Consider the following 72,089-nt stretch of genomic DNA (forward strand, 5'->3'; position numbering starts at 1 on the left):
GGCCGATTGCAGAAAGTCATTAATAGAAATCAATTAACGGAAATTTCATTTTCTATTAAATTATGCCATAATTTTCTTTTCAAATTCATTTTTTCCTCATTGTATATTTTGTCAAAATACCTTTTCCACCACATATGTATTTCTGAAAAATAATTTTTAGTTGCAGAATTATAACATTGAATTTAATTAAATAAAGATCTTTTGTAAGCTCATGGCCTCACCATTATTATACATTCTTTAAAATATTTTTTCAACTGTTTTACTTAAATATAAATGTAAGATATTTTGTCAGTCAAAATACTTTTTCCGACCATTGTTAAACAAAACAAATTACTGAAGGATTTTACTGATAGCCAAAACCGGCCCCTACTTGAATAAGAACCAGTCGATGAATAAAACCAGAATGATCATATTTTCCACTGTGTTTCCGATTACCTTTTAATCGGAAGTCATTGTACACTATCTGCAACTGCAACCTTAACGTAGTTGATGCATATTAAATAAAATAGAAACAATCAAATTTGAATATAATACTCGTACATTTATTACAATAAAAAAATAATTTAACAGTTTAAGATAAATCCGTAGTAAACACACATTTTAAAGGTTAGGTGTTGTTATTTTGTTTTGTTTATAATGCAAATTTTAATACATCACGTGAACTGAATAAAATTAAAACCTAAAGATAACAAAAGAATGACAAATTAAACACAATCATTATCCAGATTTCAGTCAGTTTGTTTCTTCTTATTCATTCCCAATAAGATAACTCTTCTTATTTTTCTTTTAAATCTAAACAAAAATAACCAAGTGAAATACTGAGATTAGAAAAAGAATAAAGAAAATTATAAATAAATAGTAATTTCGAATGTAGGTCATTGTGTCGGAATTGGGTGGGGGCGGTGGTCAGGAGAGTGAATTCTTATCAAAAGCATTTGAAACTTTGAAAGTGGCTTTCGTTGATTCTCTTCAATTATAGTAAATAACCTGTTTTGTCACAAAACTGCAAATTATTGATTGATTTAATTAATTGTTTTTTTTTTTTCTTTGGCAGTATTTAGCCACCGGTCGTGCAGTTTGTTCAGTTTGGTGGTGGGGACTGTTTCGACTTCGCATGCAGCCCCACATTAAGCTGATTCGCAAATCATGTTGGATTATTGCGCTTATTCGAACGCAGCCGAGCCAAATGAGTGCGTTCTTCTTCCTCGTCACTGGTGTACTGTTGCATGCCAGAGCCACCGACTCCACCGCGAACCGATGACGTCGCCTGTAATAATTCTTGATCAGGGGCGTTGCGGTTTTCATAGAGCAGTACCTGCAGGGTTTCTTCATAGATGCGGGCCTCGGGGAACTCGACTTTCGTGTGCTTTCGATCTGTGGCATAGACGATCGATGTGCAGCAAACTTCAGCCACTTTTTTGCCATGGCCATAGAATGACCAACAACAAATTTCGCTCGACCCAATGACGTCCTTGATGAAGAGGATGCGAACACTGAAGCGCAGAGACAGCTTGTCAAAGAGTTCGATATTTTTGAGCAAATTATCATCCGAAGTGCTTGTGTAGGAATATTTGTTGTTGTGGCGATTGACCAGGAGTATGACAACTGGCTTCGCCGATGAACTTATCAAGAGTTGTTCCTCCTTTTGGGAAGTTATCAGTGGAATACGACAGATGGGCTTGGGCTCTTGGTTGCTCACCAGAGCACGCTCACAACTCATGGCCAAGTCGGTTATGCAGTAGTACTTAGCTTCGGCTAAGAGTTCGGCTATTTCCTTGTGCGATTCTGGTAGTGGTACTGTTCCGTCTCGAAGGTAATTGAGAATTGTTCCGAAATGGGAACCACATCGATCAACAAGTATCCAACCTTAAAGAAACAAACAATTTTGGAAGCTTTAATTATAAAAGAAGTTTAATTAAGTTAGTTATGTTGTAAGTAGAACGCATTCGTGATAACCGTCCTTCGAGCATCGATTCCTAATCATAGAGGCAAATATATCCTCAACCCTGTCCAGCAGAAAAAGATTGCAAAGCAGACGTGAATGAGTTGTTGGTCAACATTTTTAAGGTGTGAAATTTTCATATAATGATGCATTCAAGTTTTAGGAACTGAATTGAAATTTAATTATCGAAATGGCATAAGTATTTAACACCCAAATGAGTCACGCAGTCGCCGTGTATTGTATTTACAAATTAATACAGCACCCAATTTTACCTTCTGAATCTGTGAGGACTTCCATGCGTCCACTGAACATCGCGCTCAGCATAGTGTCATGCTTAGTGAGGGTTCCAATGGTCGTGTAGAACAAACGGCCTCCCACATTCAATTTCACATATTGCGAAGGGTGACCCTTGAGGAGGGTTTTTTGGTCGCCAGACATTTCGCTAGCTATTGGCCCACTGCTGCTGCCCTCAATTTTGTAGCCGTATTTTCAGTGGGGTTCAGCAATTTGCTGCTGATGCAATTATCATTCCATTAAAACGGTGATATTAGATTTGTTTGTTCTTCTTTAAGAAATCAATTTATCACAATAATTTGGTAAATATTTAAAATTTATTTAGTTTTTTTCTGGTTTTATGTATTCTTCATAAGAAATAAAATTCTCGGACGTAAACGGACAACTGACAGATAGCATCCAAACAATGCTTCTCAAACTTTCAAATGTCAAGTGAAAGAAACAATAAAATCAATCCTGACTAAGGATTTAGATGAGTAAATTCTATTTGCAGAAAACATTTGCTTGGCCAACTTGACAAGCAGAGCTAAATAAACATCAAATTCATGGACTGAAATTGTTTTCTCGATATTTTTAAAAAATCCGACTTTTTCACGGGCAAATTCAATGTTTGCTATTGGTTGTTTTATCAATTCCCTCAATAAACAATACAATTTTTTGTAATTTTCATTTTACTTATAATGACTTGACAACCTCGACAACAATCAGAGAACGTTCCAATGGATATCTACTAATATCTTAAATCATTAAGAAATAAATTTCTGTCAGGAAAATAGAAAAACAGTTGTGCAATAAATTGAGTTTTTATTTCAATCATTTCCAATCCATAATTATGTAATTTCATGGCTTATTAAAAGCAAACACTAAAGTATTCAGTCAAATATTTGTCCCCGTTGATTTCAATGGAAGCCATAACTGCGTCCTAAGCCATTTGTTGGTTTAATTGTTTGTTATTATCTAACTCTCAGGTCAGATATTTTGACTTTTGATTAAATCTAAGCAATCCGTCGCAGACATGCGATAAAAGAAACTCTATGCAACAAAGTTGTTAGCAACTTAAGCTTCAATTTAAAAAAAAAAGAACATTAGAGGCTCCAGCTATTATCGAGTTCATCTCATTGACATAATAGATATAGATTGCTAATGGCACACTTCGCGTTGGTGTCATCTATTCCTTTTGTAGCGTCATCGGAAATATGGAGAAACTTTTGGTATTTGATTTTTGATATTTTGCTTATTTTGCCAAACTTTATAACAATAGATGTTCTAAGGTTGTTGAAAAAAGCCGTTTTTTTTCTAGAAACAAGAGATGGCATTTTAAAATTAATTATTAAATTTGCCATTAAACAATACAAAGGGGGAAAGTGTATCTTAATAGATGGAATCTTTTTAAGGGGATCTTCTATGGGAGTATAAATGTACTAGCAGTCCTTATTTTTTATGTTTGTTTATATTTGTCTACTTTAATTAACTAGTCAATTGAAAATTTCCCTTACCTAATAAAGCGAAAATTTATTGTTACAATTTTACTCAAAATATGCAAATAACGCAAGAGCTGGCGGTAGTGGGTTGAGTTCCAAATACAGTTTTTGGGGTTCTAGTTTAATCAAACTACACAAACTAGCACACAATTAACGCTATCAACATTAAATCCATTTATACAAAATTTGGTTTACATACATTAATAAGCGAGTTTGAATAAATATGGATTAAACTGTAAATAAACTATTCCCGAATATTATAAAAGTTGTTAGAAGTAACCCTGTCATTTGGAGCAACTCCACGCAACTTTAAATTGCAAGCAACTAAATTGTTCAGCAGGCGATATGACCAAATTGTAAAATCCGATATGTGTATACTTGGGTAAAAATGACTGCACCATGAATTAAATAATATTAACAAGCGCAGTTATTGGGGAATTGGTTCTTAGCAAATTAAACAAGTCGTTACAATACAATTTTTCCACGGGACTTAAGATAAATTCATTGTTTCGGCCAGTTACTTGAGATAAGTTGAAACACATAAATATTTTCCTTATAACATCTAAATAATTGATAAAAATGGAAATGATTCATGCTATGAATCCCGTTCAATAAGCATTGAATTCAAATTTTAGATGTTCTTGACTCCATTATAGAAACAAAACCCATGCGTACTTAAAAATTCAAAAAAAACTAAATTAAGTTCTCATATTTTGTTGTCCTTAGCAACCGTAGCAAACAAATAAAACTCAAATAAAAGTTTCCAAAAATGGTTGAAGAGTTACAAAAAGCTGGTCTCTACATTGATGATATCTATCGTCTTCGTGCCCAGGATCCAAAAATTACAGCTGAAGCAAACGAGCTTCGAGAAGAATGTCTTGAATTTGCAACGAGTAAGATTTATTTCCCTACTTTTGTTCGTCAATGAAAATAGCATTTTCTTGTTCACTTCATAGAGCTCCAAGATTTTGAACGGTATGCAAAGGACTTTCACAAAATATTCAATGATTTTTCAAAAGACGTAGAAAAGGAGCGAATTCGCGCAATAAGCACCCAGAATCTACTGAAAACCATATCGAAGCAGAGACAAGCAGAACAACAAATATTTCAGGTTACATTTTTCCCTTAACGTTTTTTTAGAGTGTTCATCACATTTTCTTAACAGAGCCAAATTCTTGAGAAATCAATTGAACTAGAACGCCTTAAAACAGAATATCATCATCTGCAGATGATTGAATCGGAGCAGCAGGAAATAATCAACAATTTTGTGCAGAATCAATAAATTACCAAATTTCTTAAATACAAAATTATTTTATTTTTCATTGAGTACAATTTCTTCAAAGGATTTTAACATTTAACATTTCAGCACATAATTTCCTTCAGAGCTTCTACATTTTTTCTATAACAAACAAAGCTGCAAAGAGGCAGATTTGTCTTCGAGCAATTGTACACCTTGAGGTTTCTGCATCCGGGGATTCCACAGAGAATAGGCTTTGGAGGATCATTCGCTAGTTGTGGCTTCAGGGGGAAATCAAAATCTGCGGGCATTGTTACTGTCGCGCCTTCGTAAGTGTTCCGATAGGTAATTACGGGCTCCTGGGTCTTTACGGCTTTGTTCTTTCCTTGCGAACGCTGCTTGGTCTCCTGCTTCTTCAGGAGACGTTCCATTGTCTTCTTTTTGTCCTTTTCTCGTTTCTCATCGGCAAGTTGCTTGCGTTTTTGTGACTTGAGCAGAGCCTTTTCTATTGCTTCAGCAGTCATCACCTTCTCCTTGTAGCCAGTGGGCAATGACATAAGAACCTCTCCGCCAGGACTGGGCTCTTTGTCAGTGCTACGCTCATACATGGCCCTTTGCCTAGCCGTCATAAGTTTGGGATCTTTGATTTTTTTCAACTCATCATCGACTTCCTCGAGTTTGCCTGACTCAATGGCATCAAGCCAGCGCTCCTCATCACTCGAAGTTCCACTCTCTTTGCCTTTTCCTTTACGTTTCTTTACAGGCGCAACGGATTTAATTGAGGGCGGTGTGACTGATAATTTGGACGAGGAGCTGGTGGGAACATTTCGTTGTCTATCTGTGTGTTCACGAGATGTAATCCGGATGGATGAAGTTGGAATATCGGAGGTCACGTCGATGCATTCTTCATCACTTGCAGGCGGATGACGATGGCGATGCTTCTTACGTTTTTTGTGGCGTTTGGGAGAATTTTCTGTTGATGACAGCAGGCTGTCGATGTTTTGCTGCAAACTGTGAATATTTATCTTACTTGAGGACATGTCTTTAATTAGATAATTTAAATTAAATGAGATTTATTAAATCTGTAGAATGTTTTTGTTTATTTTGAAGTTAATTCAATTCGCCCAAGTTATATGTCAAAAATTTGTTTGACATTGGCAGTATGCCGTTCCTGGTTAGAACAAAATTATGACAGTTTCGGAATGTTGGATACTTTCACTAAGGTGCCTTGCACATTAGCTATTAGCTGCGAATGAGGTCACATTTTTAAAACTGATTTTATAAAAAATTGATTTATGACAGTTCTTAAAAATTTCTTACCAGCTTCAACAGATATTAAGAAAGTTATAAAGTTTAGAGCTGAACCAATTTTAACTTAAGAAAATAGACAATTTTGAATATTCAGAAAGTAACAGGAATAGTTTTTTGAATGCTTTAAATAAGGTGCCTTGCGCATTAAGTATTAGCTGCGAATGAGGTCACATTTTTAAAACTGATTTAAAAAAAAAATTGATTTATGACAGTTCTTAAAAATTTCTTACCAGCTTCAACAGATATTAAGAAAGTTATGAAGTTTAGAGCTGAACCAATTTAAACTAAAAATAATAGATAATTTTAAATATTCAGAAGAATATAAGAACTGAAAAAAGGGGTCGCTATATTCTGTTGACAAATTTTTTTGCAAAATAACAAACATATATTTCAGCTTAAAACTTTTTCTGTATAATTGAACAACTTAGTCTTTAATACAAAATTATAAATAATTATGAAAAACATTACAACCACACGCAGAGAATTCAAAGATCGATTTTATGATTTTATGCAAAGAAGCATTGAAGACAGGAATGAGAAGTAAGCTTTTAATTTGCTTGTCTTTACATTATTTTTTTTTCAGGTCATTGAAAAAACACACAAGCAACGCAAGTAGCAAAGATTTGATGAAAAAAAATCGATACTAGAATACAAGTGTCAAATCTGTATCCACTGCAGGATTTTACTTTAACTTTTATCTTCAGTAATTTCACTGCGGATGTTATATCGTTTTCCAAAAAATTACTGCAATGATCAAAAATGCTTGATTTTAGTTGTGAATATTTTTTTAAAATGAAATTAATATTCAATAAGTATGTGTTTTTGGAATTCCATATATAGTACAGTGAGAAATTGCCAACAAAACGATCCACAGTAGCCAGATTTTTGTATTTAAAAATTGTTACAACTGAAAGAAGGTCTGTCAGAATAAGCTCGTCTCAATTCTTCATATACCTGAATCGAGTTGAAATGAGCTTGATTCGACTCAAATCCCGTCGGGTATCGCAGTCGAGTCGAAATTTGTGAAGAAAAACCTGTATGGAAGAGTTGGTTCTACAGATAATGCATTATGGTTTGTGGATTTGCATGTTTGTGTACAAAAAATATAGTTTTGTTTTAATCAAATTACAAAAAAAAAAATGACATGGAGTAGGTATTCTTATATGGTGCTGAATCAGTTTATCATTGTTTAACACGAATCAAACTATCTCACTTGCACTTCACACATCGAAACACTATTTGCATTTTAGAAAGTGCTGTCAAACTCTATAATTTTTTAATCTTCTTGTGTGGTGGAAACACCAAAAAGATTTATTTAATCTAAACTAAGATAAACCTTTTGTGGAATCATAGCAAAACATAAATATCTTTTCTATTGATTTCTCTTGCAAAATAAGCCCAGTTAGTCAATTTTCATTAACAAAACTAAATAATATCATTAGTAATAGATTGATTTTTTCCCCAAATAGAAAGCACAAATGATTCTATCATCGATATAAAAATGCAATATCAATCGTACCAACATTTGAGAACGAAATCACATAAGATCCATTCGAGACTCGTATAAATGTCAAAAACCCATCCCTAGTACGATTCCACTCTAACTTTTATCGGTTTTATTCATACTATGGATATTGCGCTTGTTATTCGTGTAAAATCCTACTATACTATGGATAGATCTTCCAACAAAACACGGGTAATGATCGGTATAACCGGTTTTAAATAGCGTTAACTGAACCTAAATACCTATTATAAAATTTGAATAATAGCCAGCGGAGGAATTAAAAATGAATTTTGACATTTATACTATTGAAATGTCAAAATTCATATTCAAGCAGTTTAAACATTGGCCTGAATTCCTTCGAAACTTATTAATCGGATTCTCTAATTGTCATGAATATCAGAACTTGATATTATTTTCCTACAATTGTGGTTAAAACTTCCAAAAATCTGAAACATAACATTGTTGTCCCAAAGAAGTGTCCTTAAAACACAAAAGCTTCTTCCATAATTCCAAATCACATAAATTAGTCGAACTCGTATTTAATTTTCATGTTTTTTTATTTTTAGCTTATACACTTAAATACAATTTTCTTACTCTAAAAGATTGTGATACATGATTTGTTGCCATTTATTGGTACTTAGCTAATAATAAATAGTAATAAAATGGCATTTTATTATTTGTTTTCGGAATACAAAAGGGAAAAATAACAAATTTTAAATTTACCTACTTATAGAAAAAATAATGAACACTTCAGAAAAATTGCATCAAAAATTATTGTAATAACTGCGTTAAAAGGAATATACATATAAAATGCAAATGAGAATAGTTTTACAATTTGGCATAATTTACAAGGAAATACATAGTGTGTTTTGTTTGCAGAAATTCTAATAGTGATTTATTGGTGGCATAAAGTTCCCGCAGCGAGGGAAATTCGGTGGCACAGGTGGCAGATCCTTTCGTGTGCCAATGTGAATCACAAGATTCATTCCGATCAAAATGTGAAACTGAAAATGGCAATGGAACAACCAATAGCCAGGATTATCGGCACGAAATCGAAGAACTGCGTATCCATTATTTGGCACTGCTACTGTATCCTTTAGAGCTGGCTTGTCGAAATCTCTCTTCAGCATGCCTCGTCGATCTAAGTCTAGAGCATGCTTGAGGTTTATTTTCTTGACACTTGTATCAGGGGATCGACCCATGCCAACGACATAATATGATGTCCCATGCAGATGGAAGGGATGACTTAGATTTGTCTGCTGAACTTCATCGACTACCACAACCTCGACAATGGCACCAAGTGGAATATCAATCATATGGGTGCACATACAATTCTGGGCACAATTCGGGGGTCGATTATCGCCGTTGCAGAAGTACTCCGAGGGTATATCTTCAAATTGTGAAAGCATCGGCGACGGAGGAGACATGTAAGATATCTCGTCGATCAATGAAATCAGATGATCAGCTCCAGGTGCGACTTGAAATTTGGAAAAAGTTAATCAACAATCTTCAAATAATTCATAAGTGACGAATTTTACCAAGGTACTTGTTGTAAGTATTAGCCACGAAAAGCTCACGTGGTGTGTATTCATAAAATCGGAAAGGAAGAAAGATTTTCACATCCGGCCGATCTACCAAGGCTCCCTTATCCACCTGGTTTGAGTTTTCCAATTGTGTCACACAAACGGCATCAACGCGCTTCCGATCGCATATCGCATCTAATGGATTCATAACCTAAGATAAAAAATTACAGTTTAACTTAAAAATATCAAAAGAATGGTTTTAATTTATTATACATTTATGATGAAACTGCTCGAAAACAATAGAAATTGTTTAACTTAAAATAGTTAATAAAACACAAACACTTACTCAATTTTGAACCATCACAAGGGTGTTTCATACAAACTATGTACATGTACACATCTTGTTTTTTGTACACATTTTTTTAGGGGTTGTGGTTTGCTGTACAGGAAAAAATCTTTGCGAACATTTATTGTTAGATAAATTGTATTAATTAAAATAACAAACAAAAGTAAAACCCATCCAATAAAAAATATTTTATACAATATAATATTTTTATTTATAAATTTTTAAACATTAAGAAACAAAATAAAGCATTTTTTTTATGTATATATGTCTGAACACTTTTACTTTAAAGTTTTTGTTAACTTTTTTTTAATTTTTTTTTTAAATAATATTAACTTTTATGTTTTAAACTTAACTCTACCACTCAGGCACATTTGGGAGTGTCTTCGTTTACGTTGTATCTTGTATTATCCTTCTTTTTACACAAATTTCAATGTAAACAGAATTAATTACAAGGAAAAACACAAAAAAGAAAGATTTTTTACAATATAATTATTCTACATAAATATGTGTGTATAACTGTAAATAATTAAGGCATATTATATTACAATTAAAATTATCAGAACTGATTTATATGTAAATTCTTGTCGTTCCATAAAATAAAATGTGTGTCATTTCAGAAAAGTACTATACATAGGTATTTTGATACAGTGCTTCTTTTTTAGAACCATTACGTGTGAAGAAGAATACTAAATTATTTACTTTTTTAACTGTTTGTAAAGCTAAAATAAAAATAAAAATTCTGTACAAAAGCTTAATTTAACTAAACATCGGACGTAGGTGATTTTTTTTTAATAATGATGATACATTTTTTAAATGAAGTTTTAATAGCGTATTAAAAGAATTTGTTTTTTAAAGAAGATTTTAAAATTTTGAAGTAAAGATAAATCAAAAGAATAGTTACGTCCAATGTCAGAAGATTCATCTAAGGCAAGACTTTTTCTTTGTTTACTATTTTTTAATTATTATATGTCGTTCTACGAAATTTACAAAATTAAAAAAAATGAAAAGGAAATATTCAGTTTGAATTGAAATGGAAAATTATGAGTGAACAAATAAATTTTATGCGGTGAAGAATAGAATATAATGTGTATAGTCTGGAAGTTTAGGTATCGCGTTAGTTAATAGAGATTTTTCTATTTAAATGCACAAATGATATTAAATTTGTAATTTTCATAGTCTATTTGATATGACTGCTGCACAATGCACATGGCTTCGTTATAGGTACAACAATAAAGTTACGATAAACAAAAATAAAAACTGAAAATTCAAAATTAAACTATGTCATAAGACTTAAAGTTCACCATTTTTGTGTTTTTGTATTAACAGTCTAAAGCGATTTTGTAGTGTGTACGAGTAGTATTGGGATAAGAGAGGTGATAGATGGTAGTCTGTGTTTTCTTTTTACAAATAAAGATTTAAAATTAATTAATAGGTATTGGCGGCAAATGGTCACCACATCTCGGAAAACCTGGAGGAACTGGTGGCAAATCGGCGTTCGTACCAACTTGAAGAATCAGATTCATTCCAATGACAATGTGGAATAAGAAATGACAATGGAATAACCAAAATCCTAAAGAATTTATAGAGTTTTGCTTTCGTATTTTCTCATTATCATTAAAGTATTTCTCTACTTACCAGGGTTATCAGCTCTAAACCTTAAAACTACGTAACCATTGTTGGGGACAGCGATTGTGTCCTTGATTGGAGGTAAATTATACTGTCGATGCAAGAGACCACGTCTGTCCAAATCCAGGGCATGTTTCAAATTGATCTTTTTAACGTTACTATCGGGTGAACGACCAATACCAATAACATTGAATCCGTATCCGTGCAAATGGAAGGGATGACTCAAGTTTGGTTGTTGAACTATAAAATTAATGAAATAATGTTTTATGCTCTAATATTTGTTCTTTAAGAATAAAATGCAAATAAAAATGTTTGTCCATTAAAAAAAACTTTGTTTTTCGTTTTGAAAACTAGTAGATTGCTTTATGTCTTTCATTACAAAACAAGCATCTAAACATGTATAAAAAGTGACAGTTCGTGAAAATAAACAATGGCAAATACGCTATGACTGGACAATTCCATCCACAGATCTTATAATAATTACTGTACAGATGTCATATGGATTTAGCAAAGGGGTATGCTCATTTTCGGCCCGGAGTGTACACCAATGAATTTGGTATCAAATTAAAGGTTGTTCTAAGCAGGATATATCTGCAAAAATATTTTGTCGATAACTCATGGGAGATCCAAGATATTTGAGATTGAAGTTCGAAATGTCCAACCATTAAAAATCAGCACTTTTTCGACATAAATGCTAATATCTTTGGATATAGAAAAGCTAGGAAAATCAAAAAGGTGTTAAAATAAAGGTGTTTCTCAACAATTTATTCATTTTGAAACTAATAATTCAAAAATATGCTCCTAAAATACAAAACAAAATCTTATACCTAACACTATAATGTTAGAAGAGTAGCATGTGAGCGGTATAAGTTTAACATACAGGAAAAAGTTAACCACTCACGCTATTAAATATCTGTCAATAAGTTTTTTTCCTTTATTTTTTTTTTGGTTTGATGCAGTTTTTATTTGGTTTTTTGATGTGATTTCTTCTTAAAATATGTTTTTTGACAAAAATGGATTACGATTTAACTTTTAATGAAAATCCAAGTAACGTAAATAGTTCCCAAGTGCAAAGAAACGAACCTAGCTCAGGTGTGGGAAATCGAAGACAGGTATGCGTATGGCAAGTTATGAGAGTAATTTAAGACCCCCTTCTCAATTTTTAAACAACCTTTTAGTGACCTATGATTCAGACTAGAATTACGTTTTTCCAAACCAATTGCTTGTTTATTTTTCTTTGAATTATTATTTAGTTTATAATTATTGGGTATAAGATTTTTTTTGTATTTTAGGAGCATATTTTTGAATTATTATTGTCAAAATGAATAAATTGTTAAAGAAACCCTAAACAATTATATATGAAAATAAAGGTTGTAAACTAAGCCACTTATTGGTGCGAAAAAAAATTAATATCATCATTGAATTTTAAAAGATATTATTGTACAAAAGTTTGCCTAAAAAATGCTGTTATTCAAAGGTTTGATTTAAAATAAAACAAAATATATAAATCATAGAAACGTAATTTTAGTTGCATTTAAAAGATATTTTTGACACCTTTATTTTAATACCTTTTTGATTTTTCTAACTTTTCTGTATCCAAAGATGTTAGCATTTATGTCGAAAAAGTGCTGATTTTTAATGGTTGGACATTTCTAACTTCAATCTCAAATATCTCGGATCTCCCATGAGTTAGTTAGATACCAAATTCATTGGTGTACACTCCGGGCCGGACGTCCCTTATAAAATGAGCAATCCGCTTTAAAGAAGCCATTCAGTGATTTTAACTTCAGCAAATTGTTAAGAGGTAGAGAGATGTTAAAATCGTTTAAAATTAGGTAAGCTTAGTAAAATGCTAAAAATGGAATTGTTTAAAATTTTGCGCCAATGTATACTAAACAAAACTAATAGTACTTAAAAAATAGTTAAGGCCCATTAACGATTTCATTTAAAACGTTTATTTACATTAAAACCTTTTAAATTAATTTGTATTAAAAGGTAATTCAAAATAAATAAAATTAAATAAATATATTCTTTCAATTGACAATATGTCATATAAGCGTTTTTTTTTCTGAAAGTTACCAGTAACAGTCTTTTAAAGATAAAAATCAAATTTTATAACATTATTTATCTTGTCTTGCTTAGGTGAAAAGTAGGTAAATACTTCCTCTAAAAATGTAAGCCCAAACGTTTTGAGTAATTTCCTATAATGTCTATTAATTATATTAATATCACATTTAATAGGAACTCAATAATAGTGAACACTATTAATTCAGCATGTGTAGGCTAAGGAGAACAAATGTATGCTTTATAGCCGTCATAGCACAGCGGCCCGCCCTCACATCGTTTAACAATTTATTTTTATTGGCTGGAAATTTAAAGCTCACTTACCTTCATCAACTACAACAACTTCAACGACAGCATTTAGAGGAATATCGATTTTGTGGGTGCACATGCAATTGGCTTCACAGTCCGCTGGACGATTGTCTCCGTTACAAAATTGCTCGGGGGTGATGTCGTCAAACTGTGATGTAAGAGGCGCTGGAGCCGACAAATAGGAGATTTCATCGATCAACGAGATGACATGATCTCCAGTAGGGGCAACTTTAAAAATAGAAATTTGATTATTTTGTGATAAACTAATTACCAGTTATATAATTTCCAAAAAGTTACCCAAAAACCTATTATAGGTGTTAGGCTGGAACAATTCTTCAGGAGTATAAAGATAGAATCGGAATGGTAGGAAAATTTTGACATCTGGCTTTGGATCCAGGATTCCCCGATCGATTTCTTGTGCATTCTTAAGTTGACTTACACAAACAGCATCATCGCGAACTCGGTTACATTGAGCGTCCAATGGATTCATTACCTTTTCGGGTTGTTAGTTCGGTTCGGATATTTAAGGGGTGTTGGATATTTAGTTTTGGGGGGCCATTTAACCGGGTTGGTATATATTGTATTTTATGTACACACATTACACAAGTATATTTAATATATTCAAGTAAATATATTTTGTTTAGTGTTGTGTAAATTTACATTGTGTTTTTTGTATACAATTTATCCGATGTTTTTGGGAAAAAGAAAAAAAATATTTGAATTAATTTACAAGGAAGGGTGTAAAATTTTAATTTTTAAATTAAAATATATTTACATATAAAAATACCTATAATATTTGTACAATGAAAAATTTAAATAATCCATAAATTTATATCTAAAACTATATATTCATAGATACATATATAATCGCTTCTAATTTTATTCTACAGTTTTGTAACTAAAATAAAATAATATATAATTTGCTGGAATTCATTTTTTATAGAACTAAAACCCTAAACATATAAAAACCTGCTTCAATGGTGAAAATCTGATTGAATAATCAGTTCATTTGGATTAATCAAAATCAATTTGGTATAGGGAAGAGAATTAGAAAAATAAAGACAAAATCGGGCTATAAAAATGTATGTTTAAAGATAGAACTAAACTGGGAATGAAATATTTTCGAAATACTTTTAGGTTTTTCTTATAAGAGCAAGATTTGTATTCATGTATTTTAAGCATGAAACGAAAAGCTGAATAAGTCACACAATAATATATACAATTGGGATTTTGATAAAATTTAATAATAAAATGAAATTGAATTTTCATAATTTGTAATGAAATCAAAAATGATTGGCTCAATTTAAGTGAAATAATTTAACACATTTATAGGTTGGCCACAAGTAAGTTGAAAGTTCTTTGGTCGCTTTTTTAAATATAAATTAAATTGAACTGCCTATGTATATATATTTATATTTGTACAATTTTTGTAATAACAGCTCTATAAATTAAAACATTATAGCAATAGAAATTTAATTATGAATCCGCTATCTACAAATATTTACAGACAATCACGAACTTCGCATAACACTCATAACATAAAAGCATTTGCAATTGTTGCATAAATTATATAATAAAAATGCAATAAAAAAAATTATAACAAATAGTAATAAAATAACTATATACACCAAAAAAACATTTATATAACGTGTTATTCCATTTGGAACAACAACGACAACATAAATTCGTTATTTACAGCTTTATTCTTTCCCTCCGCGGACAGAGTTAAAGTAACTTACCACATTATACTATTTTTATTTTATTTGAGATACAAAATTTCAAAGTCACATTTTAAATGTTTATTGAAATCGACTGATTCGTAGCTCCTGCAGAGCTCACCCACGGAAAGTACAAAAAATACAACACACAAATAGCAAATAGTACTCACCACACCCTGTGGAATACCAACATCGTAAGTTGGTGCCGCTGACGCAGGTTGATATGGACCTCGAGCATACCTCAGAATGGCCAATTGTTGCACCCGACGTATACCGCATTCGCCTAAGCCTCTAAGCTGAATCCAATAAGCTCCGACGGGTTGATCAGCCGTGATAACGAAATCGTAACGTTCGCCTATAATATGGGATTAAAGTTTCTTATAGGTTTGTATACATTTTAAATGAGATCAATTCAAATATTTTCAGCCAATGCAATGCCCCTCGTTTTACCGATTGAAACCTTATACCCAAGAGGCATCTACATAAGTATATAAAGAACAAAGTGGGTCTGAGATTTGAGTCTGTGCAGTTCCGTTCTCACCCATGTGTGTCTCTTAACATAAAGATACAGAACGTAATGTGGTTGCTTTAGCCTTTGCCGGTAACAGCAGAAGGGGGCGATGAAATCATTGTGCGAGCATAATTGAATTTTACGTTGGATCGTGTAATTGAGATCGATGGATCGATTTTGTATCGTTTCTGTTTTTGTTGTTGTTGTTTTTTATAAAAATCCAAGCTTTTTCGCTAAGAAAATGCAACCAACGCAACAGCAATTTTTCCTCCATTTACGTAATGATATCACGATTTTATTTCATTCAGTGGGAGAAAAGTTTCTTTGTTGTTGATTTGATAATCGATAATAAAGATGTTTTTTATTCATAACCAATTTTGTCGTAAAATTATTATTTTAATTCTGTTTCAAGCAGGATACGAACATAGTATATCTGAAAAGACTTTACTACACTCTGTCAATGCAAAGAAAGGAACTAGTGTTCAAAGTTCAAATTATTGAATAGTTTAATTCAACATTCTTAAAATCAAAAGAGAACATTTGCTTTCAATTTCTAAATATTTCCTGAGAGTTTCTAATATCTTGAAATATTGTCTCTACTGGCATCTTATAAACACCTATTTCAAAACAATCAGTTTAAGACACTTCTCGAGAAATTTTACGTCAAAAAGTCATGTGACTAAGTTAAATCAGTCAATTACTTAAGATATTGTACTTCAAGTAAAACATTATGGGAAATTTAATTTGTTGGAAAATATGTTTCTGTGTGGTAAACTTTTAATACAATATTTAATATCTTCTACGTCCAACAAAAGCAAGATGTTTTAATGCATCAACAAAATTGATGAAAGGTGATCTCTTTATAAATATTTTAATAATAGACGAAGATCAAACTAACAATAATCACTCATAAATTTATAAGAGTTATTATTTCTTCAACTTTGTACGTAATTAATATTTTAACTATTTGCATACTTTCTTACGGCGGCCAGCGTTTAGCTCCAAACATTAATTATGAACTATTAGTAATAGTTCAACTGCTTCCATTTATTCTCTTTCCACAGTTTGTTGATTAATCGTGATTCATGACATTATAAATAATAATTTTCTGATTAAATCGGAGCATTGAATTAAAGACTACTTTTAATATTTTAAACGTTTAACTGAGAGAATAATCGATACGATTGTAGTTATGATTCATACATAAAATTAATTCTTGTTTGACCTTGAATACTTAAAAAATTGAACTTAACAGAATTAAACCCAATAGACAAAACACTAATTATTTCTTAAATTTTTTTGACTGCTCTTGATGAACACAATGTCTTCTATATAAATATTGACTGAAGCTATTCTACGACTTACCAGAGAATGAAATAATTGTGTTAACCACAACTGGCTGCACTGGTTCACCATCTGTGGATATTACCGTCATTCCGTGTCCTTCAATTGTCACTTGAGCGGGGCAAACTGAGGCAAATGCATTTATCATACGGAAACGATAGCGACGACCCGGAGTAATAGTGAATATTTCCAATGGCGTGTTAGTCATGAATCCGGTATTTGGATCACGGAATTGCCCCTTTCCGTTTATGAGTAACGATTCGGGATCTTGACCAGTATTGACTGCCAAACGACCTGGATATCTTTCTGCGGCATCTTCGTGCAACCAATCGCTTATTAGCACGAGATGTGTAGTTAAATCAAAGTCATATAAATGGGAATTGGGATCGCGAGAAGGTGGCTGACGAACAACAATACTACCATAGAGCCCATCGAGTTTCTGAAGGCCAGTATGTGCATGCCAGAAATGTGTTCCTGCATTGCCCGTCCATTGGTATCTAAGTTTGGGTAATATAATTTATGTTTAGGTCATGAAAAAAAATCTGTGCATAGGTAACACAAAATAATTTACCTAAATGTGTTTCCTTGTTGAATTGGACACTGTGTCACAAATGGTACTCCATCGTAGTACTGGGAACCACGTTGCCAAATACCATGCCAGTGGAGTGTCACCTCCATACCTTCCATGTGGTTTTCTACATCGATTACAACTTTGTCATTCTCACAAACTTGGATACTTGGTCCCGGGATCATACGGTTCGCGGTGAGAATTCCACGTTCAACTCCATCGGCAAGCACACATTGACAGTGACTCCAGACTGTGTTCGTTGCATTTGGTGTGCACAATTGGCAAGCTCTGTGGAAATAGACAATGAAATATTTGTTTCCAGCAAAATGCATATGACATTTAAGAAAAATAAAAGGGTTTGTTTGGAATAAAATATTATGTGTGTTGATGACTCCACCGAATGTGGCAATAAGGCTGTGCCTTGCTGTCTTTTTTAAAGTAAATTTGTACCGCCATTACTACCTTACAATAATTTAATTCTAGTTCCGTTTCTAAATAAACAACACAATTAGGGGTCCTATAAGCTCAACTCTTTTTAATAACATTTTGTTTAAAGTTTATTTTTTTTAAAACGTGACTGATTTCTAAACGTAGACAGTCTAGAGATGCAGAGTGTGAATTTGTTCAATGGATTTCTGCTAAGCAATTGATTTACTTTTGCACCTTATGGCGAAAAACCTTTAGATTAAATATACAGGAGAAATGAGGCTATTTGAAAGTCATAAACATAAAATTGTCTAAAGCCGACTTACTACTTAAAGTCCCAAGGGTATCAGCAGGTACTTAAACTATGTATAAGAAAATCAAAGAGCTACTTTAGCAAGAGCCGGTATAGTGCGTGAAAGTGATGTCAAGTTTAATCTCCTTTTTATTGAGCGATCAATTTAGATTTTCTATCGCCTATTCCCAGACAAACCAATTAAGTTGCAACCACAAAAGTTCGACAACCTTTAGGTGTGTAAACTGCTCACGTAAAAAAATCGTAATTATCTTCGTGAAAACGACACTGCATCACACCTGATTTAACTAAAGTTGGAACGACAATAACAGTGGTGGTGACGATGCGCGACGGGGGTGTTATGACAGGCAATTTGCCTGCGATCTTTGGATTGCTTTCAGCATGTTCCTTTTTCTTTCGCTATCGTTCATGTCCAGAGGAGCTGCTTTATAATTTTATTATTACCTTTTGCCTCTGCCGCCGCGATACTTCAATTCTCAATGAAATGGAAAACTGTGAGAAAGTGAGCAGAAAAGCTGGATTAGAGAAAATAAGATTGAAAAGCATATGGAAAATGCGAATTGAGTATCGAGCCTCTGATGATCGACCGAAACACTGCACCGCCGCCGCCGCCGCGGCCGTCGTCGACGCTGCCACCACTGTTGCCGATTTATTGTTATTATGCAAACATGACACGAAGAAGAAAATGAGAATGAAATCCACAGCTGAAGTTATGAGATATGAGGTAATGAGTAGGCAGAAGCCCCCTCTTTGTGACCGACCAACGAACGATGCCACAAGCCTAAGTAACAAAGCAAATAAAGGAAGTTGTAAAGTTTTGAATGAATGAAGTTATTGTAGCGCTATGAAACTTTAGTGTTTACTTACGAAGGGCTTAGGGGTATCAATTTCTTTCGTTTTAACTGTACAAATTTCACGTTCCATTGATTTCCGCACTGACAGCACAAGCTCACCGTTAAATGTCCTTAATCTCTATGAATAAGTTGATTTGACTTGAAGGCACGATTGTTAGCAGAAACACACTATAAATATTTAGAGTGAAACCTCCTTGAGGCGAACAGGGATCGTCAGAAAATATCTCACAGGTTAAAATGTATTTTTTTAAATGTCATATAAACTTTGGCTAGGAAGTTTGAATTACTCAAACTCACTATTAATTTGTTCCTAAAAATAAATGGGTTTTTGAAGATGGGCACTCATTTAAAACTTTTATTAGAGCTGAAAAACATAAATCTTAGAACTGACTGCTATCCGAGCAATTTTTTTGAAAACTGTTTGAAATCAGAGTTTTTACTGTGATGCATGTAACATGAGTTATCTGTTGAATATGTTCTGTGTGTTCATGAATGCCTGATCGTTTTATTTGAACTTTTTGTGTGTTTCTTTGATTGCAAAGGATTTATACTTTGATCAGGCTTAATGTGTTTTATGACCAAAATATCGCATCACGTCTATTATACTTTTAATACCTTGGTTTTAAGAAACAAAGATGTATACCTACTTGAATTACATTTTTCCTTAACTTTTTATTGTAAATAAAAAAAAAAATATATCTATAGCTTTTGTCAATCAATTCAGGGCGTAAAGCAGATTGAATTCCAATTGAATCTCTATCCATTACAATTAAAATTTGATTTTAAGTTGTAAACAGATGGTCAATAATTTATTGCAGTTTCCTTTTGTCTTAACTTTGTGTAGGTGGCTAAATAATTTACTTATGGTTGTTTTGATTTAAATAAATTGTTACAAAATTAAAATACACTCACGCTCCAAGTACTGTATAGTATTCCAATGTGAAATGATAGTAACAAATTCTCGGGGGTTCACCTTCTCGGCAAGCACGTGCACACTCATCTGGTGCAGATAAGGATGGATTTCTCCTAAGTTCTGCTGTTGCACTTGTTGCATAATCTAAGTGACGAAATGGTGACTTAGGGTTTGGATTAACTGCTATTGCTGGAGTTGAACCAAATCGTCCACCAGTAAGACTCTGTCTTGAATTCAGAGCTCCTCCAACACTCGGAGCTACATAAGCTGTACTGCCAATTTTGCTGCCACTGCCAAGACTATTACTTGTCAATGGTCGGGGTATACTACTGCCTCCTAATGAGGGATGGGTCTGCACGAGACCATGGGTCGCCGAAAAGAAAGGCGAATCTAATACTGATGATGAAGATGATGATGGTGTTACCACGTGAGTTTGCCAATATGAGCCTGACGATGATTGATCTGCAAAGAAAAAAAAGGAATTTAATCTAAAGTGTATAAATCGCTTCAAAATACAAATAATTATTGCAATAATATTGCGGACAAGCGTTGACGCCTCGTAAAATATGCAAATTTATAATGAACAACAATGCATTTATTTTATATCTAAAGTAACACAATTGCAGACCTAGATAGATATTTTTACTGGAAAATGTCCGCCCATTTTATTCTATTGTTTCTTTACAGAAGTAATATTGATTTATTGATCCGGATACAATCTGAGTTTCAATATTTGGAATCAAGAGGCTGAACAATTAGTTAACGAAGTCAGAATAGTAATTTCGGAATACTTAGATAAACTTAAAGTTGTTTAGAATAAATGTTATGCTAGAAATTATTTTGAAGTGTTTATATGTCGAAATGCATGCTATTCCAATAAGTGGTACATTTTAAAACATTATATTACAATTTAAGAGGGCAGATCTATCTACTACATACCCTTAAGTGCTGGAGAAAAGATATAAAAAAAGCCAACGCACATGAAGTCACGATTATAAAACAGTGCTAAATCAGCGTCGTTAAAATAACATCACTTACTTGTTTCTTTTTTCTTGTAACGCTTTCTCTATTTTTAAAGAATTACCTTAAGACACGATTTTGTTTCTCAACAATTCCCAATAAAACAACTGCTTTCAATGCAAATTGCAATAGGATTAAATGTATGATTAGGGTGTGTCGAGTTTGTGTTTATTTACAATAATACCAGTTAATCACATAATTTTCAATTTATGCATAGTATTACAAAATATGCATTATTTAGATGCAGGAAAGGAATTTATTTTAAATTAGTCATTTCAAGTAGTTCATAGTTTTTCTTTCCATCTCTTCTATAATGGAAAAGTGTGCTCTGTTACGTGAGATTTGTATGGCCATTCGTCAAAGACATTAACTCACACTTTAGGATTGAGAAAGAAAAACTAAAGCAGACAAATTTCCACTATTTGCGCCATCCACAATATAGAAGCAAAGATAATAAGTGGCTAAGCTTATGAGTGTAAAGTAAGGTTGAAAGTGAAAGCCTTTCAATAGCATAACTAGTTCAAAAAAGGAAAAGTACTCAGCACCCTTATTACGCGAAAAAAAATCAATCAGCTCTTAACCGTTAATACGCTGTACCGAAAAATACATTAAATCACCGTCTAAGCAGTATGCAATTAAATGCAATAAAATCACTCTAATAACCCATTTAAGGTGTAATAATTTATGTTCAGCTGAACATACACGTAGAAAAAGCCGTACCGTACTCTCTAGGTAAGGTACATACATTTATAAATGTTTGGCCGGAGGAACTCTGAAGTCCGTCCGGCAATTCGTTACATTAAACGCTGTACGAACATTTTTCTATCTTTCTTTTATTTATAGCTGAAGGAAAATGAATGGCATAGTTTAACAAAAATTTGTAATTTGCTCACAATGGTGGTCTGCTATTTTCTTTTGAGATGAACTTGTACCGCTTACAACCTACATCGGTCTATAGATCCATAAAAATGATATTAATTCCGAAAATGTTGATTCTACATACACTTGCCTTGGCAGTTGTTGGATGCTGAGCACGAGCCATAAAGCAAGTCGTTAATCCCTAGAGAATTATTATGTATTGTTCTTTTTTTTAATACTCTGAAAACGAAAGAAACCATTCATTTATTTAATGATAAAAGATAATAATATACAAAAAGCATGGAACATATTAAAAAAGGGTTATTAAAGTTGAATTATAATGGAAGAATATAGGCAAAAGTGACCTAGCTGTAGTAGAATGAAAATTATTAGGGTTTGAAAACATTTCTAAATAAAACTATTTTTAATAGCAGAAAATATTTAAGCCATTGCAATTCTAAAAAGTTTATAAATCTAGGTAAGAGTAGTTTGTTTTATTAGTATTACTTTGGGATGCTGTCTCTCTAATTTGTATTTAGCTACAACATAAGCGAAAGTAAAAGAATGAAAAATTGAAAGTACTATAATTTATTTCAGGAGTAATTATTCTGTAACTGTTGAATAAATGTATTTTATAAAAAACAACAAAACTTATCCTGTTGACTTTATGAGCTTGAAATTTGAAAAAAAAAAACATGAACGGCAGTGGCATTTATAAATGTACATTATTATTAAATTTAACTTTATTCGTGTAAGAAATGATTTAAGAGTTCAAAAATCAGTAGACTATGAAGTTTATTGCCAGAAAGAATGTGTTATTATAAATAGAAAAACTTTTACTTTGCACATAGTGTTTGGATCACGCACATGTCAATATAATTAGTAATTATTTTGTTTTAATCATGTAAAAATGATAAATACCTTAAAATGAAGGAAGACATATACATATGTACTTCAGTTCAAATAAACAATGATTAAAATATCTGAATTAAATTACACATGAATAAATAAAATGTGTATCGTTAACTGACGCATTAGCTGCGTGAGTTAATCATTTCAATGTGGATTGGTAAATAATATCGGTGTTTTTTTTTGAAGATTTGAAATAGGAACTGAACTGAATGCTTTGAATGTTGGTGAATTCAGAAGTAACAAAATGTACGAGCATAACGTACTAAAGTAAGTAAGTAATTCATTTATTAACATTAATTTACAAAGTTTAATACAATTTTTGAATTTAGATGCTATGACTATGCCGTCAGCCAGGTTGACAAATTAAGAATATTTTAATTTGTGTATGTTTTGAATTTAGTAGAATTCTGTTATTAATAACAGTATATACATACCTGTAAATATCTTTCAAAAATGTACTCAATGTTTTCCAATAATGCTAGTTAAGGATGTTTATAGTCTCTTGTAGGGTATTTTTCCTGAAAAAGTATCGTCTTTGAGTTTTGAATATTGCACAGATACCAATAAAATGTAGACAATTTTCTTTTAATTTTAAGTTGCACAGCGTACAGAATTGGTTAAAACTACCATTATAAGGACTTCCATTTAAGTTGAGAACTGCACATCTTGCTTTAAAGATTAGGGATATCTCTTCATAACTCAGTGAATCCTTGAAATAATTTCTATCACCAAGATTATAACTGAGCTGCCTGTAGATTATTCTACTGAATGAGTCTTAAGCTTCTTCTATCAGAGAATGCCTCATTATGTCGTCATTTTTCGATGATGTACATTTTTGTTCCTTCACATGGTTTACATTACTGAAATCATCATCCAATATCACTCCACACTCATTGCCCACAAATTGCCACCTTGCAAACCACCAGTCCTTGTTTCTCAGCTCATATGAAATAACTTTCTTCTAACGTACTATTTCATAATTAAAAACAAAATATTTGACCGCAAGGAAGATATTTTTATTTGGTTTTGGTTTGTTTTGTTTTTTCGAAATGTTATTTTACCTCTTTTTTTAGCTTGGAAAGAAATATAATGAAGCATAATAACAATTACTTAATTTTTCTTTGTCTTACATTAAAATACTTCATTCCTATCGTTCTAATTGCAGAAACAAATATTTCAATCTTATTTTCCCACAATCTCGCACAAATCTGTCCAAAAGAAGGTCAGAAGTCTTGACTCAGCATTTGCATTATTTCACACGAGATACTTTTTCAAATGCAACTTATAGCTACAAGAATTACCGTCCACCCACATATGGCAGCACCTACATTTGTTATAATTCTTTACCTGAAGAAAAATAACTTTTAACTTAACAACAATCGCTTTTGCCATATTACTGCAATTCTGATTCTTTTGAATCAGAAATCAGTATTATTTCCATTCGGACCATGCACAATCTGTTTGTAGATCTAAGTTTAACATAGATTAAAGGGTAACTATGATGATCAAAAAAGGTTCGGGCGTTATGATTTAACATAAAAGGGCAACAATAATAAAACATCCGATATAAATTTCTTCTCCAGTTGTAAGTTAATTTACGTATAACTTCCATTTTAATAGTAATCAAAGTTGCAATCTTACTCCATATTGAATGGCCAATACATAAAACCTGACTTTTTCTTCTACCTCCATTGCATGGGTTAGTTAGTAATATTTTAATGTAAAGTAATGCTTGTGGTCTAGTGCATTAGTTAGTTGTAGTGATAAAAATCTAGTGCAATGGCCTAAAGCACTTGACTTTTATGGTTTCAGTTCCCTATTATGGTCCAACGTTTCTACGCTTAAATCAGTGCATTGCCCATTGATCACTAAAGTGTTCACTTAGCCTCTAGCATCTAGATCTGTAGATAATGGTCCCACATTAGAAGGTGGTACCGAGCAGAGTATGGATTCGTTCCAAATTTACAAAATACAAGTCTTTTGATCGCACCCAGTGATTTTAGGTCAATGTGAATATTTATTCAAAAGAATAGCAACTAACCGTATTTGATTTCGGAATCGGTTTGCTTAGCTTGGATAATAATAGTAATTATAACGATTTGTGGCTTATAATTCAGTTTTTCTTTCAATTCAATTCACCTTCCAATATATGACTACCTAAAGCGAATATTGACAATTCTTAATGTTAAATGTATCTTTTAAAAATAGACGTTAATTTCCTGCGTGTTCAATATAATATATTCTATAATGAAAAACGGTTATTTCTATTTCTTGAAATATGTAAACAGATTTAAAAATAATTGTATTATACTTTTTGTGTTGCAGACATTCGTTGGCAACTGTGGCGTATACTTATCATTTTTTTATTTCAATTTAAGTAAAAATAAAGTTGGGAAAGGGTAAATGAGGACAAAGAGTGCGTTTCATTTATTTAATTTTTTTAATCACTTCGAAATGACCACAGAAAAATGTTTCAAAAAAATAAAAGCAATTTTAGGATTTTAGAAGCGGATGTGTGTTTTTTTTCCTTAAACTACATTATACGGGTTTTAAATTTTAAAATATTTTTTGGAGAATAAAAGAAAATAAATTTTAATTCAACCAAATTAATGCTTTACTTAATAAATACTTTGTTATAAAAACGACATAAGAATGACAGATATTTTTGAAACAACAATTAAAACATTTTTTTTCAATTAAAATGTATTTTAATCGTAGAAGTAGACCTACTTAAATAAATTATTATAATATTAAGTATCACTTTGAACAGTTCCATTCAAAATAATAAAAATAAGATACTACTATATTTATCTATAATTAACTTTCAAGAATTCAACAAGTTAAAGAAAATAAAACAAATAGCTTGCGGGATGCTGTTTTGAAGTTGGCTCTCAGCACAGACTTGTGTCTATTAGGTCAGTAGCTCGGATTAAGAACAAGATAGAACTAGCTGTTTGAGTTGTGTGACCTCTTTTTCTTGTTATTTTTTTTCCTGCCACTTGCCACAAGTACTACTGACCACTTTCTGACGATCAGTTGAGTGGTGTTGATCCGGTTTCAAAGTGACAGAACAAATTAATTTATTCCCCATTCGATCGTTCTTTAGGCTGGAACACAAAATAAGCTTGCTCAACTCAAAATAACTGTGTCGTTCGTTGTTGGAAGCGACATTGCCAATAATGGACCGAAGTTTAAACTGCGTTAAGCAATTATAATTTATAATGCCTTTAAAAACTGTTTTCCTACTGATCTGATCACATCAGACATACACAAGATATTTTATCTAGAAAGTATTTAAAATTTGGTATCTTAGATGGTGTGTCAAAAGATTGTGGATTGAAGGAAAAGATTCAAGGAGGACCTCCTAACCAGACTCTAATCAACGAATAAATGGAAGGCTTACGCAACCTTTTGGGGCTATATGTTCACTACACTGTATGGTTTTCCTAATTTACTGCAGGTGCAAATGATGCTGCTGCACAAAATCAAAAAAATAGTACATTCGATGTCTTGTCCATGCAGTCTCCTCTAAAAGAGGACAAGTTAATTAGATGTTGGTGTGCAGACGTGTTGCCTCTTTCCTTATATGGCAGGATTAAGCTCAATTATAATGAATTTCGTTTGGTTGGAAAAGCTTAGTTATACTATGTAGTGGCCAGTGACATTTTTTTAATAGTGCATACAAATATGTATGGCTTTTTTAAAAAGTTGTTTTAACAACATTAATGCTTTTTGTTTTGACGTTTGACATGATTTATAACTTAGTGATCGCTGGAGGCTTGAAACTCGGTCATATTTATGCTACTAAAGAGAGTTGAGCAGTGTGGTATATTTACAGCCAGAGTAGTTTGAGGAAGGATACTACGAAAATTGTATATGTTTTTTGCAATGTTTGATTAGTGATTAACGCTATGTAAGGACTACATATTATTTTATTTATATGTACACATATTTGAACTAGTTTGATGATAGTTTTTCCAAGTTTATTAAGCTAGAATTGAATGATCGATTCTTTAACGTTTATTAAATATTTCTTGTAAACAAATTTTATTACCTCAGTGGAATTTTTTAATTATAAATAATATGTGATATGTTGCAAGATCTTAAAACAACTTGCTCTGAAAAAAACGTGTTCTAAAAAAAGCATGCTTGAATTATGCGTAGTTGTAATTACAGATTCGAAGTATGGGCGTATAAGCCTTCGAGGTATTGCAAAATATGTAAGATCTATGTGAGCTGCTTCATAGTAAGTTTGCCCGAAAACGTAATTGGTTTTAATAAAAAGGATATAAAACAATTATTATTCCACGAACTGTTATTATTATATTAGTTAATTTGAGTGGTGTGATATGTATGTCAAATATAACGTCCAAAACTTAAAAGAATGTGCATATGTTATTTTGTATGTTTAGTAAGGATGCAGATGCTACCGAAATTTAGAAATTCTTTGTATCAAATATACCACTTATTTCGTCGAACTTAACAGTTTAATTTGACTTCTAACTATAGATTATACAAATTTAGTCCTGAATTTGAAAATGAGTTAAGTGGAAGATCAAGATATAGATCATTAGGTACAGATTGGTAGAATCAAGGTACCTACAAAAACATCTCTATATAAGCAAAATTGATACCTTCAACAATTGGATTACATTTAAATTAAAAATTAGTTGCTCAACTTATTGCAGATGGCAATGTTACAGTGACTAAAATGCTGACATTGTAAAGGTTATATGAAGTCCACGTTTACGCTCCATATTTTATTCAGGAACACCAATCAAATTCGTATCTATATTTTGTAGCATCATAATCAAAAGTTATTTCACCTTGATTCCTTTGTGCTTTATGACTCGTGACAGGATGTTGCGACTTAACACAGCATTTCTCTTACCACTAAATTGTAAGCATTTTAAGGCAACCATAATAACACGCTCTTGAACAATCCCGTTGTGTGGCAGGTAAGTCCAATAATGGATTGAGCTAAACGTGCGGTTACCATATCTTGATGAAAATAAATTTATTTTTGTCTTATATCACACATTCATTTGGTATTAATCCGAACAGATACAAAATTGGCTTAATCTTCTAAATTAAAACACATTCAAGTTAGTGGAAAATCATTGCCTTTTGCGAAATATTTTTAACCAATGGGACCACAATTCAGTGCCATATTAATTACGTATTTATACGCACAGATGAAAATCGATTCTTTTTTTCTTTCGAAAAGTGACGAAATGCTACCGCCAAAGTTACATGAAAACCATTTGTCGGAGCCGCACCGCGACGGGCACAAAAGTAGTTCATCTCCTCGGAATTTCGTATTTAATTTTTAATTCATCATAGACTTTTATCGTTGTTGGTTCACACCCAATTATGTTTAAATACGGTTTTCTTGGAATTCTCAAGCATTTTAAAAATGGCAGAGACGTTTTTGAAGGTGAGTTGCATGCTCCAAATAAGCTTTTCTTTCATTTTAACTTGAATGATGATGGAGATTGGACGATTAAATGACTGATAGTTCTGGTTATAATTAGTAAGCTCTTTGGTCTGAATTTAGGTATTATTTTTTAGTAAACAAGCAGAAAATTATAACGTAACGCATTTGTACACACTGCAAGTTAAATATTTTCTTAATTATAAAATTACCAATCTAGTATGAAGCTTGCCAATAAGTGGTTGGGGAATATGTTTTAAATTAACCTTTGTTGAGGGTCGGGGACGTCGACATAAATGAGTGTTGTTAAATTGGAATTGGAACTAAACGGAAAACGTCATGCATTTAAGTACAACAAATGTTAAGCATGATGTTGACTTGAAAATGACCTGATTTGTAGCTTATGAACAAAATGAATTAAGTTGAATAAATGTCGAGATGTCAAATATTCGTAAATAGCTTTTACTAGATCAATAGAAATGCCAAGATGTATAAAATTTAAATTTTTGATAAGATTCCTAACTTGGAAGGTGTTTTCGAATACAACTTTGTTGTTTTAGTGCAAAGATGGGAAATATGTGTTTCAGATGTTAACCGCATTGTTCTCGTATGCGCATATTTTACAACTTTGCGCATCTGTCAAAATTGAATGACCTTATTTTTTATCCGTGGTTGGTTTATAATATTTTAATCTGTTTTATAAATCACATAAGTAACTATAGATGAATTTAAAAACACAATATTTTGCCTTCACTTTGTGTTTCTTAGATGGTCCTTATAAAGAAAACAAATAATGTTCGAAAATAAAAATAATAGAGTGGTTTTGTCTATAAATCATCTTTCTAAATAAGCCAAACAGAATTTTAATTGCCATTTATCAAAGCACTGCGTTTGGTGCAATGAATGGTTGAACAAATTAATACGTTAAAATAACACCGAGCGTCATTTGGCAATGAATTCAGCACCATATAGAACACCGTTGTAAGCCAAACTGTCTGTCTGAGAGATATTCAAGAAAGCTGCTTTTGGATACGACAAATTCTTTGAGACGCTCAAGAAATTGGAATCACGAAAATTAAGTCCACCAGAAGAATATGGTATTTTGGACCCCGTAAAGTCTTAATCATTATCGTGCATAGAACTATCGCACATTATCGTGCAGATAATTGGATACAGTTATGTTTATATCTGTATGCATGTACGATATTAACATAAAAGGTGCGACTTATATTATAAAGAGAATAATAAGAAGAACCATTTTTATTTCAAATGTCAATTTAAGCGTGTTATTTATGTAGGTCTATCTTAATAATGAGTGGTACATGAACTTAAAATAAAATTGCACAACGTTTATTCACTCTATTAGCGGTATCTTTGAGTGTATCTAAAATGGTTTAAATTATCTATAAGTTGATATACGGAAACTCAATTTTGATCATGAAGAATGAGTCTGAATACGATTGTCTATAAACAAGCCAATTAATATTTTATTATGTCTACGATAGGGGTTTGGTGTTCTATTAATGTCGTCTGAATGTTCAGCCACATTATTAATGTATAAATCCGGTCGTTCTCACGGATCAGTGAGTTTATGTTTCCATTTCAATTATAATTAATAGCAGTTATAAAAGAACTTATTGTACTGAACTATTTAGTACATACACTCAGAGAAAAATAAAAAAATATTGATTTATTTACTTTTAAAAACTACAAAAATTGTGTTTTCTTCGAGAAGTATGAAATACATAGTTTTAATTAAATGTAGAAAGATTTTAAAAATGCAATCGAATTTTTTTATATTTAGAAAAATTCTTATGCTTAACTTTGGTGAAGAGCTTTGAAATATACAAATTTTTAAATAAATGTACACAAATATAAACTAGAGTTGAAACTAGAGTTCGGAAAATTCCAAAAAAGTTGAATTTTAGTAGAGAGTTTTATCTTAACGTTTAAAGCACTCCCTGACAAGTCTTTTTATATTTGATCGGAGCAAACAGTTTAAGTGTGAAGTGTGGGTGAAAGAGGTACAACTAGAAATTTCTCAAAAACTAAAGGTTTTTTTTTTTTTTAAAGTTGAAGCTACAATGTGAAATATGTATTGGGATAAAGTATATCACATCACCAAATTTGATAAAAACATATTTTTGGGTGGGAATTTTGTTATATTGGCTGTAAAAATATTTGTTTGTATAAGAAAATAAAGCTATATTTTGTATTTATAAAAAATATAGATGTTAATTAGTTTTTAAGTAAATTTTTTTCGACAAGTGGTTAGAGTACTTAAACTTTTTCTGTGTTTTTTCAAATATACTTTGCATTTGTTTTTGGTGCAAAGTTAAAATAAACATTATAATTTTAGACTATATTTTTCTTTTTTTATTGAATTAAAAAAACCTATCACGTTTTTATAGTGCTTGTGTTATTTACGGTGCGAAAGATGACGAAGTAAATTTGAAAAAACAAATTAAGAGAAATTTAGATACAAATAAAACAGTAAAATTCTTTAAAATTATGAGCTTAACCGATTTAAGTATTACATAACATAATTTATCTGTTATTTAAGTGCAAATTTAGCTCGTCCATCATTTAGTGGTAACAAAAATTAAAGTGCGTTATCTGTGATCGACAAAATAAAAACCAAACAACTTATATTATGAAATCCAAATAGGCATTCAAATCAGTTTGAACAAACCGAACAACAACAGTAGGTATGCTGATGCTTAACCGCATTAAAATCTGTTTAGCTATTTGTGAGTTATGAGGTTTGTAAAGCTGTCAGCAATAATGCTAGGCCATGCGGTGTGCATTGCTGCCTATCAATTCGAACTAACGATAAAAATCATTGCAACTCCATAACCATAGTCAATTCAAAAATTATGTAATCAAATTCAACAAACTTCACTGCATTTAGTGCGTCTCTCAAATGGTCCAACATTTTGTTTTGTTTCGATTACATTTAGAGCAAAAAGATTGATGATTAATCCTATGGACCTGTTCTTTTTTTGGTCGTTAAAATAGTTATGTTTTAAATTTGATTGTGCGTTTGTTTAAGGAAATCTAAAAACATCAATTAAAATCAATCGGTAACAATTTGTTGGTTGTCATTAAAATTTTACATTCAATTTTAGTTATGTTTTAAATTTGATTGTGCGTTTGTTTAAGGAAATCTAAAAACACCAATTAAAATCAATTGGCAACAATTTGTTGGTTGCCTTTAAAATTTTACATTCTATTTATACCTATAAAGGGATAAAATTTATTGTATAGAAATCAGTGTTTGAATATGCAATGCGATTAGTTTTGTAACTCAAAATATTTGATTACATTTTGTTTGACATAGTTTGTTGTTTTTAATATTGTGTAGTCGGTTTTAAGTAAGCCGACTTGTATCTTGTTCAAAAAATGAATCGATTGATTTTTCCACTTATTTTAAAATAAGAAGTTTTAATTTTTCAAGTCTTAATTTTTCATGTTGTGCGTTTAGTAAAAATCTAAATGTGGATTTTCTTTTCTTTAATTGATTTTTTCAAATGTGTATCTCTCGTAAAACAAAATAATTTTGTAGAAGAAGAAATCTATCTTTAGTAATTCAGTATACAGAAATGGAATTTTGTCTTGTCTTATTCTTTATGTTATTTTATACTGTTTCAGCAGATTGCCATTATGGTTATGTTAATTTATTACCACTACATAACCTAATTTTAAACACAAAAAACTACAGATAAATAGTCAATATTTCTTCTTTTAAAATGTCTGCTAACATTCTTACTTCTTACCTCGAAACAAATTATAAATAATCTCTTTAATAGGTAGATTTTGAAAAAGTTTTTTATTTGTGTAATTACGAACAAAGAGTCTATATATAAAAGTTTATTAGCTTCCAGTAAATATAAATATTGTTAATCGCCTTAAACTTGAACGCTCAAACAAATACAAAGTATTTTACTTATGTATAAAAATAACTTAAAATAGCTCCCACAATCTTTTGCATGAATCAGCAAATTTAATTAACAAAAATAAACATCGCACGCACTTGAACTTGACCCAAAGACGTTTCAAACATTTTAGACGCACACGCCACGCACGATGTACGAATGTAAATTTTTTGTTTTGAATTCCAGTGACACACCCATTCAAGTTGAATGCTCGCATCAAAAAATGTCATCTCTTTATATTTATTCTGTATAATATTTGATTAAAAGAGTATTATATTGGACAAAAATAAGAGTATCATTAGATTCGTAGAGTATAAAAGCCTGGAAAGAACATATGTATCTGAATAATTATAAAAGAATAGGAGGAAAAGACTAACAAAATCGTTAGTTTAATTAAAATTCATTCTTAAGTATTTTAAAATTGAAATATAAAATTAATTAAATTGTCTAAATGCAAGAGTTTGCTAAGCTTTCTATTTATGTATTTGTTTTGAGAAAAGTAAAATATCGCTAATACTTAATGTTCTTGAAGAGTGAAGTGACATGAATATTTGATGGTGCTTAAGGTACCCCTCGTATTGAATATTAATTGTTATGCTCAAGTGAATTCAAATCCAAATTAATTGAATTACTAGAAAATAATATATACCCAAGGTCCAAAGCGAAAGTATGATGGTTTACATTTTATTTAAGTATACTTTGACTTGACTTTTCCTTGTGCCAGTAATTTTATATATAGAAGGAATTTCCAGATACTAGATTTTAGAAAAAATTTTCAAATGAAAATTGTCAAATTGAAAATTTTGAAATTTCTCGACGTTTCAAGGTCCCTAGAGTCGAAATAAAAGATTTTTAGAAAGATGTCTGTGCGTTCGTTCGTCCGTACGTTCGTACGTCCGTACGTTCGCGACGTTTTTTCGTCGTCCATAGCTCAAGAACCAGAAGAGATATCGATTTCAAATATCAAATCAGAAAGATGCAAAAAAGCCTCTCAAGAAAATTGCGTGGGTGTTTTGTTTTACCATAGCAGTTTAAAAAAAAAGGTGAACATTTTGGTTAACCCTAAATATTTTACGAACCAAAAATGTTAGAGACTTGAATTAAATTGTATATAATATATTGTAATGTGATATCAAAGAAATATATTTTTTAAAAAAAATCCATTTAACGTTTTTTTTTTAAATCAAACAAACTGAAAAAAAAATTTGTCACCACCAAAATTGTACGACTAAAATATGATTTCATCTCCAAAACAATTTTGTGCAACAAAAAATAATGTTTTTGACATCTGATCAAATTTTGAGAAAATTGACAGTTCTTTTTATAAAAAATAAAAATCTAAGAAAACATTACTCAAAGTTGGTAAAAATTTAATATCGATTCAAATATCTTTTCAAAAACTTGAATTTAGGCTTCAAACTTATTTTATCTTATAAGAAATATTGTTTTCAACATTCTGATAAATGTTGAAAAAAAATCGAAAAAACTAACAAAAGTTGGTAAAAAATGATTTTTGACTCAAATATATTTTCAAAAATTTGAGATAATAGCTTCTAACTAATTTTTACTTATAAAAAATATTGTTTTCAACATTAGGACAAAATTTTGAGAAAAATCGAATTGACAGTTTTTTACAAAAAATAAAAAACCTAAACAAAATTTAACAAAAGTTGGTAAAAATTGATTTTGGACTCAAATAACTATTCAAAAATTTTAAACATTGGCCTTAAACTAATTAAAATTAAAATAACAATTTTCTTACAAAAAATAAAATAGTAAAAAAAATTAAAAAAAGTTGGTAAAAATAGATTTTCGACTCAATTATCTTTTTAAAAGTAAAAATTTTAGCTTCAAACTAATTTTACTCACAGTGAATATAATTTTCAACATTCAGTAAATTTTTATTAAAATCCAGCAGTCAGTTTTTTTTTTCATAAAAAAATAAAATCTACAAAAAAAGTACGCAAAATTTGATGTTCGGTTCTCGATATTTAAGAAACAAAACACGAAACCCTACAAACTTTTAAGCAAGACAAATCATGGGAAGTTATCAGTTTGTGTCGCATCCCAGCCTCTTTTTAATTTTGGAATAATTAAGATATTCAAATAAATTTAAGAAGTTAAATTATAGGCAACCAATTTAAAAAGCACCTACTGCTTTTTGTCCAATATGATATTTTTGTTTACATTTAAAAGTAGCAATTTAGTGCGACTAAGGCGAGTATTTTATTCATTTTTAGTAAACCAATAAGACTTCAGTATATAAACAATAAATACAAAACTAACCGCTTTCAGTTCATATGGAAGTCCATATTTCATTATAAAGTATTAATCAATTCTCACACATACTTTGAATTTGAATCATTAAAATTTGTTTCACTTTATTAACCAAATTAGTATTTCAAAATTACATACAAAACAAAGTAGAGTGAGTGATAAAGTGTTGATTGGTAATCAGAAATTACAGGTATCGATTGTTTAACAATTACAATGCAGCAATATTTTCCTTGTTTACCTTTTATTCATTGAAGCTCATATAAATAAAAAAAACTGGTTAAGTACAACAAAGCTAGCTTTTTTTAATATTTCTTAAGTACATAGGCTGCTTTAAAAACAATTGAAAAAAGAAAAAAATATATGCACGAGAATCGTCCAAAGGAACCATGAAATAAATCAGAAAATGTGTCGGTGTCGATTGTATATGGAAAGGCAAACCAAAAATAAGAAATACCAATTATACCAACTGCTATTAAAAATATGTAACACGAAACCGCAATGAGACCGTAACGAATCACGATATTGTTTAGTTTGTCTTAAGGTACAAGATTATTAAGCCAAAAAATGTCTTTAATTGTAAACATTTATTTTTATAACCTGTGCCATATGATATAATCATTAGAAGTTATTGCATGTCAGTGGAAAAGATATTTTATTTCTGTATCAATTTTTAATCTTGGAATATGTTTCATTTGTAGTGCTTTTTTTAATTGGGTCATTTTTACCAATAAACAATACAAATTTAATATTAATTTTCATACTTAAGCCTAACCCTAAGATGTCAGCTGTGTTTAAGTTTTGACTCTTTCAGGTTAACGAACGCTACACTTTATTATAAACATGGCTGCGAATTAAAAACATACACAATTTCAACTCCATCTACACCGCTTAGTGATTTGTAAAACTGATATTTTGACTATTTCATTTTTAATGCCACATCCTCTTCCATTTATGCAATGTCGAGCACCTTTTTAAAGCAATTAATTGTTGTGTTTATCAAATCTCTTACTTAATTGTCACACAGCTTAATAAGTTTGAATTGTCATTACATTAAAATACCATTGCATGATGAAATATAAATGAAAAATATACTTCAATTAAAAAAGAAAAACACAAGACTTCATGCTAATGCGCAACATTAAGTTTGCAACAAATGCACAAACAGACAGACGTCCCCAACTCAATTATGTGACAAAATTTGAAAAAAAGGCAAACTATGCAACGATATGCGTATGTAACTTTCATGAACATAAAATGGAAATCATTTTCATGTCGTACTTGTTTTCTGTATAATTATTCCAGTTTAGTAATTTCACATTTTTTGCCCCCTAACGTCTTTCACTTGTGTTGCGACTTGCGACTCAAATCTCACCCATGAACGGTTGGATCAAGTGATCTTGTGGAAATAGTGCAGAAATAAAAATTAAATGTGATGAAATGCAATAATAATCTCAATCACTTATGTACCCATATTATTTAAGTGATATTTTTATTTTAGGTGCAAAAGATATGTCATTCACATGAGATCACATCATTATCATCGTGTCGGGGGAAAATTTTTAGGACATTTTTGAAACTAGTTTTAATTTTTGTACTTTTTTTCAATATAAGCTAAGCTGGAAGTGGTTAGTTGAATTTCTTTAATAAATATTTTGTTTTTGTCTTAAGCTTTTTGCATCTAGCTATTCTGGTTTTGTTTCAGTTTTATGCATAAAAACAAATCACATCACGAGCTGTCGATATTTAAACGAGTTAGTGATATCATAATGCAAATTCATCATATCCGGAATAAAATGCAAATTGATTTTTGTCATGATTATTTTGTTTTTTGTCTGAGTATGTTGGCCAAAAGTAAAAATTTAATATAATTTTAATAAATCGAAATTTGATTTTGAGGACGTGTAACATACCGCGAACTTCATCATTGTTAAATTACTTCACACCAAATTGCATGTAAAACTCCATTGGTTGATTATAAAATGCACGAAAATCTTTTTTGCATTCACATGTAGTAAATTTATGCAGAACGGAAATTTTTATATTTTAATTAACCGAGCTTTTTTATTTTCCTACCGCAGTACTTGTATCTGTTTATGTTTCTACTAGGTACCTACATACATGCTCCCATTCTATAGCATTTTACTACAGACAACCTTCATGTCTTGAAAGATAGTTGCGAAATTCTTTGAGATGTTGGGTGGCACCTTCCATGGCTATAATATGGAAAGGAAAAATAAAAAAAGACCTTATGTGCATGATTTGTGTGTTAGATATAAACTACATAAATTTGCATTTACATACCCTGCTTATCAAGCTGGACAAAATTGTATTTATAAACCTCTATGAGATACGTCAGGAGACTACCTAACAAATGAACACTCAATACTCTTGTCACATTCACTTAGTCCTTGATTATGCTGCAGTTGTCCGGTGATTGAACTGATCGGCCATGGAGATTAAAGCGAATTCTTGGAAGTCTTATAAGACTTAGCATATAAACAACTTTTTTAAAACAAATTTTCTTATTGTTGATAATTAAAAACAAGCTAGAAACCGATTTGATGGAATGTTTGCTAGCTTTTTAAAGTTTGTTTACTGTAATTAAACATAAATAATTAAGATACATACGTATGATGTTGCTACATAACCCAATTTTTTAATAATTTAAGAGTTCATTTAGTCATGTTTTTTTTTTCTTATAATCTTAGTCATTGAACAACTATTGTATCAATTAGTGAGAAATTCAATAAGCTATGTAAGAACCTTTCTTGTCATGCAAAACTATCAAATCGAAATTCAAGTTCTATAAAATCTTGAAGAAACTTCTAAACTTAAAGGATATCGTCTAAAAACAATAAATAATTAACACACCTATACCAGATTCTTATTCATAACTTACCAGAAATTCTTATTTTTGTTGCATTTAGATCTTGTTTACGAATGCAAACAAAAATAAACCTACCAACCTATATCTGTCTGAGATATAAACTTTGTTATATGTACCTAATAACCCAATCACTTTATGGGATTATATAAGGCAACGTGAAAACAAGATACCAGAAAAAGACCAAGTCAAAAGAACACGACTGTAAGTTATACAATAAAAATGCAAATCTAAAAAAAAGAATCTGTGGACGGACAGTAAAACGAAAGGGAAATTAAATTAGCTGAGATTTTAAATGTCTTTCATTCATATAAACAGCAGCTTTATATTTTTGTCTTTTTTTTAATTTATATCAAAAAGTTTGAATAACATTACATACTCAATACCTACGTCCTACATAAATATACTATACATAATGTGTGTTTATTCAATATTTGACACCCAAAAAACAAAAACAAAACTTTTAAAGCTGCTACAAGCTAATGGCTGCGATACCAATGCCGATTTTTGCTCTTACGCAACACATGACCACCACCGTTAGCAATAAACCAGCAATATGGCGCTTCTAGCGGTTTTGGCAGCACAAGAAATAGTATCTTTGCAGCTTATCTATCTTAAGACTAGGAACCCATAAGAAATATTTATACATTCATCGAAGTCATTTCAATTTTAGTTGTTCTCTTATTTTGCCATTACAGTTACAGTTAAGGGAGATTGTTGTATATATTAACATGAAGTCTGCATAAGCCATGGACTCTTTTTCGGGCTGTAATAAATTTAAATTAGGAGCTGAACTCGTGACTTGTCTGGTTTAAGTTTATTTTGTTAGATATCGATTCTTTTACACTCGTGAAATATGGTTAACGCGATATCGAACCGAATGAAACCTTTATAAAGAGGGGAATTTATCTAATGATTTGTTGGTGGGACATTCGAATATTTATTTTGTTTATTTTTGGTTCGTAAATAAATACTTACAAAAAGCAAGAACAAACAACAAAGTGGTTTTAGATAATAATATTTAAAGTATTTAAATTTTGACATTTATCCGGTTATAAATGCATCATATTCTTATAAAGTGAACTGTAGTTTGATTTTGTTTAATAACTGTGGAATTTAAAAATTGAAGTAAGGAAGTTGTAAATTGTCTCTGTTCTTCTTGTTTCTGATGTTTTCCCAAGTTAAAAATTAGTCAATAACATCATAATATATGTATTCTTTAATAAATAAAAATTTTGTTTTTCCAAAATGTGTTGCATTGATAAACAACCTCTGTAATTAGATGTTAATAAATAGCACATTATAAATTTGAACGCAAAACAAAAGAGCTGATTAGAAACCTTTATCTCCGTTCCTGTGGTTGATAAAATGGGCTTATAGAGAGTTATAATGCAATATTTCGGAAAATATTTATGACTACAATAAAGATTTTATTTGAAAAATTGCAATTATGTGTATATGAAATAATATCTTTAAAAAATTCAAAATGCTGTTGAAAAAAGAATTTGGGTTTTATTGCACAGTTGTTACGAGTGCTCAAATTAAATGTTTCTAAGCGATCTGCCGTAAATATAGGTATTTGCCTACTCTAATGACCTTTAAATAATCAAGATACTTTATTTATATATGTACATATGTATGTATCTTCAAATTTATTGAAAATCTTGAGTAAAATCGCCAAAAAGTTAATTGGAATAGTGAAACAAAATCACTTAATTAATCTTGATTAAATGAATAGCACCCAAGCTATTATACATGTGCGGATTAGTCAAACATACAAATACATATAAATACTATTTGAAAAAAGAATTAATAAAGAAAACGATACGATGAAATATTCCAAAACTTAATATTATACATATTGATAATAAAAACAACAGTTACTCTTTTATACACGACAAACTGTTTTCTTACTTAAGATTTTATAACTTTTAATATTTCAGTGTTTAAAAACATAATTTACACTAAATCTTAAGCTGATTCTTACATAAGTTTGATCACCATTTATCTTTTAGGTATTGCTAAATTTAATTTGAATACCTAATATATTGCTTTAATTTGTTTTGATAAATGGTTTGCCTTAACCACTGGCCTCAACCTGATTGCTTCATTTTGAAGAAACAATTATTTGATTTATATATTTCTGCTACCTATCTGTTAAAAATTTAATCAATACTGGCCAATTAAAACAGGATATTAAATTTATAGAGGATTTTCCATAAAAAACAAACCTTTCACAATTTCGGAAAAAACGGTTTATTTAGAAGAGGAATGGGTCTATTTTAACACTAAACAGACATAAAATGGATTTAATTAAAAATTCATTGCAATAATTACTTTGCACATATAAAAGCTTAAGTAAGTAAATCATTTTTAAATGCGATACATGATTTTGCTCCTTCCTTTTTTATTATCAGCATCATAGTCTAACAAGTACTTTGTTGGTGTTACCCAGTGGATCCAGTTTTTCTAAAGGATGAAAGGAATTTTCAAGACTCGTTACTCTGAAGGTAATTGCTTTCACTAGTTGCTATTTATAACAGTGTTTATTTTTTTTTTAAATTTTAAGTATAAACGATGTTTGGCTTTAAGACTAATGAAATTTTATGATCGTGATCTGCATACTTTATGTGTAGTAATAGGGTTGTTGACAGGAGGTTATGTATTAGAGGCTACTTTGAATCTTTGTCCAAATATTTAATCGTATAATTTATGAAATTGAAAGGCATAAATATCTAAGGTTTATAAATGGTAAGTTGAATTCGGGGTTGCTTTAAGTAAATTGTGCTGCACATTATGGTAGTTGAGGATCATGTTTTGAAACATTTCAGGAAAATTGTTGTGTAGGACTGTTTTTCAGATTTCCTTGTAATATCAACTAATGAATACTCGTATTTACAGAGAATAGTGTAGCACTATTTGCAAATTATAAATTTGATGTAATCGATATACCAGGCTCTTAAAATATAAGTTTTACTACTTTACGTATGTCAGTGGTTTATTATTATAATTGTTTTACTATTTTAAAGTAAGCTCTCTAAAATGAGCTCAACTGTTTTGTATTTTGTTTTAATCTTTAAAATATAATCTTCTTTATGAAAACTCTTTAAGTATTATAATTAAATTAAATTTGTTCCACAAAAAACAAGATTTGTACATATTTTATAGAAAAGTAAGTAAGTATTTTCGTAAGATTAACAATTATTAAATTACAATACAAAAAATAAATTACACAAACGAATATTCATAAAAAATCGAGGGACTGCAAAATAAAAACTAAATCATATCAAATATTCACTTAATATAACAACATTTTTTCTTTTCATCTTTATCTTCCGACAAATGTATTTTATCAAATAAAGTTTATGCAGTTTTATGTTAATAATTTGAAAAACAAATCGGAACAGTTCGTTACCTAATTGCAGTCAATTAAGTAAATATATTCACTCGAATCGAAACATTAGTAGAGCAAGTTAAAAAGCAAAATTATAATAATCCTCCAAGGCAATCGTAGATCTCACAGACCAACATCAACATCTAATTGGATATTTGTCAAAATATGTATCTGAGTCACAAAATTCATTCAGCCACAACACACACTTTCTTTTACCTTCAAAACATCTAACAGAAACACAACAAGTTGGCTTTTATTGGCATATCCAAGGTAAGTCTTTTAAAGAACTCGGTTACTCTGTCAATGGTTCACCGAATCTGACTCAAATAACTATTTCAATTGAATATCGAGTACAATGGCAGAAAACAAAATGACATAGAAAAATGTAGTACCCGCGACAGCAGCATGAGCCAGTGCAGCTTAGCGTTGGCGAATATTATGTAAGCCTTTTAGTTTTAGCCAAGAAACAAACAAACAAAAAACACAGATACTTGAACTAAAACAATTACTGAGCTAAGATAGCAATCAATTTTGTGGCTAAGAGAAGCCGGCTGCTCCAATTTGAGTTGACTTTTTGTCTAAACTTTTTGACAACAGCAGCCACAATCGTGATCGTGGAACGCGCACTCGTGTTCAAATCACCTGCAACTTTAAACCTGGACCTGGACATGCAACAAGAAAGTATTTATACAGAATATTGTCTCACTGTTGTCTGATGATGTGAACCAGCATCATCTGTGCCATGGCTTTATTCGGCTTGATTGATTTTAAATGTTTAGACTTTTGTCACACTATATCTATGTAGGTCCTATGAACTATGCAATACAATAGCCATTAAGCATGCACTCTTTTTTGGAATGTTGATGTGTGATTGCGTTCGTTTGTTCGTTTGTCGGGAAGTTTATTTCTTAAAATGAAGTTAGTGGATAAATTGAATGCCAAATTATCGTACTCCTTGGAATGTAAGACTTTTTTGAAGTAAAAATGTAGTTTTTCTGCAATATCTGATGCCTGATGGTGATACTTAATTGGGTCTGTCAACTAAAAATGACGAATTTGATTTTGACAGGTGAGCTTATCAAGTTAAGTTTGGAATCCCATGAATACGGAAATATTTGTATTGCGCATTTTATCTTTTTTACCTTTTAGATTGAAATTGAGGCTTATTTACCTTAGACAAATTCATAAGTATTATATTCATTTAAACTGCAAGTTTATTTATGATTAGTCTTATCATTTATTGAGAAATAGGTTTGTAGTTTCCTTTCAAAACCGATCGATTAAATTTGCCTGAAAGAAAATGAAAACACTCTGATATGCACACAGAAACATATAGTTTTTCCTCTGAAGTGTTTAACTAAAGAAAAACAATGAAAAAAGACGTGGAAAAACATCATTTTAAAATGTACATAAAAACTATAATTTATACACTATAGAAAGTGCAATCTTGAGGCCATTGGTTTATGTGAGAATTTCTTTTGTTTAAATGAATAAAACGTGATGCGATTATTTTTTACTGATACTACAGCTACTTCGTTGACATACATAAGCTTATAAAAAAAATCTGATCTGCTTATTAAAGAAAAAGTTTCAATTTCTTTCAAACAAGCTATAAAAAGACGTATTGTTGTTGATTTAAAAGTGAAAATATTCCTCATCTGTTATTTTTTGCATATAATTCAACACTCTTGGAAGTTTCATTCTAATTTAAATAATAAAAACTAAGATATAAATCACATCTATTCAATCTTTTTATTTTTGGAAATCAAAATTGTGGACTTATTTTACGGGTTTTCATGTAGACAATGCGTCAATTTATTTATTTGCCGTACGCAGGTCGACTTATTTAAATTACGCATGGATTTTAATCCTAAGATTGAAATAAAATAATTGCTGCTATAGATTAACCGTTTATCCAATAAACCATCAGAAATAACGGAAATGACATAAACATATAAATTTAATTTAGTGTTTTCTTTGCTTTTGTAAAGCGAACAGCGTTATGTACGGATTTTTAAATTTTAACTGCATCCATTAAAATGAACCCAAAACACCAAGAAATTGGATCAATTAAGTTTAATTTATTAGTCCACACGATTTTATAACATAAATTAAACTATTCGATATCAATTAAATATTGAACATTTGCATTAAAAAATCATTTTAATTTTAATACATTAAAGTGAAAGGAGAAACTAAAAAGTAACATTATTTAGTGCTCCCAAAATTTAAATAAAAGTTTCGTAAATAATTCTATGAGCAAAAGAACTTTCCATACCCATAACATAAGTTATTATTCCACTTAGATTAAATACATATAGATAAAAAGTTCGAAAGCATCAGGGTTGGTGAAATTGTAAAGGTTTAAAGAAGACGCGATATACGCCTTGACGAGGCCTAGATCACTTTAGAAACTAACCAGACTCATTAATCGCTTCAAACAGGAAACTCAATTTTTGATTATCTTAAGTTTGGAAGTTAGATCAATTAGCTAAAGTTGTAGATTTCCCAAAAGTCATAATGTTAAAAAATCAAATAAATACAAAACAACATATAGGCTAGAGTGACCCACTCTGAAATAATTAACTAAATGTTAACATCTCCTCACAGATTATGCTTTCAGTTTCAAAATTAGTGGATTAAATTTGTACTAAAATATCAATTTCCGTTTTCAAATAACAGCTAAGACAATAGCTTTTGTGGAATTTGTATATTTTATACCAAGAAAGCAAACTTGCGGGAACCAGAAGTTGAAGCAGAACTTCTTTCCTGATTATGAAGTAAAAAGGCAAAAACAATCTTGTGAATTCTGTTTTGTAACTTCAAAAAATATTTGTACATCAAAAATCTAGCTTAAATATTCCCTAATTTTGTATGAAATTATTTCCTCATTTCAATAAGCATGACATGTGTGTGCAATATAAATAATAGTACTTTAAAAATTTCTCAAACAAATCAACAAAATTTATTATCAATGTAAATAAACTCGAAACCATACATATTCTTCTATGAATCTTTGTTAACAAAGTTGACATATGATTGATAAATTGCTTATGGTAAACTTTGATTTCGTGCCTTTTTAAATCGAAACAAGAAATTCCTGAAGGAAATTAAATTTATGAATATCTTTACATATTCGGAAAAAACTCGTGAAAACTGTGGGAAAAAACGTGTGATATTTCAAGTCAACACTGTATGGTGCATAATGTTTATGGCTTTTAACGCCTTCAACATCAGATTATATTTAATTTTTGCTGACAACGATTATTTATTAAGGAACACAAGGCGAAAGCTCCATCCATATGCTTCCCACTCACTAAATATGCAATTCAAATTTGAATTTTTAAAGAAAGCTAACTATTCATTTTTCATTTCAAAACTGCAAGTGCTGAAAAATGAATTTAAAGAATTTTATTAATAAGTCTTTGGAAATTATTCAAGTTCTCTTTCTACGAAATTCCTCTTTGCTTTTCTTTTATGCCACAATTGCTTTGATTGCCAAATATTTTTACCACGAGGCACTTAATTTATGGTCTTGTTGCATATGCACAAGACGCCGCATATATGTTTTAGGTGGGAACATCATCTCGAGAAGACAATAGAATTTAAATCATATTTCATGAGAAACATTGTACACTACAATGAGCTGTGGCTTTTAAGGTGCACATTAAAGCAGATAGTAGAAATGCAGGCAGTGAAGTAATTGTGCAATAGAAGGCTCTGTCGTCAGATAGTGGCGCGGCGTTGACTATAGAGAGCATTCAAGAGGTAGAAATGGTGTGGCAGATTGCCTGGAGTTTGACATTTGGAATATGTCACGATATCTTTAGAAAATACTTAATTTTTAATATTTCTTGCTGTTTTATTTGACTTCATCAAAGTTTGATGTGTTTATGAATCTTTTTCCTGTTTTACAATACTTAAAAGAACTCAATTGCGAGGCTTTAAGTAAAGAAAGTATTAAAACTGGAAAAAAAAGTTGAAAGTAACTTTGTTTAAAAAATGGTGCTGATTAAGTTAAAAAACTGAATTTACTTTTGATTTATTTGCATTTCCAAGTAATAAGGAAAATATTCTTTTTTAATATTCTATTATTCATGTAAACAGTTATTTTATTAGCAATAATTTAATTATGAGAATTAAAAGTAATTAAACAATTATGTATGTACGTCCTATAACACCCTTGGATTTTATAGATACTACATGTGCCATAGAAAAAGTTGCCCGTTGTAATCTTGATAAACCCGTTCTAGTGTTATTAAAAGACATTAAAACCTTTTTTATTAATTTGATGTAAGTCTTTTATTATTTAACTTTTTCTCGAACCTAACTTGAATATTTCCGGGGTAAGAATTTGTATTTATATTATAATTATTATTACATAATTATTATTGCCAAATAATTATTATTAGATAATTATTATATTATAATTAAAAAAATCTAAAAGATTCCTTTAAAAGACATATTAACTTTAAAAGAGACGTTAAAAGGGACAGTTTTTCTTGCATGATTGTAGACAAATATTTTGTTGGAAAACATAAACCATATTATAAAATACTTATCTAGAAAACTATTTTCCCCTCAATGTACATATCGATATCGTTTATCGTACAATTTTAAAATATTTAAAATTCGGCACGCAAATTGAAACATCAAACGACTTACCTAGAAAATAAAGAAACGAAAAAGTATTAGATTTCTTGCATGAATATAAAAAGTAGTAAAATAAAAGTGTATAATTAATTAATGGAAGTGGAAAAAGGTAGCTGTTATTAGTTTAAACTGCCAATTAGCAGTTCTATTGTTGTCTGTATCTTTGTATTCAATTTATTTTGTTTATACACTGTTATGCTTTTTGAATAATTAATTACTTAAGAAAATATGAAATGTACATTTATCAAAAAGTTTACAAAATCAAACCATCTCCAAATAAAAAAAGAAAACAAAAATCAAGATTGGAAGCAAATAAATTTGAAATTTGATATTAAGTCATTTTTCATTTCAAGTAAATTAAATTTTCTCAGTGCGTTTTACTGCATTTTTGTAGCTTATTTGTAGCTTAAAAATCACTCGAATTCCAAGCCTATATCACTTAAAATCCGTAAACAAAAAAACAATTCATGCAAGTAAAAGTCAATCCAGCACAAAAACGAGTTAGTGTCCTTCAATCCAACAAATGATATTTGTTGAAAAATAAAATTAAGAAAAAAAACGTTTAAAAATCGTGATCGCAATGAACTTCTTAAAGTAAACGAACAACTTTTCCATGCAATTTTCTTCTCTGACATTTTAAAAATGAAAACAAAAAATACAACAACAACTTAACATAGAAAAATAAAGTTAGACAAACATGAATTCATCTACCATTAGCCTCAGTTAGCCAGCCAGCCAGCCAGCCAACGACAACGGAGACGACGACAAAGACGTCTGAAGAAGATACAGTTGTTGCTGATGATGAAGATAATTTTTTTAAAAACCGCTAACCGGAAAGAAATAAAGCAGAGTCTTGAAGTCTTGTCAGAGAGCAAGTCGTGGTATCCTGTCTAGATGCGTCAAGTTGAAAAAGCTGAATTTCCACAACGTTTTTTTTGTAGATTTTATGCTCGTGTCATAGAGCTTAACAAATACCAGATGAACCATAAAACGCCTCCTAATGTTTTCAGGTTTTCTTATGCATTTAGATATATTTTGCACATTAATTCAAAGAAATGGCGGGATGAAACGATACGGTGTAAACTTTTTACGTTCATAACAAGTTATTCGTGGTATAAGGAAATAATAACTGCGACAATGGTCTTGACCGAAAGGGTTAAAAACATTTGGACAACTTCCAAATTTGCTGACAAAAATTATACCTATGTATATTTAAATCAGCTAAAAGACTCCCTGACAGTGAGCTATTTGGTGCTGGTACATGGAATTTTTTTATTAACGTCTGTGATGCTTTGGTGAACCTTCAATTCCAAGGACACCTTTATCCTATTAAAGCCTTTTTGCGGAGAAACCGGCGTTGGTTACAAATCTTTCTTTCACTATAGTTTTTGTGCTTAAGGATTATTATTATAAATGTTCCATATTTGATACAAAACTATTGATTAATAGCCCACTGTGAGCATTTAAATTAATAAAAATAACGATACATCGATAAGCAATAATGGTGACATGATGTCTGGTTTGAACAAAAATGGCGAAAACATCACCACCATACTGAAAGGAAAAAGGAAATGCTTACGAAGAAAAACAATAAAAAGAAAAAGAAAAAACAAACACCTTTTACTGATTTACCACTAATTCAGGAGCCTGTGGTTGACTTCACACCTTTGTTGCTATTCCCTTCACGCTTCAGGCTGCTTTCGCATAAAAATCAATCAATTGGCTGGGAAAAAGTTAATGGCTTCCTATTTAGTTGGCACAAGCGTGCAAACTGCAAAGCCTCATTGGTCGGGCATTTGTCTTCATGGAAGGTATACGAGTATATAGAGAAATATGAGCCTATTCACACAGGTTTCAGGAAACCAGTAATTTGTCTTAAGTGGAGTGTTGTGAGTTTTGAGTCATGAGACACATTCAAAGCAAAGGGCTACACATTTCGTAAGCTTTCCTTGAATAATGATTATAATCTCAATTTTATGTCATATACGAGTACCAATCAATCATACATGCGTCTATGAAATGTAGGGCTCGTGGGAAAAGAGGTTATGTGCAGTGGTTGATTGAAATAATAGTGACGTTGTAATGTGATATGCGCTATAAGCACTTGTTTCTCGCTTTCCCACGCTAGAACGTTATTTCTTTCTGAATTTATTTCCATTGGAAATGCACATAAATAGTGTCACAGACCTTCAGATAAACCACACAAGGTGTTCCACATTAGCACGAATGCATCATATCAATAATGCTTAAGTGTTCAGGTCTTAGCTTAGCTAAGCTTAGAGATAGAGAGGTAGTTGAGTTCCAGGTTAGTCATCTTTGCTGACAGAGTGATTGAACGAGTTTTGTGTAGAAAATAAAATAATAAAAATAGAGTGTAGTATATACAGAAATAATGTTATTATTTATTATATTTATTTATTTTACTCAAGCCAACACTTATGATGTTGGTTTGGTATAGCCACATCTTGATTATTTAATTTTAAATTTGTTGCTCGTCGAATCGATCGATGTAATTGAACTTTCAGCTATAGTTGATAGAAAGTTGAAAGCATCTATGAAACCAGTTGAATGTGGGTTTTAATACTTATTTAATTAGATTTTTTAAAGTTGACTCTTTAGCATTTTAGAGTATCATCAACTTTTTATATATCAAACTTTACAAGGAACATAAAAAAACAAGTTTATTTTCTAACTTCAATTTATTACCGTTGTTTTTATTGGAGTAAAAAAATACTCAGTACTTTAAAGTGACTTGCGTAATTTATTTAAATCAAATAGCAAAATGTCTTGACTATTTACGATGCATAATTAGGTATTTGCTCATTCTTCCACATCAGTGACATAAGCGTAATATGTATTAGTATTTGCAAAAACCGTTTCATTTATTTGTACAAATAAAAAATATTTCAATAAAAACGTAGGTTTAACTTCCAACTCAATAGAAATTAATATTACAACTCTCAACCATTCCTCCTGTGTGCGATTAATGTAACGAACTTACGGTTACAGTTTGTATGCCGAATTCTACCGGCTTATTTGAGAAACACACTTTTTATTACTAGAACTACTCCTGGAGGGTTTGTCAATTTCTGGGATGATAGTTCTACTAGCACTAACCATCACGAATAGGGTTCAATTTTTCAGTAACAGATATTTAAATTGATAAGTAATCGATATATTTCATATAAAAATCAATCAGTCAATATATTCGGTTTGTCAAAATTATAAAAATAGATTTCATTACGTAAATATTTATAAATTCATACCCAACTCATAGGGGATTTAAAAAAGCTCACTATCGCTATTGGAAAAAAGTGACATGTCAAGTATACTATTAGAACTTTTCAGCGTGAAGTGACCAGGCTTAAATATAGTTGCGACTCTGTTACAGGTTCGCTCAGTGACATAAGCGTAATATGTATTAGTATTTGCAAAAACCGTTTCATTTATTTGTAAAAATAAAAAATATTTTAATAAAAACGTAAGTTTAACTTCCAACTCAATAGAAATTAAAATTACAACTCTCAACCATTCCTCCTGTGTACGATTAATGTAAGGAACTTACGGTTACAGTTTTTATGCCGAATTCTACTGACTTATTTGAGAAACACACTTTTTATTACTAGAACTACTCCTGGAGGGTTTGTCAATTTCTGGGATGATAGTTCTACTAGCACTAACCATCACGAATAGGGTTCAATTTTTCAGTAACAGATATTTAAATTGATAAGTAATCGATATATTTCATATAAAAATCAATCAGTCAATATATTCGGTTTGTCAAAATTATAAAAATAGATGTCATTACGTAAATATTTATAAATTCATACCCAACTCATAGGGGATTTAAAAAACCTCACTATCGCTATTAGAACTTTTCAGCGTGAAGCGACAAGGCTTAAATATAGTTGCGACTCTGTTACAGGTTTCATTGACAATTAGTTCGACTTAACTATGTCTTTTTCAATTAACTTAAAGTCTTTAATAATGTTAAGAACATGTGACCTAGTCGTATATATTATTTTACTTTCAGTTTAAGCACGTGGTTTTAATTACAAATTGTATTAAGTGAAACTCAATGAATACACCGAGTTAAATCAGTATTATTCCTCTTCGTTTGGTAACTTTACATGACCATATACTTAACCCATAAATATAACGAAACCTTACAGGTTGAGCTTGAGGTATAAGTAAAACCGTCAAGACGTCAGATAAATTTCTCCGCCTCAGTTTCAACAAAATCAGCTATAAATCTCATGATATAAAAGTGATGAGACTTAACATAATTACCAATTATTTGCTGCAACATGTTGTGAGTTGAAACATATTTTGCTATTAGCTGTTGGTACTACTATACTTGTTCAGCTAGAACCTGTCGTTCATATGATTTTATTTTTTAATTAAAAGTATCTTTTCAACTTCGAGTGTCTACTGATGTTGAAGATTGTTCTATGTTCTCATTTGAAACTGGATCACTGATAAATCTTTCAATAAATAGTTTTATAACAAGTTTCAGAATACGCAAGTGTGTAACTAGTCGGTACGTACGTGCACGTAATATTGGTTGCTGGCGATTTTGTTTTCATTTAAATTATTTAAACGACACGAAGTCAAAGGAGGCTGCATAAAGTGGGTTACTGGAATGCAAGATACACTCAAGAATTGTGTTTAAAATAAAAAAGAAGAAAAATATTTACTTAGAAAACTGTTTGAAATGGAATTCGAAAATAACTCTTCATTGCGTTTATCTTGTTTTAAATCAAAACTGGTTTCATTTTTATATTTCACAACGTTGGATGGTAATGTAAAAGATAATCAGGTAGGTACTCATATGTCTTTGAAAATATTGCTAAACTTTTGATTATATATTTTGCAAATTAAAAAAATGCGTAGCTCAAACGGCGTTGTTTACGCTTAATCAAAACGATTAAAGTGTCTCTATAAATTGATAGCGGAATTACATATGACTTCAGAGTTAGGTATGCTAATTCATATTTACAGCTACGCATTCAACTTTGTTCAAGAATTAATGAACAAATTATTCAAATTAGCACTAATTAAGTGCAAATTATTTTAAATTACCTTACGATGAGATGGAAGGCGTGGTGTTATGGCAGTTTTAACTGTTTTGATGGTTAACTATAAAAAGAATTTGATTTGTTTATATTTAATAATGAACCTCGAAACTGATAGTTCACCCTTAAGTTTATAAGTTTATAAACTTATTAATTAAGTTTTAATTGAAATGATAGTTTTGTATTTATTAGGATACAATTTCCTACATAAGTATTCAATAGGTGAAATTCAGGTTAGAACTTAAATAAAGACTTTAATATCTATACACTAGCAATTTTTTTTAAATTTATTGGAAATTACAACTTCCTAATTTAATTCTATTTATGTTTGATTTTTCAATGTTTCAACAGATAAAATGACTGAAATATACAAACAAAAACCTTTAAAAGAATTTGTCATTTCCTTTGAAACAATTTTCTTGAACTAAAATCTGGTTTCGGAAACCAATTATTAAATCATTTGATAGTGTCGATTTCAAATTCCAGCGGTTTTTATTTAACATAAAATTAGCCAATCAATTCATAAAAAAGTCTATTGCACTTAATTATATAATTATACGTAACATACTATAGACACTGACTAAATGATTAATGAATTAGAAAACCTGCAAAAGTGATAAGAGACATATTCATTAGAGAACCAAGAAATCTCTATGGACTCTATAAACAACTTTTTTCTCAATTAATCGAGGTGAAAACAATTTTTAACTGGTTTTAAGTGTTTTTATATTGTTTATATATTGTTTAATATGTTAAATTAAAAAATATTTTCCATTCATGAGGTTTTATTAACGAACATTGTATGCTATATTATATTCTACAGGGACACTGCAAATTCATGAATCGAGCCAAAACGAAATAAACAGACAAAAGTTACCAAAGTTAAATTATCAAATTTTTAAGTACATATTGTTTTTTTTTTAAAGAGGCATATTAAACCTAAATTACGAATTCATGTGGATATATATAGATATTGGCAGACTGTCTTATATTTCCAATTTTTGTTACATGAATAAAACTTTGATCCATGAAAGTAGACGAAAGAACCATGAACCTTTATATTTTGAGACTTTTATTTCATAGATTTTATCACTTAATTATGAGGTTTTGTACAGTAAAGGTTCGATGTAGTAAATTTCGTAAAAGTGAATTTTTCAGTATTGTGAATACAAACTAATTTATTCAGACTATTGTTAGTAGTATATTGTTATGTATAAATTAGACAGTTTAAACCTTTGTGTCACAATAAATTTTACATAATATTTTTTTTTCTGATTGCAATAACTGTTGTTAGACTAAATAGAAAGCCTTTCAAGAGACATTTTGCATTTGTATTTACATTTAAAGGTGCAAACCCCTTAAAACTTTACTCTGTAAATAGTGAACAGACTTGGTTTTTATTAATTCCACTTATCGAACGTCTTCTATACTGCATCTATACATCCTTTTCTCATATTTTGCTTACATATACATATATACTATGTACTATTTGATCTTATGAATTTATTTTGTTTTATTAATCATTTGTTTAATTATAAATTATGCATACACATAAGTAAATTTCTTTTGTAAAATTGATTTTAAATTATTCAGAAATTTCAATTTAAAAATTAAGATAACTATTTAATAATTTTGTATTAATAAAAATGGTGCCATGAAGTTAAAGTTTTAATACTTTATATTTGTGGAGATAATTTAAAAATAAAAGTTTACAACGTTAATGCTATAGATCACATACAATTGTTAAAAAAATGCAGGATTAAATTCAAAATTTCATCCGTTCGTATATAAAATGTAAACTGAATTGCTCCATACCTTTCTATACTTTAATAAGAATATATAAAGGAATTACTTCTAGGACCCTTTTTATTAAACAGTATGGAATATTAAAGGATTTTCCAAGTACGTATATTTCATAAATATTATAAAACTATACAAAATATGAAAATAAGAATGTAGATTTATGTAACACTACTCAATTTTAGTTTAAATGAACGTATTGATTTAAAAATAAATAATTTCAAAAATTGTGAAATAGAGCTTATGAATGTGATTTGAGTTTCACGAATTCAAATCAACTTTCTAATGAATTTTTGGATACCAAAGCATGTTCGACAGTTGTTTTTATCCATCAAATATAACTATTCAAAATATAAGAATCATGAATCTTCAACAGAACTTGTGAAAGTACCAAATTTTTGTATCCATAATATTTGTTCCTTTTTCCTTATAATAATAACAAAGTTTATTACCTTTAACTCTTGATGGCGATCCAACACGTACGGCACGGGCAAGTCGATTAGTATCCAAAAGTATGACAAATATTGTCAGGAACACAGGATAACTGTTCAACCCAAAATTAAAAATCCACTTCACAAACATTATGTGACCGTTGATGTTCCTTAAAATTTTAATTATCTTCTGATTACAATATTATCAAGTTGGTTTTGGAAAATTAATTTGTTTATTTTTTTATTTTTGTAGCACTTTATAAATTGCACCTTATAAAATGCATAACTTGTAGAAAAACAAAATGTGTCACAATAACCACATAATAAATAATTTTATTAGGGTGTATTAATTTTAATTATATCGATTTTTTAAAAATACTTTAAAGCATCCAGTTTAAATTGTATAAAGTTAAACTCCGCGAAAAATCACAGCTAATTCGATGAAGTATCCATTAAATAAAATGTATCCATTCATGTGCATTGGTCTTGTGAATTATTTACCGAACTGTATCGTGGTAAAAATGTAATAAATTTATTAAAGAATTCAAAAAGCGAACACCAATCAGCCAGCTCTGCGCGAAATAAGAAATGCGCGTCCCGCGTTTAAGCACCAAACTGAAGGCAACCTCAACTCTGAACGGTTATTTAAAACCTTCTAAAAGATCCAAGACTCGAAGCCAATAAGCTACAACTGTTGCTGCTGACGCTGAGACTAAGACCTGAGACCTGAGACCACGCAAAGAAATTTTCACTTCGAATTGCAATAGAAACCAGCAACAGAGCTCCATCTACCGCAGACACTAGAATTCGAAGATCAATCCCTCATTCAAGCCTTCACTCTACCATCATCGGCAACTGACACCATTACAAGTTTGTGCATATATACAGTACTCGAGCTTAGTTGTATTGCGTTTGGGTTTTTGCTCTTGTTATCGACACGGATTACGGTAAGTACTCGTAACTTGTATTCGTGCAATATCCGCTGTTTTGGTTTAAAGGAGCGGTTTAGCTATAAGGCTTAGGTTAGATGCTTAAAATGAAAACAGCGAAAAGAAGAGCTTTTGAGCGTGACTCGTTCTTCGAAAGAGATAAAAGCTTATGTTTTTGGATAAAAGAGTGGAAGCATTATACTAGAATTCCGTTATACCGTATACGATATCACAGCTTAAGAGAGATTTGTCTTGATCAGGTGTGGATACCGAAGTGCCAATCGGTCGCCAAGAAAATCACTCTCGCTTAAAAAGGAGTGGGAGTCTGGGAGTTTTGGTTTTTTCTTGTATTTTCATGAGGAAAGTGAAAAGCTTTGCAATTTATCATTTAATTTTTTGATGTAGCCTATGTATGCTTTTGCTCTAGATCGTATGTTGTTTACACACATAAACAGTTAGTAAGTTGCGGTGCGGGTATTACAGCACGAATTTACGTCAAACGCTCATCGACAAAAAAATGCTAGTTAGACTACGACTGCGGCCGTCGCGGGAGACGGAGGGATTTTGATTTTAGATTCCGTCCGACCAACTGGCTGCGGCTTCGGCTTCAGCTTCAGCTTCGACTTTGGCTGCGGGATAATGTTGAGATCGAAAGTTGTTGTGCCATTGGTGAGGTTGTTGGTGAATACTGATTGTGTATGAACGTTTGGTTTGGCCTAATTCTGTCTGTAGGCCACAATCAAAGTGGTTTGGCTGGTTCTGCAAAGAGTTGAGTTATGTTTTGTTTTGGTGAAGGAGGTATGATCACTTGGACTATGATGGCTGTGGTTTGTTGGATATCAATCGTAGTAATTAACAGTTAGGAGTTGTGTCCGAGAGCAGAGTAAAGAGTAAATATTTGTCTGTAAGTAGTTTTGAATTTGATTTGATATCTCAATTCAAGACGTCGAAAAATTAAAATATATTTTCGTGCTGTCATATATTTTTGTAGTTTAGGTATTGATCGTGAACTGTATACATTTTATGTTCGATCTATAAATCGCTGCAATTATAATTTGTTGATTAATTAAGACCATAATTTATTTATGGTTTTGGAAAACAAAGATTACGAGTAGGTCCAATTAAAATAGTAAAATTACATATGTACATACATATATACAAATTGAATTAGTTTCAAAATTTATTTAGAAGAGCGGATAACATATTTGGACGATCGTAGTTAATTTATTTATTGAGAAACTGTATGCCTATAGCTGAATACTTTAGAGTATGATTCAAAAACAATGTGTAGGATTTAATCACCCCCTAGAAAAATAATACAGATCGATGATAATGACTCCCTTGTGCGAGTAAGGTCAGGAATGAAGTCCACCGAACCCGAGAACCCAAACAAATTTTAATTAAAAACTAAGCAAAAAGTTTTAGCCCCTACAGAAAACGTAAAAAGCGTACATTAATTTTCCAAATATTAATAATTTGGTCTTAAGTGTATAATTATATTTTAATATGATTTTTTGCCTATTACGAAGAACAGTATGAAGTTATTATGTTAGATACACATTAAATATATTCAACCTCCTATAAAACATCATTAATAAATAACAGAAAAACAAATCAATTTTAAAGCTATTTTAAAGCTATTTTCAACAACAACAAATAAAAAACTCTGTATGATCAACGAAAACAAACATTGGCTTGCATCATTCAAATACAATAAGTAAAGACTTTTGACCTTCATCTTCAATTATTCAGTTTAAGGTTTTCAGCTTGAGGGCAATTTCAATTGAAGTATTGCATTGTTTAGGAAATGCCTTAAACTGTATTATATGAGTTGATAAAAAAAGTATTTTCATTTAATAATATTGTTCGCATTATTATACTATATTATTTAAACATACATTCAGTAGGCTTTTAAATTGATTCGCCAAAGTCTATTTATCAAGTCATAATGCAAAAGAAAAAAGAAAACAAAGTTACAGCAATATCTAAATTTATCGAAATATACATTTATGTACCTAACTGCTTTGTAGAAATATTAATTTGCTACCTTTATATCTTAATTAGAGTTAAACAAACGTTAAGTAATATATTTTCTCAAGCAGCTATTGGTTGAATATGGCTACCTCTTAGCCTATTGTATTTAAATTTTATTAGATAAAATATATTCTTGAAACTTACGTTCCACTTTGATTTAATAAAATACATTTTTTAATTCATTATTCGCGTAAACTTATTTTTCTCAACTTTTATAAAAAAAAATTTAAAGGAGATGGGTAATATCTTTAAAAATAATGCAAATACGTTTATTTATATTTATATTTATATTTTAATTTATATTTATATTTATATTTATATTTATATTTATATTTATATTTATATTTATATTTATATTTATATTTATATTTATATTTATATTTATATTTATATTTATATTTATATTTATATTTATATTTATATTTATATTTATATTTATATTTATATTTATATTAAAACCAAAGTCAGAAACAAGAATACTGTTTTCAAAATCGGTTACGGGATTACCTAAGAAAATGTATTTTAGGCAATGTCTTATAAAGATGGTTGGTCCATCATGCATTGTGGACATATTGTGGTGGCTCTTTGTAATATGTTGTTATCCAAAGCAATTAATTATATATAAAATCTAAGATGAGTTCAATATATTATTCAGCTCGAAATATTTAAAATAAACATTCTGTCTGCAAATATCTTTTCTATCTATATTTAGTTTTTGATTTCGATACGACTTTTTGTTTCTATAATTAAGACCAAATAATAAGTGTTAAACAACCTAGTTGTAAGATACTCAACAGCGGCGACGGTATAAAGAAGTTGCTTGTTCAACGCTTGTTCTATGAAAATCGTGTATCGGTTAAACATTTAATTAATCTTCAAATAAAAAATATTAAAACACTTACAAAATCTTTGGTAACTGATTCAATAAGTTATATTACATTCCTATTCTCTGCTACCCTGCATGTTTAATTAAAACATTCTGACCCAGAAAGTCCTGTTTGAACGTATCTTTACGAGGAGCTATTTCAACTTATTTTTTGTGATTTTCTTCCTTTCACAAATTATTGCTTGAAGATTTCCAGAAAAAAATACCTGTCTCACAATCACCGCCGCCACCGCCACCACTATCGCCATTGACGTACGTCGTCGCACCGCCGATAACTATCCGATCAAATCTTTTTAGTTGATTTATCGTTTCTAGATTGCCTTAAAATATGCCAAGTTTGTGTTGGCAAGCAAGTTGGGTATACAAGTCATTAAAATCATATGAATTATGAATATGGAGTGCGAGCACCAACTTGTAAGAAAATCCAACTGCAATTTTCAGCTAAAGATACGCATAAAAAGTTACATTTTAACAAAAATATATGTACAAGTATTCCAACTTAAAAATATTGTGCAAAGGGTCGCTGCATTATCCCTCAAAGTAGGAGTTATGCAACATCATAATTATACTGACAAGGCGACACTTATATATCCGTCCAATTCGAATCCATACTTTATCAATTAGTTTAAATCTAAAAACTGGGAGTTTAGTTGTTAATTAATATTGATTGCGTTCTGCTCGGGTCGGCTTCAATTTTGGTTTTGGTAATTTTGCTTTATTTCTGTCAGATTATATCAAGTACCAAGTCCATTAGTAGATATAAACAATATTACTCATTTAGTTTTTTTTTTTTGTAAAAATTATGCCAGCTGGATTACATCACGAAACCTTTCAGTTCTTTCAGTAAGTGCGCCTTGTAGTGAAAATCAATTATTTATATCTACTAGATTATATCTCTGGAGATGATGATGTTGGCAAACATTTTCAACGCTCGATTCGGATTGAAAGGTTCAATCAGTCAAATCCGGGTGCTAATTGCGCATGTACTCTCGAAGAAAACATTAAAAGAAATTCATTATATCCCTAGGCGAAGAATTGAAATCTTAGTTTATTTTGTTATAATTTAAAATAAACCAACAATTGAAAAAAACATTATATCTGTTCCTATCTGTGTACCTACAAAAAATGTATATCTTTTTGGAGATCAACAATCCAAATAGAAAATTAAATTTAAATGGCATATTTGTTTTGGAATGCTTGAAGGCAAAGAAATGTACTTGTACCATATAACCGAAAAAAATCAGGGAAAGTTATTGAAACATACCTACATTTAATTTACTTACTCTCCAATTGTCCAATTGAACCAGAAACGTAACAAGAGCCCGCCTCGGCGTATGAGTAATAATGAGTAATAATTCTGAAGTACCTACTCAGATAACATAAAGGTGGTTTAGTATTTTCCTTTCTATAAATATTGGTTACTGTTTCATCTCCATTAAAACAATAATTTATAAAAATAAATTTTACTTCTCAATACACACAAAACTATGAAATGAAAATTATATAATTCGTCAATTTTCGGATAGTTTCTAAAATGAATTTTTTTGTACCCGCTCCTCTTAATTTAAAAGATTTCGACTAAAAAATACTGTATTTTAAGTTGTGTTCACACTAAAGAAACATTTTAGGAAACGGTCCTGAAATGTTTTCGATTGGTTTAAGAAACATTCAAATTCAAATATTCATTTATTGGAAGCAATCATTATAAATTTTTTCAAAAGCTATTATGAATATTTTAAGCATTGGCTTAGCCGTCAGCTCGACTGGGAACTTTAAAATATTTAAGTATACAATTGAACGAGTACATATGTATGATGGTATAAAATTAAAAAAAGGGAATAAGGTATGATTTGATTGCATTATATGATGTATGTATATTCGGTTATTATAGGCATTCTGTAGTGGTAGCTAGCTCTGAAAAATTTGACAACGTTCGCCCAATCTGATCCATTTAAAATTTCAATCGTTTCCTGTACTGATGGTTTACCAAAGCACTGATGAAATGAAAGCAATCTTCTTTAACTTTTTAGTTACATAAATTGGTCAAAGCTTCCGTTGTATGGTTTTCCATTTAAATGAATGTAGAAGTTCACATCTTGATTTAAAAACTATTGAAATATCTTTATAGGAGAAAGAATCTTTGAAGTAGTTCTTAACACACAAGTTATAATTAAGCTGGCTATAGAGATATCTGCTCTCCGATTGACTGCCATTTTCAATCATCTGATTTCGGTTAGATTCTTCAAGTTTTTGGATGATTTTGTAGAACTTCGTTTTCTTCTGAGAAATATAGTTGAGATTGATCGCCTTAACTTCTCCACAGGAAGCAGCAATGTTTTCCCATGTCCTCATCTACCAGTACCAGGCCTTATTACGAACTTCGTAGAGCATCATTATCTTACATAACAGAGTTCCCCGTAGACCAAGCACTTTAATTAAATAATTAGCCTCGAACTTTAGACATAAAGTAAAAAGTTATTTTAGGCCTGTTTACAAATAAATTGAATAGTTTTATGCTGTTAAGGGAATATTGAATATTTTCTTTAAGAAATTTCTTTAAAATTTTTCAATTTTTTGAAAATTGAAAATATTATATTTTTTTGAAAGGTTTATGTTATTGTTAGAGAAAATCTTCCTCCAAGTAACATTAATTGAGCTTTGTGAGACAAACTCCTTTGTTTCCCATTTATGTATACAATTTTATAAATGAAAATGAACTGTTAAACAAGTAGCACCTATTTCATAGAACTCATCTTTTTCACATTTTATATTTTTTGAAATTTCATCGACTTTTCTGATTTTATTTTGTCAAGTGGATAACACAATTTTTTTTTATTTCATTAATTTTATCTATTGGATAACATTTTTGTTTTTCCGTTTTAAACTTTTCGCTACATTTAATATTTATATTTATAACTTATCAAGCACTTTCTACTTTAATGTTATTTCTAAAATGTTTTTTAAATGTTTCTGAAATTTTTCAAAAATGGATCCTTATTCTGACACACCCTTAGAAATGTTCTAATACATTTATACCATATATTTGTTTCTGAAAACAGTAGTCACTAGTTATTAAGTGTACAAACTAATATAAAAATCAAATCCCGCTGACCTGTTTCAAAAACAAACAATTTGATCTAGTGACAAAGTTTCTTACTTCAACCAAACACTCAACAATTTAAAATATCTTTAAAAATATGAAAAACACAAATTTGAAGAAGCTATTATTTATTTCAATAAGTTAATAAAACTGAGAATTTGTATTAATAATTTGCTGCAATTTATTGTACTCAATTAATTTTAAACTTAACGGGAAATAATAATACAAACTGCTTCAACTAATTCTTAAATTACTTTCATAGAAAGCGTATTAAGTGTCCATATAATATTTTTCATTTATTGGTGTTTTGACCTTTTGGTCACAAACTAGCTTAACTTCTTAAAATCAAGTTTAACTCAACATTCAGTAAATGTTTTGCTTGCTTGCTTATTTTTTGACAGTGATTATGGCTCTGTTATGGCATTTTGACTAATGAACTAATTTAAATTCAAATTATTATTGTTTTTATGGAATTTTTGACATGGTGAGAACTTTTATAATAAATAAATATGTACATGCATGAAGTATGAAAGAATTTTTATTTGCAACAACTCCTGTCTCACTTTATGAAGTTTGATATTTATTTTATCTTAAATCTTGAAATTAAACCTTAAAACAAAAGAAACTAATTAGACATCACCTTCAAATGGTATTTTTGTCAAAACAATGCAAAATTTATTGCTCTTTACGGAAAAAGTAAACAAAAACAACAAAGGCAAAACTTGCAGTACAAATTTCAGCAACCTTGATGTGTCACCTTTTTATTAAAGAGTCTGTGTTACTCACCTTGGTGTGTAACAATAATAGGTAGGTAACAAATTTGTGAAATAAAAAGTTACTAACAATATTAATTCTCTGCTATTTTAACGATCTAGAACATCATCAATAATTTAAAATTTTGTCGATTGAAACATATTACTTATTTCAGACATTATTAAAAAAGTAAATAACTTTGTATTCCCCCCGTCATGTCACTATATGCCTATGGTATTAAATTGTCAGTCACTTTTTGACAAGAGAAATATTTAAAATATGTTAATATGGTTTTATTATGTGCATACGCTTTCACTAATTAATGAAAATAACTATTTTAAACTTTAATTTAAACTAAATTAAAAAGTGAACGCAAAAATTGTTGTTAATACGGTATATTTAAATGGTTGAATAGTGTTATCTGATTTTTTGATACACGTAAAATAATATATATTTGCAGCTATTGTGTCGCTTAAGTCTTGATAAATTAATTCTTAGTTGAATAATTATTTTGGCCTTTTAAATGTTTTTCAATTTTTGTCAGTCGAAATGATATAATATAGTTTGTCATGACTTGAATATTCAGTCTTCCTTTCCGTTTCGGGTTAATTGGTGTTTTAAAGTCCTATTTCGACCACTGTTTCTTTTTCTTAAACGATATATTTTCGAATTGAGTTTCGTAGGTTTCAACCTATTATAACTTAGAATTCACAGATTAAATCATATGTTGTTTTCCAAAGCATATCACATTTTGGGACTTAAGTTAATATGAGAAGGCCAACCCGCATATGACAAACAACACCGAATATGTGTTAAGCTCTTTTGTTTACCGCGCCTTTAAAAGTTTTATTGCATCGTACTGGATTTATTTCATACATCAATTCACTCCTTAAATTGAAACCCATGGGATGTCACTTGAGAGATTTATTGCAACTTTGCTTAATCTTCTCAAAAGATCTAAAAATTGCTAAACCACCAAATGCAACCTCGCCCTAACCATTAAAACAGAAAACTACAAAATAATGCTCATCTTGAAATATAAAAATAAGACCATTTTAAATTCGTAAGCCTAAAGTGTTTCCGAATACTTAAATAATATAGCTATGAAATTTAACGCCAATTAAATAAGGTTCCCACACATTACGACTTGATCTCGTACGAATAGTTTGATTGATTGAAAGGCAAAATATAAACATCGGTAATTCATTGGACGTCTTCAATTAAATGGTCAATCAAAGGCCATTAAATAATTTTATTGACTTTTCTGAATAGCGTAATATTAAGCAGCTCATGCTTAATGCTTATGCTCTGCAGATAAGATCAAAAATAGTAATTTGATAGTGAATGTACGATTTTTTATTTCAAGATTTCCATTGAAACCTCAAGAAACCATAGAAAGTCACAAGATCTTGAAAATTTGTGCAAGGTATGAAGCCGATGTTGTAGATGAGGACAAAATTTCAATGAAATAGTGTTGCAATTTGTTTGTGCTATACTTCTTTTGAATAAATGAGTTGGAATAAATAAAATATGTTATTACGAAACATTTTATGAAGAATTATTTTATATCGAAGGTGTGCAAATGCATTTTTGCATAATCTTGAATTTATTTATCAAAATATAATCATTGATCTTTATATAAGAAACTAGCTGACCCGAAAAACTTTGCTTTGTCATATAAATATTTTTTAGAGAATATTTTGCTAGAAATAAATAACTAACTTATTGTAAGTGTGTAAGGATGTGGTTTATAAGAGGGAGAGGTATAGTGCACAAACAATTTTTTTAATTTATTATTTATTAATTCTTTAAAATTATAAACATATCGCTAGTTATTACTATACTACAAAAAATAATATCAATCCATTTAATGCAACAGATTGTACAATATTTTTTGTGATCCCATCTATCGCCAATATACACAAACTGTTTGGTTTGCCCACTTGTATAATTGTCAGTGTGAAAAACATCTTTTGGATTTGAGACTTTTTGATAGTCATTGCAAATGCCAATCTAATTAGAAATTGAAGGCGTTTGAATTGAATTGTCACATCCGTGGTGGGTTCAAATTACGAAGCAAATTTACTGGAGATCCATCCTTCAGTTGTTATTTATGCGGTGGCATGCCTTGTAGATCCAATGAGTTCAAAAACTCAGTTAGATAATTTATAGCTCCGGTAGCATCACAAATTGTATTAATAGATTTGTAGAACACCAAGCCTCCTGGTAACAAATGGTGTATCTTGAGATTTAATTCCGCTGACATCCACATTTTTCGCTGCTAAAATTGTTCTTTCTGCCGGCCCTTCATGATTTGTATGTTGCGTGTGTACATCGGGAAATATCTGGTCAAAGAGAGCATCTTATGAATCAATAATCGACCAGAAATCGCCTGGTAATTTTATGCATTTATTGGCAGTAACTTTTCTGTCGGCTATATCTAACAGTTGTTTTAAGAATATTTCAGCGGATGGATCAGTTTAGTGTCAGAGCAGTTTTTCCTCCATCCAATAAAGTTGCAGTTATTTGATCGTATTTCAGCAAGAATTAGAAATATGGAATATTTTGTACTGCCAAAACTGCGAGCATGGTGAGATCATAAATGGTTGTTTGTTCGTCATTCATTAGTGGGACATTGCGCTGCCATTTCTACAGTATTGCATTGTAGTTCACGATTTAATTCAGTGTCAACTAAATCAGATGCACATCGGTTTGGTGAATGCATACCGAAATGGCTGAGTGGTAAGTTGGCAATGATAATGCAAAGATCATCAATAGCAATCAATGCTTCATTACACATATCGTCACTGAATACTATCGTAAGATCGTTGCACCGTGTACGATGTTGATGCAACTAAACGATATCACTTAGAAATATTAAAAATATATAAAAACCTATTCTCAAGCTACAGGATGTGTATGTAAAATTTCATTGAAATTGGTTAAGCCTTTTCGGATGAGTATGTCAACTAACACTGTGACAGGAGAATTTTTTGTATTAGATAATATATAATATGGAATTCTTAACTGTAATTAAATTGTATTTAGGGAATTAGAATTATTGTGGCTCAAGCTAAGGACTCTGCCTCATTTGGATTTGGAACATTCAAATTATTTGGTGTAGTTCCACTATTTTTTTAAATTGCAAAGCAGTCCTTTTCAAATTCACGTCTGTTACTTCAAATATATTCAAACCCTATTGTTTAGTTTGTAAATATTCTTTTATGCGTTTTTCAGCATTAGCACGTATAGAAGAAACGCATTGTTAAAAATGATATCATTACCTTGAATTTATGAAAGCTACCACATTGCAAGACCATAAACGATTGACCTATGGCCTGTTTGGACCAAATTCACCTAGTTCCTGAATACAGTGCCTGATAATACTACAAACAATTAGCAAAATCATTATTCGTATTTAATGTTGTTTTGTTAGAATAAATGCCAGTTGAATCAATAAATTATACCAATGCATGACCTGCTGCCAAAAAAGATCAGATCAATTAGCGGCTTTGCCTTAAAAAATAACATGGATCAATTAACCATACGAGTATGATACATTTTATCAAATAATTTCCGTTGAATTTCCTGCCTTTCTTGCATGTTTCTGAATCAATCTGAGCACAACAAGGTTAGTTGCCTGAAAACATGTCCTTAGGTAGAATTTGGCATAAATTAGACCAATTCAGTTCGTGCAATAACAGCTAAATACTGAAATTCTAAGCTCAATTAGCTAATAACGCTTGAGCAGCATTCCAAATAATCAGCTTGAACACGAACAGCCAAGGTGAACTTCTCCAAGAAGCTGTATGGTGCGAATGAACGCACGATTTTGTATAAATTCAAAAATAAACGCACTCCCAAAATAAACAATATACTTAAACAAAAATAAGACAAACAGACCCACAAATTACTTCTTTTCAAGAGATCACGCGCTATAATTACCTCACTGCCTTTGGAGAGAAATGATTAAAAGTAGTTCTTTTGATGGTATACGACATCAATTGTTGGCGAAGTCGGAGTGTTCCAATGTTAAATAGATTCCTATATCAATTGAATCCATCTGACTGATCGCGATCGACATTAGCTAGCGATGAATAGTTTAAATCCCTTCGAACTGCATGGGGCCAACAACCAACAGCAACGTAACTTAAGCTAGAAATCGTGATTTCAATGTTGAATGTTGAATGCTTATGGCGATGGCGGTTGCCATTAAATTAATATACATTCGTCAGGTGAAGTTGAAGTGCCTTTGAAATGATTCCGAACCGACCTCAAGTTAGTTCTTATAACAACATTTCAATGTTTAACTTAATAATTTTTATAGCTTAAATGTTTGCTAAGACTTAGGGTAATTGAACATTCAATACTGTTAAAGTTCGCACTAAACTTACATTCAGATGTCATTTTTATGGTCTTTTTTGATTTATTTTCAAAATCCAAAAATGCATTTAACTAAGCAGCAGCGTTCTTGTGCCGTCCTTGAATTCTGATGACAAGTTTATTAAAATGTATGTTTTTATGCAATACAACATTATTTTATGTTGTTAAACACTAAAATAGATCCAGTTTCCATTATTTGTTGGTTTTTATTTATCGAATTCTGTATATTCGACTGTAAGTTTTAATTAAACTTCTACCAAGAATACCATTAAAAAATAATTATGCTGTTAAATTGTAATTTTTCTACCAAGAACAAAATTAACAAAATAAATATGCGTTGTCTCTGGCCAAGATAATTAATAAATTAACTTAATTTCACTTTATAAATATATTTGTAGTTTTAAGTGAATTTAAAAGATGATACCAACCATTAAAGTTTTTCGATATATGTAAAGAATACACAAATAAAAAAATAATAATTAATTTCTTTCATCAATTTGTAATAAACTTTACTTTTAAACCATGCATTCAATAAAATTGTTCGATCAATCATTGGTAAACCAGATCCACTTCTGTAGCCAAACAAAATCAAGACAAACTATAAAATAGTTTGATAATTGAGATTACAAAATAAAATATGCCTCTTTGCATTAGGGTGCTTAATTACAAAAAAATCGTAGTTACCTTAAGTCTTGTTTCGCACTTTTTGGTTAAGTTTGTTATTGGTTCTTAATTGGATTAACTTAGCAAGTGTGCATTGATATTGTTGGACAATTTGAAACACCAAATAAAAGTTACATAACTCAGAACAGATCTATGCTCCATCAAATTTGTTTTCAAAAAGGAGGTTGGGATGCGACCCACACTGATAACTTCCCATCCGGTCAGCAACTAAAAGTTTGTAGGATGGGGTTGAAAAAGTTGTCAGTTGAATTATTCTTAAAAATTTTAAAATTACCAACACATTTTTTATACAAAGAAATAGTTCAGTTTGAAAAAATAGTTTTGTTAAATAGACTTTTGGTCGAAAACAAATTTTTACCAATTTTAGTAGCGTTTCTTAAATTTTTACAAGTTGGATGAATGAAATTAATTTGACAGATATCAAGAAACGAATTTTTTTCCAAATTTGAGTACTATTTTTTGTAGATTTTATTTTAGTATGAAAAAACTACTGAATATCGAAAACATAATTTTCTGTGAAATAAAAAAAGTTTGAAGACAATATTTTTAATTTTTGAAAAGCTATTTAAATCGAAAGTAAATTTTTTAGCAAGTTTTAGTATTGTTGTTATTGTTAGGTTATTTATTTTTTGTAAAAAAACTGTCCATTAAATTTTTCTCAAAATTTTATGAAATGTCGAAAACAATATTTCTTATAAGATAAAAGTAGTTTAAAGCCAATATCTTAAAGTTTTGAAGAGATATTTGAGTCGAAAATCAATTTTTACCAACTTTTAATTTTTGTTATGTTTTTATTTTTTGTAAAAAACTGTTAATTAAATTTTGTCCGAATGGTAAATGCAATATTTCTTATAAGGTAAAAATATTTGGAAGACATAATCTCAATTTTTTAAAAGATATTTGAGTCAAAAATCAATTTTGTTAAATTTTCTTTTAAGTTTTTATTTTTTTGTAAAAAAACTGTAAATTCGATTTTTCTCAAAATTTTACAGAATATTGATATTTTTTATAAGTTAAAATGAATTGAAAGCCATAATCTCAAATTTTTGAAAAGATTATTTGAGTCGAAATTCAATTTTTTACTAACTTTGAGTAATGTTTTTTTGTAGGTTTTTATTTCTTATAAAAACCTGTTAATTCGATTTTTCTCAAAATTTTACCAGATGTTAAAATCGTTATTTTTTGTTGTACACAATTGTTTTGGAGATGAAATCATTTTGCATTCGTAAAATTTTCGAGGTGAAACATTTTTTTTAGTTTTTTCGATTTAAACGGTGATTTCTTAAGAGCTTGAGAACTTTTTTTTAAAAAAAAACGCATTAAATTTGCAAAATCTCATCGATTCGTTATTTAAAACGTTAGATTCGTCCATGACATTTACTTTTTGAAGATAATTTCATTTAAATGTTGACCGCGGCTGCGTCTTAGGTGGTCCATTCGGAAAGTCCAATTTTGGGTAACTTTTTCGAGCATTTCGGCCGGAATAGCCCGAATTTCTTCGGAAATGTTGTCTTCCAAAGCTGGAATAGTTACTGGCTTATTTGTGTAGACTTTAGACTTGACGTAGCTTCACAAAAAATAGTCTAAAGGCGTCAAATCGCATGATCTTGGTGGCCAACTTACCGGTCCATTCCTTGAGATGAATTGTTCTCCGAAGTTTTCCCTCAAAATGGCCATAGAATCGCGAGCTGTGTGGCATGTAGCGCCATCTTGTTGAAACCACATGTCAACCAAGTTCAGTTCTTCCATTTTTGGCAACAAAAAGTTTGTTAGCATTGAATGATAGCGATCGCCATTCACCGCAACGTTGCGTCCAACAGCATCTTTGAAAAAATACGGTCCAATGATTCCACCAGCGTACAAACCACACCAAACAGTGCATTTTTCGGGATGCATGGGCAGTTCTTGAACGGCTTCTGGTTGCTCTTCACTCCAAATGCGGCAATTTTGCTTATTTACGTAGCCATTCAACCAGAAATGAGCCTCATCGCTGAACAAAATTTGTCGATAAAAAACCGCGAAACACATTTCGAACCGAACACTGATTTTGGTAATAAAATTCAATGATTTGCAAGCGTTGCTCGTTAGTAAGTCTATTCATGATGAAATGTCAAAGCATACTGAGCATCTTTCTCTTTGACACCATGTCTGAAATCCCGCATGATCTGTCAAATACTAATGCATGAAAATCCTAACCTCAAAAAAATCACCCTTTATAAAAAAGAACGTAATTTGGATTTTTTTCAAAAACTATATTTAATTGGTATTGCGTTACAGTATATTTTATATAATTTAATTCTAGTCTCTAGCGTCTTTTATTTGGATTCTAGGGACCTTGAAAAGTCGAGAAATGTCAAAATTTTCAATTTGACATATCGGACCCATTACAATAACTTCCTATGGGAAGTTAAAAATACTATTAGAAGTCACCCTATCATGCATTTATTTCTATCTATTAACTTATCCAAAGCAGTTTTTGTACGATATTTCTCGTGTGATAAATTAACCACGGAGTGCATGAAATTAAATTAAATTAGACCACCTAATACTTTGCTAGTTTATTTCATTGCTCATAAACTACTGATATAATTTGCCTTTATGAGCTATTTAAAAAGCCATGAGACAAACTCACTCAGAGTCATTGATTTTTTTCGCAATTTCCTGTTCACATAATGTTTAAGAAAAACAAGCTCTCATGCAAAATACCACACTTTAATATCAGAAACTTCATACATTGTAAAATAAATTGCAAAGAAAAGTAAGTTGCGATACGGAATACTGCCACGCCCGGACTTTTTGCCATATAACCTCCCATCCATATAACTTACCATACAAATCTAAACTAAAATTATGAGACAAACACTAATTAAAAAACTGCACAATTAAAAAGTAATTTGCAGTGATTTTCGCAATGTTTTCTTTCAACATGTTGAATAAAAAAAAATAATTATAACAAATTTAAATAAACGATCTCGATGTTTTGTTTAGTTAATTTTTATTTTTCTGACAGTCACCAAAACCTAAATGTTTCGAGCTGTCTTCGAGAAAAATTGTTTTAATCCGATATTCGGCGAAATAAATTCGCAACATATCAATTTACTTAATCTGATTTGTTTATTATTTGCAAAAACAAATGTATCTTAATCTTTATCTTGATCTATATCTAATTTGGAACATTTTTTATGCAAATCAATTGGAGGATTTGATGTCTGATGGTAAAATATTATAGTGGTTTTGTTGCAAATCTCGCTTGCATAACGTGATCAATGATTTTTTCACACGAAGCTGCAAACTTGTTTGACTTTCAAGTTCACAGCAATTAAAAATATCCACACAAAGCTCAAACGACTTTATTTTTAGACGTTTTTATTTTTGCAAAGAAATGTTATTCGACTGGTATCTGTGAAAAGGGTGTTGGTTATGGAAATAAGTGTTAATAAAACAGTCAAAAGGTTTAATCCGTTTGATTTATGTATTTTGAAGATATGAAAGTTTAAAACACCATTTAAAGCTGGATTCAGGGCTACCCTTCTTTAGTTTTCGGAAATTGCTAATAAAAAAACAGTAGCCATGTTATTTCACTTAACAAAATTGGGCTTGAATCGCTTAACAGATTGGTGGAACTGTCAAAGTTAAAACTTGAGAACATCGTATAGGGCTTCAATTTGGAGCTATAGTTGCCGCTTCAAAAGTTTGATCAAATTTGGTACAAGCTGCTTTTCCACTAAAAGGTGAAGGGATCGTTCAAAATATAGCGTTTGTCAATTTTAATTTATCTTAAAACGAAGAACCATGAAACATAACTAGTAGATTTCTTTCATAAACTCGAGTATAAGTTAATTTGAAGAAATATTGATGATCAAAAACAAAGGAAGTAAACGAAGAATTACTGCAGATGGATAAATATTTGAATTATTGAACGAAAATGATTATTATATAATTAAAAAAAAAAACGAATAAAGCAACTAACTTCTAAGAGAAATACTAGTCCAAGCTCGTGCATAATTCCTACTAATTTATAGCTTGAACACAGGTATAACCTTTATAAACAAATATTTTTGTTGTAAACAAAATAATTCCAATAATAAGTATTAGATACAGGTATGTACCTAATTATGGAACGGCATTACATCAAGGTGTATATTACCTCATAGATCGCTAATGGTACAGGTGGGAACAAATATTTCCTTCGACTACTACCTTCGTCACGTCAAAGACAAATCAATTTTGACCCAAATACCATTCGTAGTTTTTGTTGTTGGATTATTTTTTACTCTTGTTTTTTTTTTACTTGTGACTACGAGTATGATATATATTTGATCAATACCTCGAATCTCGAAGTGGTCATTTGCACTTAGAGCTATTTATTAATCAGAGTTTCTTTTGAATTAAATTTGAAATGTTTATGAGCATAAATAAATTCTTCCGCAGTGGTTAGCTTAAACAATAGCTTCACTCGTCGTCCACTAGCTAGCGGGTGTCCGTCCGCCACACCGTCGTCGTCACGTCAAAACTTTCAAGTTCGTCGAAAGGGTTCGATTCAAAACTATTTCATTTTTAATATTTGAACAGTGGGTGTTTCTATAGGAGAGCCACTCCCATCAGTCATGGTTCATTATTATTGAATCGAGTTCACTTATGATTTACAAAGCCAAAACTTAATTTATAAAAGATGAAAACAAGGTGCAGGAACTATATCTTAGATAATATTAATTAAAATCGCTAATAGCCTTTAGCGTATGGACCATTTAATAATATTTCAAGTATTTAGGAAGGAAACAAATTAAAACCAATTTATTTGAGATGATATTTTGAGTTGATTGTAAGACAAATGGTATTTGTTCTTGGTGTTATTAATCTTAATGAATGGGTGGAAAATTAAAACAAAGCATTTTTTTTCGCAATAAAACAAACAACACATTTCGGAAACATACAATTTAAAAGACATGACATGGCAAATAAATATTTGGCGAGTTAAGTAACCATCTACAAATATATTTATAGTTATGATATTGGACCAAAATATAAGGCTAGTTAATTCCTCGTACTGTGAAAATGCTCAAACCTGTAGAGAAAGTGTTTTGAAAATTCCAACAAGCGAGTATCAATTTCAAGTCATTTGGTTTCAATATAATGTTAGGGGATGTTATGCTTTCTGCTTGACTTTATTTTTATTGAATAATCAATAAACAAGTCATTTGCATAAAAAACATCAGCCGAAAAATATGTTATAACGACTGATATAATATTTTTCATATAGATGTCCTGTTTTATAATTTCGGAAGTCTTAGTCCCTAGTTGTAATATCCATACAACTGCAACTAGTCTATTGGCCTACATGCCTATCCCCGAAATTACATAATTACTATACCTATATAAATTTCATCTCTTCTCTTCTCTCTTTATTAAAGCATTAAAGTGCAAACTAAAAGCCGACAAGCATCTTTCCTGATAATATGTTGATTGCAAATCTTTTTTTAAGCTTGATGGCCCACTTATAGTTTGATATTTGCCTGCATTCGTTACTTCACGCGTAGTTTTAGGACTGGTTTAGCAAATTATTTAACATTACGTATTAGGAGATATTCGTAGAGCATGTTCAATTCAAGGAAAGACCAAGACCATAATATGGATACGGAATTATAAACAAAATATCTGACAGCAAGGAGATGAATTATGTGAATTTCTGAAGTTACTCAACTGAAATAGTAGATAAACTGGAGAAGCCATAACCAACACTGGAAGGAAAAAAGGATTAAATAAAATTAAAAGCAGTAAGTAATAAGTTTATAGCTAGTTATAAATTGTCTGTGATGAAATTTAACACTTATCAAAATAGTTTAAATTGTATAGACAAATTCTACCTTAAACTAAATTTTTTTTAATACGATTATTAAAGTTTTGTGTTGCGTTATTGACAGGCAAAAAATGTAAGTTCTGATTTTGATGATATAAGTTAAACCTACTACTTACACTTATATTTGTATATTTTGGTGAGATCGAATCAAAGCTTACAACGTCACGTTGGTTATAAATATTTTCCAAGCGAATCATAATTCTTACCCGGAGGAAATATCAAATGGTAAGCTTTGATCATTTATCATATGTCCCATTAGCAAAAAACGCCCTTAAGCATAAATCAATTCCTTACAATTATTTAAAGTGGTTCGCACCCAATTGCTACTAGTTGTTGGAAATAATGTGCCCCTAGTTACTTTAAATTATAGCAAATTGTCAAAACAGATTGCCACACATGGAATCAAACACCAGATTTTTTTACCACTTGCCACATTGTTTATAGCCTCACTGAAATTGCAATGTTAAATGTTGAACATATGATTAAAAATGCGTTGCACCAACCGT

The 72,089-nt window shown here is 30.4% G+C and overlaps 4 protein-coding genes across 4 annotated transcripts; 1 reads left to right on the plus strand and 3 right to left on the minus strand.

Annotated features, from left to right (window-relative positions):
- Window positions 1-520: 520 nt before the first annotated feature.
- Window positions 521-2,639, minus strand: LOC129951911 (BTB/POZ domain-containing adapter for CUL3-mediated RhoA degradation protein 3). The gene is made up of 2 exons (XM_056064269.1): window positions 2,215-2,639; window positions 521-1,866 (listed from the first exon to the last, which is right to left on the minus strand). The coding sequence occupies exons 1-2, from the start codon at window positions 2,378-2,380 to the stop codon at window positions 1,145-1,147; spliced, it is 888 nt and encodes a 295-aa protein (XP_055920244.1). The 5' UTR covers window positions 2,381-2,639; the 3' UTR covers window positions 521-1,144.
- A 1,548-nt stretch (window positions 2,640-4,187) lies between these two features.
- LOC129949798 (intraflagellar transport protein 20 homolog) lies at window positions 4,188-5,025 on the plus strand. Its single transcript, XM_056061446.1, has 3 exons — window positions 4,188-4,610; window positions 4,674-4,828; window positions 4,883-5,025. Exons 1-3 carry the CDS (start codon window positions 4,487-4,489, stop codon window positions 4,997-4,999), a joined length of 396 nt encoding a protein of 131 aa, XP_055917421.1. The 5' UTR covers window positions 4,188-4,486; the 3' UTR covers window positions 5,000-5,025.
- LOC129949797 (INO80 complex subunit B) lies at window positions 5,009-6,075 on the minus strand. Its single transcript, XM_056061445.1, has one exon. The coding sequence runs from the start codon at window positions 5,992-5,994 to the stop codon at window positions 5,080-5,082; it is 915 nt and encodes a 304-aa protein (XP_055917420.1). The 5' UTR covers window positions 5,995-6,075; the 3' UTR covers window positions 5,009-5,079.
- Window positions 6,076-9,816: 3,741 nt separating this feature from the next.
- LOC129949680 (uncharacterized) lies at window positions 9,817-53,712 on the minus strand. The gene is made up of 9 exons (XM_056061272.1): window positions 52,979-53,712; window positions 20,284-20,746; window positions 17,782-18,066; window positions 17,232-17,707; window positions 15,526-15,710; window positions 13,935-14,130; window positions 13,653-13,865; window positions 11,274-11,504; window positions 9,817-11,208 (listed from the first exon to the last, which is right to left on the minus strand). The coding sequence occupies exons 1-9, from the start codon at window positions 53,106-53,108 to the stop codon at window positions 11,060-11,062; spliced, it is 2,328 nt and encodes a 775-aa protein (XP_055917247.1). The 5' UTR covers window positions 53,109-53,712; the 3' UTR covers window positions 9,817-11,059.
- Window positions 53,713-72,089: the final 18,377 nt, after the last annotated feature.

Source organism: Eupeodes corollae, chromosome 3, assembly GCF_945859685.1.
Source record: "Eupeodes corollae chromosome 3, idEupCoro1.1, whole genome shotgun sequence".
Taxonomy (NCBI): Eukaryota; Metazoa; Arthropoda; class Insecta; order Diptera; family Syrphidae; genus Eupeodes; species Eupeodes corollae.

What these genes read in the sequence shown, in the direction of transcription:
- LOC129951911 (XM_056064269.1), bottom strand. Translation starts at nt 2,380, where the DNA reads ATGTCTGGCGACCAAAAAACCCTCCTCAAGGGTCACCCTTCGCAATAT. An exon ending in AGTCCTCACAGATTCAGAAG is followed by an intron (nt 1,867 to 2,214) that starts GTAAAATTGGGT and finishes TGTTTCTTTAAG; the next exon opens with GTTGGATACTTGTTGATCGA.
- LOC129949798 (XM_056061446.1), top strand. Translation starts at nt 4,487, where the DNA reads ATGGTTGAAGAGTTACAAAAAGCTGGTCTCTACATTGATGATATCTAT. An exon ending in ATGTCTTGAATTTGCAACGA is followed by an intron (nt 4,611 to 4,673) that starts GTAAGATTTATT and finishes TTCACTTCATAG; the next exon opens with AGCTCCAAGATTTTGAACGG. An exon ending in CAGAACAACAAATATTTCAG is followed by an intron (nt 4,829 to 4,882) that starts GTTACATTTTTC and finishes TTTTCTTAACAG; the next exon opens with AGCCAAATTCTTGAGAAATC.
- LOC129949797 (XM_056061445.1), bottom strand. Translation starts at nt 5,994, where the DNA reads ATGTCCTCAAGTAAGATAAATATTCACAGTTTGCAGCAAAACATCGAC.
- LOC129949680 (XM_056061272.1), bottom strand. Translation starts at nt 53,108, where the DNA reads ATGTTTGTGAAGTGGATTTTTAATTTTGGGTTGAACAGTTATCCTGTG. An exon ending in CACAATTATTTCATTCTCTG is followed by an intron (nt 15,711 to 17,231) that starts GTAAGTCGTAGA and finishes CCCATATTATAG; the next exon opens with GCGAACGTTACGATTTCGTT. An exon ending in TTGGTATTCCACAGGGTGTG is followed by an intron (nt 14,131 to 15,525) that starts GTGAGTACTATT and finishes CAACCCGAAAAG; the next exon opens with GTAATGAATCCATTGGACGC.